The 62950-nt window shown below is 54.0% G+C and overlaps 2 protein-coding genes and 1 long non-coding RNA gene across 5 annotated transcripts; 2 read left to right on the top strand and 1 right to left on the bottom strand.

Annotated features, from left to right (window-relative positions):
• Window positions 1–11777: 11777 nt before the first annotated feature.
• Window positions 11778–16074, top strand: PTGIR (prostaglandin I2 receptor). The gene is made up of 2 exons (XM_045845298.1): window positions 11778–12771; window positions 13767–16074. The coding sequence occupies exons 1-2, from the start codon at window positions 12031–12033 to the stop codon at window positions 14142–14144; spliced, it is 1119 nt and encodes a 372-aa protein (XP_045701254.1). The 5' UTR covers window positions 11778–12030; the 3' UTR covers window positions 14145–16074.
• Window positions 16075–22705: 6631 nt separating this feature from the next.
• CALM3 (calmodulin 3) lies at window positions 22706–32002 on the bottom strand. Its single transcript, XM_045845315.1, has 6 exons — window positions 31832–32002; window positions 27498–27528; window positions 25101–25244; window positions 24893–24999; window positions 24492–24627; window positions 22706–24371 (listed from the first exon to the last, which is right to left on the bottom strand). The coding sequence occupies exons 1-6, from the start codon at window positions 31832–31834 to the stop codon at window positions 24343–24345; spliced, it is 450 nt and encodes a 149-aa protein (XP_045701271.1). The 5' UTR covers window positions 31835–32002; the 3' UTR covers window positions 22706–24342.
• Window positions 32003–32383: 381 nt separating this feature from the next.
• Window positions 32384–42831, top strand: LOC123823024. 3 transcript variants are annotated; one of them, XR_006786464.1, is made up of 5 exons: window positions 32647–32744; window positions 32970–33001; window positions 34222–34305; window positions 35162–35281; window positions 42410–42831. It is a non-coding gene; the product is annotated as an uncharacterized LOC123823024 (long non-coding RNA). The 3 variants fall into 3 exon arrangements; XR_006786463.1 differs by lacking the exons at window positions 32647–32744; window positions 32970–33001 and adding an exon at window positions 32384–32483; XR_006786462.1 differs by having other exon boundaries at window positions 32646–33001.
• Window positions 42832–62950: the final 20119 nt, after the last annotated feature.

Below are 62950 nucleotides of genomic sequence, written 5' to 3'. Positions count from 1 at the left end.
TGCAACAGCAAGCTATGATACTGAAAAAATGAAAAAAATAAAAACAACAAATGCCTCTCTAAGACCAGCAACACTAGGCAGCCAGGAGATTAGTTTAGATGAATCAGTACCGAAGATCCCCTCTCTCTGTTTTATGTTGGGTACTGCTGCTTCATGTACGTGCTTTACTTCATGCGCTGTGAGCTGTGAACTATCAGTCAGGTTGAAACAGCAGAGGCCTTTACAATCTTCATGTCCATGGTTATGCCTGGAAAGAAGGCGGTCTATAGCTGCACGATTCTCCAGTACTGCTTCTCTGACTTGTCCTAGTTCTTGACTGATGGCACTGATGGCTTGCGAGGTGGCATTCAAAGCTTTTGCCATGGCGCAGGCTGGTCGGCTTATTTCTCCATTCAGATAGGTTACCATGGCTGTCATTACAAATATAGTCAAAGACACATATTCAGCAGGGCTAAAAGGCATAAGTCACAGTTACAATCAGGTGCAAGGGAAAGGTCCCGTCGAGCCCGGGTCCGGTGGGGCTTCTGAGGCATAAACACCATCAGTCTTCCCAGAGAGCATGGCCCCCAGAGCTGTTAGCTGGAACACAGGAGTAAGCAGTCCTTCCACATGTTAGAAACCATCCAGCAGGCAATTTAACGTGAGCAAAAGCGTAAAATACATTAGTGGTGGTGGTGCAATTCATCTTCACACTCGCTGAGAGCACAGAACAGTTTTTAGTACATTGACGAAAGTGCACTCTTGTTAGCTGGGCTACATTAGCGACCTACAAGGAAAACATCTCCCTGTTCTTTAGCGTTACCACTGGTCCCCAGTTATAAATATCAGAGTAGGTAATTTTCTTTTTTTTTTTTAAGATTTTATTTATTTATTTTTAGAGAGGGAAGGGAGGGAGAAAGAGAGAGAGAGAGAGAGAGAGAGAGAGAGAAACATCAATGTGCGGTTGCTGGGGGTCATGGCCTGCAACCCAGGCATGTGCCCTGACTGGGAATCGAACCTGCGGCACTTTGGTTCGCAGCCCGAGCTCAATCCACTGAGCTACGCCAGCCAGGCCGGTCATTTTCTTATTGATACGCTCAAACACAGTATAATTTCAAAGGCTTTCCAGGGGAGTACAGACACCCACCAGACATGCAGTGGAAGCTTGTTCAATATAACTTCCTCCTGCAGGACAAAAGAAATGTTTAGAACATTTTTTGCTAAGTACACCCAAATATTTTCATCTTGTTTGAAAGGGTAAGTTGTCCATAACATGGAGTCAGACAAAAAGGAATGGAAAGAATGTAAGTCATTGTTTTTGAAAGATGACTTTCAGGTCTTCTTGCGGGTCAGGAGTCTGTCGTTCCTCTGGTGCTTTCTTGTTTTATTTTTTTCCATTATATTATCTTTATTGAGATGTGATTCACACACCATACAATTCACTATTTAAAGTGTATGATTCCGTGGCTTTTAGTATATTAGAGTGGCGTAACCATCACAATTTCACATTTTCATCACCCCCAAAAGGAGCCCTATATCCATTTCCTTCCCTTGCTACCCCTGCCCCATCCTAAGCAAACATTAGTCTGCATTTTTTCTGTATAGATTTCACTACTCTGGACATTTTATGTAAATGGAATCATGTAAAAATAGTCTTTTGTGACCTTTGCCTAGAATAATGTTTTTAAAATTCATTTATGTGGTAGCGTATGTCAATGTCAGCATCCTTGGTTAATATTCCATTGCATGGATATGCCACCTTTTATTTATCCATTCTTCAGTTGATAAACATGTATTGTTTGTTTTATTTTTATTTATTTATTTATTTATTTAAAAGATTTATTTATTTATTTTTAGAGAGGAAAGGGAGGGAGAAAGAGAGAGAAACACCAATGTGCGGTTGCTGGGGGTCATGGCCTGCAACCCAGGCATGTACCCTGACTGGGAATTGAACCTGCGACACTTTGGTTCGCAGCCCGAGCTCAATCCACTGAGCTACGCCAGCCAGGGCTTGTTTGTTTTATTTTTTAAAAATATTTTTATTGATTGATTTTAGAGAGAGAGGAAGGGAGGGAGAGAAACATTGATTTATTGTTCCACTTACTTATGCATTTATTGGTTGGTTTTTAAAAAAGATTTTATTTAGTCATTTTTAGAGAGAAAGGAAGGAAGGGAAAAGGAGAGGAAGAGAAACATCAATGTGTGGTTGCCCCTCGTGTGCCCCCTACTGGGGACCCGGCCCACAACCCAGGCATGTGCCCTGACTGGGAACCGAACCAGTGACCCTTTGGTTCACAGGCCAGCAGGCAATCGACTGAGCTACACTCACCAGGGCTAATGCTTTCTTTACTCGGGCATGATGAATCCAAGGTTTTATTCCTGCCAATTTCACCACCACCCTGTGGGGTCGGGGTGGTGAGGAGTACGTCCGAAGGTCCAATCCACTTCTCTCCTAGTTGGCTTCCTGGAGGTGTCATCTCCCAGCCCTTGAGCAGCACCTTGTCTTCGAAGGCCTCTGGCAAACCTGGCAAATACAAGCAAGGCCATTAATTACAGCTAAGCTCTGACTTAACTATTGTACGTATTTCTTTACCTTTATTTCTTGACCTGTGTATATATCTCCCACCCCAATCGTAGCCTGAAATGGTCGCCTGTGCACAGTTTTATCGGAACTCACCTGAATCCCACTTCGAGGAGCCACCCTCATCCTGAGCAGGGCAATAGACAAAGCTTGATCCCGATGGAGATGAGTTTTTTGACACTGCTTGGCTATATTTTTCTTCAAGGTGTGATTCACCTTCTCTCCTTCCCAGAAGCCTGAGGTCTCCATGCTGTGTGGAGTCTCCACTTGATACCTAAAATTGACTAATCTTTTGTGTGATTTCGGAAACAAAAGTGGGTCCATTATCACTCTGCATGCTGCCAGGGAGGCCAAAGTGAGGGATTATTTCCTTTAGTAAAGCTTTCACTGCCTCCAGGGATTTCTCCATTCTAGTAGGATAAGCTTCTACCCACCCTGAAAAAGATGTCAACAAAAGCTAACAACTATTTCCACTCTCAGACCCTTGGCATCTGAGTAAAGTCTATTTGCCAGTTCTTTTTTTTTTTTTTTAAGATTTTATTTATTTATTTTTAGAGAGGGAAGGGAGGGAGAAAGAGAGAGAGAGAGAGAGATATCAATGTGCGGTTGCTGGGGGCCGTGGCCTGCAACCCAGACATGTACCCTGGCTGGGAATCGAACCTGGGACACTTTGGTTCCCAGCCCGCGCTCAATCCATTGAGCTACACCAGCCAGGGCTATTTGCCAGTTCTTAAGTGGACACTGTCCTTGGTATTGCTCTCTTTTTCTCCTTTGATGGAGATCTGTCTTGGGGTTGTTCTTCCGGCACACAACACATCTAGCGATTACTTTTCTTACGGCTCTAGAAATTCCAGGACCTGTGAGCCACAGTTTGACATATGTGGTTAATGAGTCTCTTCCATAGTGTGTGGCCTCACGCAAATGCTTCATGACGGGCTCTGCTAACTGTTCAGGAAAACAGTATAGTTCCTTACTTACTCTTTCTCCATCCACTATCAGCTCCTTCTTCATCAAAACCCCAGCTCTCAGCTTTCTCTAAGTCTGCAGTCAAATACTCAGGGTCAAACTGTGACAAGCCCAGAACAGGTACCGAGGGCATTATAAACATTCCTTTAGCAGCCGCTTTTGCTGCCCATTCAGCCAGATTGCTTCCTCCAGCCACATCAGTGTCCTCTTTCTGATGCCCTGGGCAGTGTGCAACTGCCACATGTAAAGGTACCTGAGCAGCCTTTAGTAATTTTAAAATTTCTGCTGCATGCTTAATCTCCTTTTTATTTGGAGGTTAACAGTTTTTTTCTTCCCAGATGAAACCATGTGCATGCAAAATCAGGAAAGCTCACCTTGAGTTGGTATACACATCCACTCTCTTTTCCTGCAACAATCCAGCGCCCTCATCAGGGCCATCAGTTCAGGTTTCTGAGCAGAGGTTCCTGAAGACAAGACCTTGGCCTCCACTACTCCTTCAAGAGTCACAACTGCATACCCAGCCTTTCTGCTTCCGTTGTCCATGTAACTGCTTTAATCTATATAGAGAGTCCAGTCTGCTTCTTCTAAACGATGGTCCTGTAAGTCAATTTTGCTAGAATACACTTCATTAGTTATCTCAGCACAGTCTTGTATTAGTGCAGCCGAGTCAGACTCTGGGAGAAGAGAGGCAGGATTTAACTTACTTATAGTTTTGCAGGAGCTGTTGGGATGGTAGAGAAGAACAGCTCGGTACCTTCCCCTTCTTCCAGCAGCGAGCCACACGTTTCCCTCTTGCTCCAGCAGGCTCAGCACTGGCTGGGGTGCTTCAGTGGTGATAGGCTGTTCCAAGGAAAACCTTCCAGCTGCCTGTAACAGCTCACAGGTGGCTCTCACAGCTCTCAAGCAGGCTGGCCACTCCTGGACAGTGTGATCTAGTTTCTTTGACAAGCATGTGACAGGCAGAAACTGTCACTAAGCATTTGGGTGAGGACACCTGGGGCAACGCCCTGCCTTTCATAAATGTATAACTGAGAGGCCGTCCGTGGGCTTGGGAGCCCCAAGGCCGGTGCAGAAGCCAGTGCGCCTTCAGGGACTCACAAGCCTGGTGCACCCCTTCGTCCACTCTAAAGGGATACACTCTGGTCCTTTCAGAGTTTTTCTGGTTTAACCGATCTGATGTAGAAACGAAGGCTGTGCCCGCACTCCAGCAGGCTGGCCCTGTGGCCCTACTCCCACTGCAAGTTTTCCCAAAGGGTATTGCCTGGCCCCAGTGGGGGCTCATCCTCCACCAAATTTGATTCCCTGATGGGTTCCAGATGGTGAGGCCAGTTCAGGCTCACTTTTCCCAGTTTCCTCAGCTGAGTAAGGAGGAAGACCTCCCCTCCGCAGGGCTGGAGGGGCCGTGGGAACCTTGACCATGCTCGCGGCAGCCATAATACTCAGACCTCCCTGGGCCCGCTCTGCGGAGCTCCTGCTGTCTCTCACAGGCAAATGCCCTTTTCTCTGGACCATTAATCTACTTCCTTTTAATGCTGCATCCTGATTATGTAAACTCATGAAAGTTTCTGGATAAGGCATTATGTCCCACTTTCCCAATCTCTGACAAAACCACTCTAGTTATAGTATAATACAGTGATTTAAAGACCCATTCAGTGGCAATAGCTCTCCTGAGTCTAGATTATACAGTACATAAGCTGAACTACGTTACAATAAAAAACCACTTTCTTTTTAGTCGTAGGTTTATCAGCACAGGCCAACCTACCAGCCAAAACTTACCCCAAAGGGCTGTTTCCCAAACCTGAAGACAGCTTTTTACCAGACAGAGCCCTGTAAACCACACTGTACCTTACATCCCGACCATCTAAGTGTGACCCAGGATTTAAACCTGAACCGGAAAGTGCGATGATTCGATCAAATGTGAAAATGGCGGGAAGTGCTGAGTCGGAGGAGGAGAATCCCCGAGTGAAATCACTTGGCAGCTGCCGGAATCTTCAAATCCACGCCCCGGGGCCCCCCAGTTCAGGCAGCCAATGGGACCCCCTGCCACTACCCCGACTTACTGGAGAGTCCCAATACCTGTCCCTGAATGGAGTTGTCAGAATATGAAACCGGAAAAGCTGGCATTCATGTTGCGTGACACCACCAGACCCAATAAGCAGAGACCGGGACTGAATCTGTGTGAGCGCTTTATTCAGATCCGGCAATCTGAGAAGTTGATGGGTTTATACCCGAACGGATCGTCTTAAATTCCATTTTAAAGCGGCCCCTTTTATAAGGCAGACAAAGTGTAGGTAAGGGGTTTGGAATTCACGGAAAGTTAATTGGATTTAAAAAACTGCAGCATTCTCGCCCTGGGTCATCTCACCCTGGAGCACAGTGGCTCAGCTCCCATCCTGACAGCTCGCAATCCCTTCCAAGGCACAAAGTTGGAACTGCTTCTGGTCTCCTGGAGTCAGGACGGGTCACACCTTCAGTTCCTGGAACAATAGTTTTTTGTTTTTTTTTTTAAGATTCCATTTATTAATTTTTAGAGAGAGGGGAAGGGAGGGAGAAAAAGAGGGAGAGAAACATCAATGTGCGGTTGCCTCTCACATGGTTCCCAGTGGGGACCTGACCCGAAACCCAGGCATGTGTTCTGACTGGGGATTGAACCAGAGACCCTTTGGTTTGCAGGCCAATCCACTGAGCTACCCCAGCCAGGGCCCTAGAACAATAGCTTTTACATGCATTGATTACTAAGCTTATTAGCTATTACTTAAACTAAAATTCTCCAACTTTCAAGTCCCCCATCAATATGGCAACTGTGTCACTGGATTTCTGTGCCTTGAAGGGCTGAGTCAAGTTCAGACTGAGGTTCCTGTGAAATCCCAGCACAGCAGATTTGAAAGAGACTCTCTGATCAGTCACTATTCTCATTGTGTCCATGCAAATAATCAGGCCACGTGGAAACTGGACTTATCTTCAGTCTCTTTGATAAAATGTGGATGATTTTAGGGAGAGAAATTGTGTTTCAGTGGAAATCACAATGTCCAATTGTTGCTAATGAACTGACTGAGTCCTAGTTTTTCCTAAAAAATTTAAAAAGGTTTTATTTATTTATTTTTAGAGAGAAGGGAAGGGAGGGAGAAAGAGAGGGAGAGAAACATCAATGTGTGTTGCCTCTCACATGGTTCCCAATGGGGGCCTGGCCTGCAACCCAGGCATGTGCCCTGACTGGGAATCGAACCAGCAACCATTTGGTTCAAAGCCCATGCTCAATCCACTGAGCTACACCTGCTAGGGCAAATCCTAGTTTTTTGATGACCCACACCTGAACCCATAGGCAGGGACAATTCTACCTCCTAGCCTGCCTGAAGTAGTTACAGAAGAAGAGACCTTCGTCCCTGCTCCCCAAAATCAAAACTGAGCCAGATCATTAAAAATAAATCCATTGTAAAACCAGACAGGGGGTGGGGGGGTGGGGAGAATGAAAGGACAGAGCCAGCCTCGTTTGCTCACAGTGGCTGAGCACCACTGGCTGAGCAGGCCTGTGACCTTGTCAAATATGACTGTCATTTTACTTTTCTGAGCGTATGTCCCCAGGGACTGGAAATGACTGGAAAGCAAGAATAGAACGTGACTAACCACTCCCTACAGCCACCGGCAGAAGATAACATTGGAACAAACTGCACCCGCAACTGCCCAGGGGCCACACAACTGCACCCCCACCCTTTTTAAATCCAAATACAATCCAATAAAAGCTCAAAGCCCCCACCCCTCAGTGCTGGTGCATCTCTGCACGCCACACCCCTCTCCTTTCTTGAAGAGTGAATAAAAACTATACTCTCTGCACTGTCTTCTCTTTGTGAATTCTTTCACAGCCTGAGTAACTGGCCACTCTACCAGGGGAGATGGGACACAGAGAGCCACGGGTGCTCTGGGGGGCGGGGGTTAGTTGCCAGAGAATCCCAGAATTTCTCAGGTCTAGCATCCTTGCATCTTAGAACCGGAAATGCAGAGGAATCTAGAATCTCAGAGCTCTGGAGGGCTGGCATCTGGGGTCCTTCCATCTGGTGGGGTCAGGATTCTGGGGTCCTGACCCCTTGCCTGGCACTTCAGGAGTGTAAGGATTTCCTGAACCTGGGCTGTTGGGGTCTAACCTTCTCAGCCCTGGGATCTAGGAGCTTCCTCCTTTGAATTCATGGTCTTGGGGCAGGGGAGCTGAGGAGAAGCATGCAGGGCTGGCTGACGTGGGGTGGGAAAGTGGAGACAAGTCCACCTGGAGCAAGAAGGGACAGGAGGAGGGGAGGTGGGTGAGCCTGGGCCCAGATGCTGGTCAGGACTGAGGCTGGGAGGGAGCAGAAGCCAGAGATACGGGGCGGCTTCCCAGTGACCAGCCTCCCTGCTAACCCAGATAATCTCGTTAGGTGGGAAGGAGGCTTCAGCACCAGCTCTGGTCCCCGGCTGCTCTTTCCGGCCACCCCCAGCTGTGAGGTCAGCCCTGGGGTCAATGCCTGGCCAGGGGGCAGAGAGGTGAACACTTGGGGAAGTACTGGTTCTCAGAAGCACCCGCCCACTCGCTCCCAGGCCTGAGGGCTGTTGGCAGCTGCTCCCAGGCTGAGGAGCCTCCCATACCGCATGGTGCCACCCGCCTTTCGTGCTGTGCTCCGAGGCCACCGCTCCCTGGGAGTCCTGTTTCAGTGCCCCAGCCCACTCCATTCTCTGATAGCTCCCAAAAGGGCTCTGGGCATCGTCATTTTACAGACACGGCGAACAGGCACAGGGAGGTGACGTCACCTGGCCATTTGGGGCTTGAGGCTGGAGTGGGACCAACAGATGATCTCTGGAGGGGCTGGAGGAGTTGTGTGTGTGTGTGTGTGGGGGGGAGGTGCTGAAGAACAGAGTGAGGGTATCCCAGGTGAGGGGCACAGGCCAGGCAAAGAAGGGCAGGGCCACAGAGCAGAAGCTGCCGGAGTGGGGCCAAGAAGCAGAGAGACGCATTTGACGCATTTGACACGCAAGGACACATTTGGGGTGGAGAGGGGGTGGGGGCTGAGAAAAAACCCTCTGGCTGTAGGTGCGGGGACCTGCCACAGATGGACAGGTCAGGATGGACACATGGCAGCTTCTCGGCAGCTTCTCACTGAAGTGAGAAGGTACAGGTGGGCGGACAGAGCGTGAAAACCAGGGAGTCGGGAGAGGGTCGGGCGCAGGGGAAGCCGGGAGCAGCAACACGCCCAGATGCTGGCCAGGGCGGGCAGCCGGAGGCTCTGGCCAGCAGGCGTGGGAGAGGCCCCGTTGCGGCCCCATTTCCGGGCCTGCCTGGCGCTTGTCCCCCCAAAGAAACCCAGGCCGATGCGAGTCCCAGCTGGGCATGGAGTGACTCAGCTGAGGGCCTGCCAGCCCGGGCTCTGGCTCTAACCTTCCTCTCCCATCACTTGCCGCAGGCCATGGGGGAGCCCGCCCCCTCGGACGGCGCCCTCTGAGCCTCTCTGCACCCCCAGCCCCAGGCACACAGGGAGCAGGTGAGGGTTTGTGGAGTGAACCACTAGAGCAGCAGCTGTCGGAGGTGGGGAGGGTAAAGCCCGAGTCTCATCGCCACACCACACCTGACGGGGGCAGGCAGGCATTGGGTGAAGGCACTGAGGCTCGGCTAGGGGGAGGCGTTTTCCAGAGTGGCGCTGAGACTGGCCAGTGGCGGGCGTGAGTTTCCAAACCCACTCCTTTCCCCCGCACCACGCGGCTTGTACGAACACGTGCGCACCCCGCCACAGAGGAACACACGCGCCTCGAGGAAGACGCAGAAACACACGGAGACGCACAGAGAGGCCTTGCAGAAAATGATGCCCGCCCACACATGCCACTCACCTCCTGTACCCACAGGCCCTAGCATGCCCCTCTGGGCACCCATCTCCCTCCCCTCCCTGTCCTGTGTGCCCATTTCCAGCCATCCCTGCTGCCCTCCTCCTGCCCGCTGCCCCACTCCCTGGACCCCTCTGAGGGAGGCCCCTGCTCCTCGCAGTGGGTGGCGGGTGGGGAGAGCCGCTGACTCATCTACCCGGAGCAGTTCCTCCCCACAGTCCCCCACCCTCTGCTCTGGAAACCACCCCCCCAACCCCCAACTTGGCCAGCAGGGTGACCTCTTACCCCAAGGCACTTGGGTGAAAGAGCAACCCTTTGTGGGCCTGGCTGGGGCCACAGTAGGGTGGGAGGCCCTGGGGCCCCGGGAGCTGGGTCCGGCACTGGCACAGACCCCCTGGGGACCCTTAGTCTCCTCACTAGGGATGAGTTACACCACAGCCACCCCCACCTGCACCCCAGGCACAGGACTGATGCCAGGGTTGCCAGGGCTCTGGGGCCCCTGTTGGCGCAGATGGGGAAACTGAGGCCTGGAGGAGGGCAGAGGCTTGTCTCAGGTGCCACTGGGCAGGAGAGCAGAGGGGACTTCCCGAGTCCCTGGTGGGGACAGGAAGCCAGTGAGAGGAGGAGGCTCCAGGAACCAGAGCACCCCCACCCCGCCGCCCTGCAACTCCCCAGATGCAGAGACAGGATGCTAGCCTGCCAGGCGTCATCCTTCATTAATATGATACAACTTCCCTCGGTCCCTCTGGTCCATCTGGTGAGTGCAGGGCGTGCTCGGGGAGGGGCTGCATGGCTGAGAGGGCTGAGGCTGGCACCCACGGGCACCCCAAGAGTAGCGCTGTGTGGTCACCCTTGGGGGCCTTGGTGCGGCTGGAGTTGGGGCATCCATCCTGCTGGAAGCTGGGGCTGCCAGCTGGGCATGGAGATAGGGAGCTGGGTGAGGGAGTTGTGGTTATGGGGGCATGGGGGGCATGGGGACAGAGAGGGAAGTCCGCGGCCCTTGGAGTCGGGAGCCTGGATCCTTGGCTTGGACACGGCACGTCGCACAGGCTCTCTCTGCATTACAGAGGGCTCTGGGATGGGCCGCCGGCCAAGGTCCGCCACTGGGCCCGTGGAACTGCTGTGGCCCCACTGTACAGATGAGGCAACTGAGGCACACTGGCTTCCATCCTTGCCCAGGGCCATCAAAAAGCAAGGAGGCAGTTGAATTGGGACAGAAACTCAAGACATAAAGGCGAGAGAGCCTGAGTTTGCAGTGTCTACACTGAAACTGCCTTCCTGCAGGACAAGGGCTGTCTGAGAGGGTCTCCCAGGTCCCGTCTGGCCCTTGTGGATGGGGAGGCTGCATGGGCACCGTGGGCTCCATGGGAACAGGACCCGTGGCACCCACGGGTGCACCACGCTGGCCCGGGCTGGCGGCAGCTGGGGTGCGCCTGCGGAGGGGCGGGAGAAAGCAATGTGACCGTGATGTTGGAGCCCTGGACAGCTGTCTGAGGCTAAAATATTATTCCTGGAGGTCAAGGTTGCCAGAGCTTGGCCTGAGGCCTGGGAGAGCTGGAGTGAGAAGTGAGAGGGAAGGAGGCCCCTCTATTCCCAGGGCTCTGAGTTCGAGTGGAGCCTGGGGCCGGCCTCCGAGATGGCACTCTTCCCTCTGGCCCAGCCTCCTCGGGGCCCGGCCCTCTGGAAGGAGTGAGTCCTGTCCAGGGAACAGGAATCTCAGTGGTGCTTGGAAAACACTGCATCGGGGAGGAATTTCCTGGTCATTTCTCAATCCCCAGGCAATGTCCTAACCCCGGAGCCTGGAGCCCAGAATAGATCCCTGGGGCCACCCCCAGCCAGCCTGCAGACTGGTCAGCTGCGCTCCTCAGGGTCCGTCCGCTGCCCACTGGTGAGCTCCAAAGTCCTCGCGTGGTGACTCAGTGACCCCCACCCGGGCCACTGGGACACGCAGTGCAGGGAGGAGGGTGGACCTGTGTGCGGGGAGGTGGCAGGTGGCTCAGAGATGGGGACCATGAGAGAAGGGCGGAGGCAAGGCGGGAGACAGATGCGCTGGGCAGGGGGAGAGTGCCAGGGAAGGCGGGAGGTAGCCAAGGGGGCCTCTGGAGAAAGCAGGGGGAGGGAAGGCGGGGCAGAGAGAGGAAATGAAAAAGCTGGGGCGAGCAGGCGAGATGAGGAGGGAGGGAGGGGGGAGGGAAGCGGGAAGAAGCTGACACACAGAGAGACCTCAGACAGCGAGTCCAGACCCTGGAGAGGGCACAGGAGTGAGGGTGAGAGGTGGCCGGGGCGCAGTGAGGAGGGGCAGGAGGGGCAGCAGCGCATCAGACAGGCAGGGAAGGGCATAGAGAGCTCGGGGGCGGGGGTGGAGGGAGGAGGGCGAGGCAGAGGGGTTGGGCGAGGGAGGGGACAGACAGAGACAGTAGAGACAGAGGGAAGGAACTAGGGAAGAGGAGAGGAAAAGAGGAAACAGAGGAGGAAACAAGTAGGGGGAGAGAGAGAAGCGCAGAGAGAGGGCTGGACACACAGGGAGAACCGTGGGTTGGCTGGGAGACACCGGCTGCGGGGAGGACCATGGGGACCCGGCTGGTGGAGGATTCCTGAGTGGCTGCACCGGCTCCTTCTCGCCGCTCCTGCGCACCCTTGGGGCCCCTCCAGTCTAGACCGGGATGGCGGACTCCTGCAGGAACCTCACATACGTGCAGGACTCGGTGGGCCCCGCCACCAGCACGCTGATGTTCGTGGCTGGCGTGGTGGGCAACGGTCTGGCACTGGGCATCCTGGGGGCCCGGCGGCGGTCTCGCCCGTCCGCCTTCGCAGTGCTGGTCACCGGGCTGGGCGTCACCGACCTGCTGGGCACGTGCTTCCTGAGCCCTGTGGTGTTCGTGGCCTACGCCCGCAACAGCTCGCTGCTGGGCCTGGCCAGGGGCCACCCGGTGCTGTGTGATGCCTTCGCCTTTGCCATGACCTTTTTCGGCCTGGCCTCCACACTCATCCTCTTCGCCATGGCCGTGGAGCGCTGCCTGGCGCTCACCCACCCCTACCTCTACGCCCAGCTGGACGCGCCGCGCTGCGCCCGCCTGGCGCTGCCCGCCGTCTACGCCTTCTGCACCCTCTTCTGCTCCTTGCCCCTGCTGGGCCTGGGCCAGCACCAGCAGTACTGCCCGGGAAGCTGGTGCTTCATCCGCCTGCGCTCCGCCGAGCTGGGCGGCCGCGTCTTCTCCCTGGCCTACGCCAGCCTCGTAGCCATGCTAGTGGCTGCCATCGTCCTGTGCAACGGCTCGGTCACCCTCAGCCTCTGCCGCATGTACCGCCAGCAGAGGCACGGGGCGGGCGAGGACGAGGTGGACTACCTGATCCTGCTGGCCCTCATGACCGGCATCATGGCCGTGTGCTCCCTGCCTCTCACGGTGAGTGCCCCCTGCTGCCCGTGTGTGTGTGTGTGTGTGGAGGTAGGCCCAGTGCCCAGCTCTGTCCTCCCGTGTGTGTCTACTTCACACAGAGGGGAAACGGAGACTCAAAGAAGTCAGAGGCTTTGGCTACTGTCACACAACCCCTGGCTTGCTAGAGAGGCCGCTGCTCATTGGCTCTGCCCCCTTGGACTCCTCCCGACCCCTGGAATACACCCTCCCCTGTCCCCCCACAAGGTCACATGCGCTCCCAGTCCTCCCCTCCCCCTCAATCACGTTAGGATCCACCGTTCATCAGGCACTTGCTCTGTGGTTGACAAATCCTTTTTCAGATCCTCTTCAAAATGACCTACACACCCACTCTGCACTTACCAAGAAACAGGACAAAGTTCCTGTCTTGTCACCATGCTTTCCCAGGAAGGGCGATGTCTCTCAGCCCTGATGGTGCACAGCTGGGTCCGGACCTCAGGCTCCTGTGGTCCCAGACTATGAGCCCCCTGCCCCCAGACATCCAGGCTGCCCCCCAGACATCCAGGCTGCCCCCCAGCCCCGCCCTCTATTTTCCCGCGGACCCTCCTGGCCCCGCCCCTTTTCTCCAGGAGCCCGCTCTGCCTCTTCAGAACTGAAGCAGGGCAGACCCTGGTACTGTGGCACCCACTCACCCATCTGTACTCTGGGCCGAAGTTTCTCTTTCTGTAAAATCAAGGCTGGGAGCAATTTGAGAATCATCAAAACTTTGGAAGGGGGTCATGGATGACTTAGGGGCTGGAAGCTGTGGACAGACAGACAGACACAGCCCCAGATGCCCCCACATGGCCCCTCCCAGGCCTCTGTTCTCCGGATGCACTCTTTCTTCATTCTCATCTTATCTTGTTTCCTTCCCCTTCTGCCAGGCCTCCCCTCCCTACTCCTGCAGCCACCAAGTGGGTGAAGGGGAATGAGGGTAGGGTGGGTGGGGAGGTGGGCACTCCTTGACACCCTGCCCCTGCCCTCAGATCCGAGGCTTCACACAGGCCATCGCCCCGGACAGCAGCGAGATGGGGGACCTGCTCGCCTTCCGCTTCAACGCCTTCAACCCCATCCTGGACCCCTGGGTCTTCATCCTCTTCCGCAAGGCCGTCTTCCAGCGCCTCAAGCTCTGGCTCTGCTGCCTCTGCCCCCGGCCTGCCCACAGCCACTCACCAACACCCCTCGCCCAGCCTGCCTCAGGGAGGAAGGACCCAAGGGCCCCCGCCACCCTCGGGGGGAAGGAGGGGAGCTGGGTGCCTTTGTCAGCCTGGGGCAAGGCGCAAGGGGCACGCCCGCCTCCGGCACAGCCTTCTAGCGGCACCGTGGGAGCCCCATCCACAGTGGGGTCCACCGCAGCCTGCTGACAGCTAAAACTCTCCCACGACCTCCTGCCCTGTCTTCCGGGAGCAGGAGCCAGACAGTCAGGGACAAGGCTGATGGCGGCAGGTGGATGAGCAGCGTGAGGAAACTTGGAGCCCTGGCCTGCCGGAACCTTGACACCCTTCCTTCAGGGGGCGATCCGCTGCTATTTCTCCCCCCACCCCCCGCACCCCGGGTGGCCATGCCAGGCTCCGGGAGGAGAGGGAGGGAGAGAGGGAACGTTTGTGCTGGAGCACAAGAACAGTTCTCTCAAAATAACCGATGGCCTGGCTGGCCTGGCTGGGCCCTGGCTGGGCCCTGGCTCGTCCATCCATCTCACTGTCTAAATATTTGGGAGGTGGGAAAGCTCCCAGAGCTCCTGTGCACTCGGGTCTGGGAGGGCCAGTGCTCCTGCGCCGACCCCCACCCCTTCAGTGTGTCCCAACCCCCTGGGGGATGGGCCTGCTCTCTCCCTGGCCATTTCAAGAGCTGCCCCCTCTCTCTGCCCCATGGGAGCCAGGGACTCCCGGCATCCCCTTGCCTCTGAATCCCCTTCAACCCTGGGAGCTCTGGCCCCCCAGAAGAGGCCGGAGGAAGGGAAGCTGCCACACTGCACGCTGCTGGGTGTGCACCCAGGAAACGGGGTGTGGCTTGGTGGTTACAAGACTTGCACTGCGGGCATGGGTGTCAGGGGGTGAATCCCGGGGACGGCCCCAGAACCCAGGCCTAAGTCCTGTGCCCGTCCCCAAATAAATAGCCGCCTCCAGACACAGCCCGACCGCACCTGTCCTTGGATCCCCCACCAAGATTTTATTTATTCATTCATTCATTCATTCATTCAAGAAATAGTGGGCACTGACTCCGCTAGGTACTGGGGACACAGAACAGTTTCTGCCCCACCCTGGACTCCGCTGGGTGATTTTCAGCCTTACCCTCTCCCCCTTCTGGTTGCCAGCCCCTGCCTGCCCTCAGAGGCCCAGGTGGAGGGGGCTTGGGAGGGAGCCAGGCAGCTGGAAGGCGTGAAAGGAAATGTGCCCAAAGCCACGGGAGGGGTGATGGGAAAGCGCCTCCCGCAGCCAGGCCCCAGTTCCCCTTTCTCACTTGCTCCTGGATGAAACCAGTCCATCTGAACCTGGGGAAGGGCAGGGCAGGCAGGTGAGAGCCTTCCACGGCAGCTACCGGCAGCGAGTCCTCCTCCGTGTGAGGTATACCCTCTCACTGCAGCCCACTAGCGCTAGCGGAGCCTTTCCACAGAGGCCGGAATGGAGGCCCAGAGAGGTGACCAGCCCCGGGTCACACAGCCGGAGGGGGAGCTGATCTCCGGAGTCCAGCTCACCTGTCGGGCCCCTGACGTTGCCTCTGTTCCTCGGCTTCCTTTTGCTCAGAGGGGCAACCCTAACCGAGCGCTTCGCTTCCAGCGTTGCGCTGAGGATGATACAATTCCTCCTGAAAAGCAATGTGTCATAGGGCCCGGGCAGAGCCTAGGGGAAACCTTGCTGGTGTTGCCGCTGTGGTCGGCGCTGCTACCGTTGGCTCCGGCTGCCTGGGCTGACGCGGTGCGACAAGAACTCGGTGCTTTGCTCCACCGTCAGGGCTTTTTAGTCTCCATGTTTCCAGGCAGGCTGAAGGAGATCACGGGGTGTCTGGGAGAGTCACACGCAGATGGAGAGGACTGCGTACTGAGTTTGGGGTCTCCTTCTGGGGTGACGAGGCTGTTCTGGACGGTGACGGTTGCATAACGCTGTGAGTGACTGACTGTCTCTGAAGTGTGCACTTTAAGATGGTTAAAGTGATAGCTTCTATGTTATGGGTGTTTTACACAATAATGTAAAAAAAAAAAACCCAAAACATGTGATACTGCCCTGGCTGGTGTGGCTCAGTGGATTGAGCGCTGGCCTGTGAACCACAGGGCACATGCCTGGGTTGTGGGCCGGGTCCCTGGTTGGGGATGTGAGAAAGGCAACTGATTGATGTATCTCTTGCACACTGATGTTTCTCTCCCTCTCTTTCCCCCTCCCTTCCCCTCTCTCTAAAAGTAAATAAATAAGATCTTTAAAAAAATAGTAAAAAAACCCGTAATACTGAAAAAATGGAGAGCTTGTAGAAATAGCACACTGGTTGAACTTAACAATAAAGTTGACTTGGTACAAGAAACCTCCTGTGGGGTCCAGTCTTCATCACTAAGCCTGGCCCAGACTCAGTGCGAACCCACCCAGAGGGACCCCTGGAGGGAAGGGACCCTTGGAGGGAGGTGGAGGAGGAGAGGGGAGGAGGGGCTGCAGAGGGGGGGAGAAGAGACAGGGGCCTGCCTGCCCCCGGGGACACTTGCCTCGTGTCTGCGCTGCCCCTGAGGGCGGGCCTGCTCCAAGCACTCACTGAAGGCCAGCGCACTTGCACCCACCGCAGTCTGGCCTGAGGTGGGTGCTATTATCATGCCCGCTTTTCAGATGCGGCTTAAGGAGAGAAGGGGATGAATGTTGAAGCTGGTTTTCTGCCAGCTTTTACCCCCCAACCCCAGGCTCTATCCTAAGGACCCCCCACCACCTCTGGCCAAGATGTCCACGCTGGATGTCCACGCCGCCTTCCGGGTCCGGGGTTTCAAACAACTCCCACCCGCGGGCGCTCAGGCTTGGTTTGGGAACCCGTCTCCTGGTTGTGTCCTGACCCTGCTGCCCGTGTATCCTCTCCACTAGCTGCCAAGGTCCTGTCCTAGAAGGTTCTGAGCAGTCAGACCTTGCTTGCCAAGTTCAAGGGCTCCCACGGCCTGGAGGCCAAGGGCCAACTCCCACTCGCTCTGCTCCGCCGCATCAGACAACCCAGGTTTCCCCAATGAGCCCGTGACCTTTCGGGTCTCCACCTCTTCGCTTAGTGAGCTCATGCTTCCTGGAACAGTTTCCCTTCCCATCTGTCAAAGGCACCCTGGCCCTGCAAGGTCCTGCTCAAACCCCTCCTCCCTCGAGATGTCCTCACTCCTCCCTCTGGCACGCTCGCCGACACTGTTTGGGCTCCGAGGTGGCACCCACCACAGCCCACCTGGCCCAGACTCTCGCTGGCTCGCTCAGCAGGCTCTTATGGAGGCCTTGTCCCTGTGGTGCTGGGGACATGGCTGTGACAAAGATAGCCCTGCCCTGCCTTCCTGGGTCTCACAGTCAAGTGGGCACAACTGGGGGATGGGGGGAGATGCCTGGAGGGACATCAGGGAGGGCCTCTGGGAGGAGGGGGTGGCTGAGCCAGGACCTGAGGACTGGACGAAAGTGAGCCGAGAGGAGGGTTTCTGTAGTGGTCGCAGCTCCGACTCTGGCCTCCAGTGTGTCCCTTCTTTAGCCTCTTACTCACGAATTCGACACAGGTTCCCTCCAGCCTGCTCTGGGCCCAAGGCTGCCGTGCGCCCCTGGGAACAGAGCAGGGACTGGCACCGCCGTGGCCCTCCCTCGCTCATGATGCGCTGGGGGGACCGCTGAATAATCATAGAAATGTGTGTTACAAAAAGCAGCAAAAAGACAGAATTACAAGCTGTGACAGTTACAGAGAAAGCACAGTGCAAGGATCTGTGAGAACACACGTGAGGCACCAGCCCTGGTCTGGGCTGCGGGGTCAGGACGTGACACACTCAAAATGCATCTGTCTCCCCGAAGGACCCTTGGTTCATTTCGGTCTTCCTAGCTCTGGGCCTGACCCACACACGGGAGTTCACACACACACACACACACACACACACACACACCCACCCATCTGGCAGGTCACACTGGGGACAACTTCTGTAGTCACTGCGCCACCTGCTGGTCACACTGGAAATGGCACTTAGAAGTGGCCCTAGCCCCCCCGCTACAGATGGGACCACCACTCTCTGGGAAGTGAGGGAGACTTGGACTCTGCCCACTTGGGCACTGGTTGGGCACCTCCTGGTGTGCCCTATTTGGTCACCTTGTCAGGACAGGCTTTGGGCTGGTACCGCGGATCTGTGGACCTGAACTGGAGGTGATTCCCACCGCCCCTCTTTGCTTCGGGGTGGAGCTGGCTCTCCTCTGTGGCTGCCCCGTGTCCATTAGAAGCTCTGAGTGCCACCCCTCTGTGTCTTTGGTTTACAAAGAGAGCGGGGAGTCACACTCATTGAATAATGTAGCCTGGTCCTGGCTGGTGTGGCTCAGTGGATTGAGCACCAGCCCCCAAACCAAAGGGTCACTGGTTGGATTCCCAGTCAGGACACATGCCTGGGTTGCAGGCCAGGGCCCCAGTAGGGGGCGCTCAAGAGGTAACCACACATTGATGTTTCTCTCCTTCTCTTTCTCCCTCCCTTCCCCTCTCTATAAAAATAAATAAATAAAATCTTTTAAAAAAATACTGTAGCCTGTCTGGGAGTAAACGTCTTTCAAAACACAAGACCCAAGGGGAAAAAGAGAGGCAGCAGAAACGTGCGGGCCCTGGGACCCGAACCATCTGGTGTTTTGAGACCCAGCTCAGCCACTTCCAAGGAGTGACGCCAGGTGCTCCGCCTGCCTGGGCCTCTGTCCTGCTCCACCAGACCTCGGGATCTCAGGCCCCTTGCCCACCGTGCACAGGTGGGTCTCGTGAGGACTCAACCCGGCCGGCGTGAGAATAAACGAGATGCCTAAAAGGTGTTGGTGTAGCCCTCTGAGGTGGGCATTTTTTTGTGGTCCTTTTATGGATCCTTGTTACTCTTCCTTTGGCGCCCAAGACTGAGGCCCAGAGAGATGCAGTCCCAGCTCCAGGGCTGTCGGGCAGGGTGTGGCATGGCAGAGGCAGCCCCTGGGGCTGAGTGAGTGGTCGCGGTGGGCCTGGAGCCCACTTCTGTGAGTCACCAAAGCCTGTCTTCTCCTGAGTTCGAGGCCAGACCTCCACAGGTCTCCTGGCGGCTCGAGGGCGGCGCCTATCTCAGGTCCCGCCTCGGTGACCCCAGCCTTTCTCCTGGCTTTATCTCTAGTCTCCCCAGAGTCTTATTTATTTATTTATTTATTTATTTATTTATATCGTTTTTAAATATAGTTTATTGATTATGCTATTATAGTTGTCCCATTTTCCCTCTTTCACTCCCCTCCACCCTGCACACCCTCTTCCACCCACATTCCCCTTGTTTAGTTCATGTCCATGGGTCGTACATATAAGTTCTTTAATTTCTACATTTCCCATACTATTCTTGCCCTCCCTGTCTATTTTCTACCTACCATCTATGCTACTTATTCTCTGTACCTTTTCCCCCTCTCTCCCTCTCCCACTCCCCTGTTGCTAACCCTCCATGTGATCTCCATTTCTGTGGTTGTGTTCCTGTTCTAGTTGTTTGGTTTTGTTTTTGTTTTAGGTGTGGTTGTTAATAACTGTGAGTTTGCTGCCTTTTTACTGTTCATATTTTTAATCTTTTTCTTAGATAAGTACCTTTAATATAATAATAATATATATTTATATATTATAATATATAATGTATATGGTATATTGCACATTGCATGTTTATATAATAAATAATAAATAATAATGTGTAATATTATATATAAATATAATAATTTCATATAATAAGGGCTTGGTGATGATGAACTCCTTTAACTTGACCTTATCTGGGAAACATTTTATCTGCCCTTCCATTCTAAATGAAAGCTTTGCTGGATAGAGCAATCTGGGATGTAGGTCCTTGCCTTTCATGACTTGGAATCCTTCTTTCCAGCCCCTTCTTGCCTGTAAGGTCTCTTCTGAGAAATCAGGTGATAGCCTTATGGGAACTCCATTGTAGGTAACTATCTCCTTTTCTCTTGCTGCTTCTAGGATTCTCTCCTTATCTTTAATCTTGGGTAATGTAATTATGATGTGCCTTGGTGTGTTCCTCCTTGGGTCCAACTTCTTTGGGACTCTCTGAGCTTCCTGGACTTCCTGGAAGTCTATTTCCTTTGCCAGATTGGGGAAGTTCTCCTTTATTATTTGTTCAAATAACTTTTCCACTTGTTGCTCTCCCCCCCACATTCTGGTACTCCTGTAATTTGGATGTTGGAATGTTTAAAGATGTCCTGGAGGTTCCTAAGCCTCTCCTCATTTTTTTTGAATTCTTGTTTTTTCATTCTTTTCTGGTTGGAAGTTTCTTTCTTCCTTCTGGTCCACATTGTTGATTTGAGTCCTAGTTTCCTTTCCATCACTATTGGTTCCCTGTACATTTTCCTTTATTTCACTAAGCGTAGCCTTCATTTTTTCATCTAATTTGCAAACAAATTCAACCAATTCTGTGAGCATCCTGATCACCAGTGCTTTGAACTGTGCATCTGATAGGTTGGCTATCTCTTTGTCGCTTAGTTGTATTTTTCCAGAGCTTTGATCTGTTCTTTTGTTTGTCTTGCTCCGCCTGTTATATAGTGAGGGGTGGGGCCTTAGGTGTTCACCAGGGCAGGGCAACCCATGTCGCTGGGTTGTGACGCTGTATGCAGGGGCGGGGTCTGAGAGGGAACAATGGTGCTTGCTCTACTCTCTGTTGGATTTCAATCACTTCCCCTGCTTCCCACTAGCAAACTGGGCCGTTCTGGTGCTGATTCCTGGATGGGTGGGTTTGTGTATGTTTTGGGACCCTGTGGGTTTCTCCCAGCACCTCAACCCCCACAGGCGTTTTCAGTCAGTGGTTTGAGGCTTTATTTCCATGTGCAGCAGCCCTGGGTTGTGCAGTCTGTCTTACTCCCCAGTTGTTTCTCCCGGCTTAACTATTTTTGAATGTGGGACCACCTGGTCCGCAATCCGCCGCCTCGCTGGGTCTGCTAGCCATAGCCTTGCTGCAGGTCCTTTCTGCCTCGACTGCCTGTCTCTGCCCCTCCTACCGGTCTGGATGGATGTTTCCCTTTTAATCCTTGGTTGTTGGACTTCCATACAGTTCAATTTTTTATCAGTTCTGGTTATTTTTTGTTTTTAAGTTGTTGTCCTTCTTTTGGTTGTGCGAGGAGGCACAGTGTGTCTACCTACGCCTCCATCTTGGCCGGAAGTGTCATCTTTGTATTTAAATGACCCTTGACTCTAAAACTGGGAGGCTGAGCATGAACTCCTTGGGGTCAGATCTGGTTTGAATGCCAGCCCTGCCACTTTTGACTTCATAACCTTGGTAGAGACTCTTCCCTTCTCTAGAGCCATTTCCTAAGCTGCAGAGTGGGGACTGATGGTGCCCAGCCTCAGCAGTGGCTTGGAGGGTTCAGCGAGCCCGGTGATGCAGTCCTGAAGGGAGCCTGGGGGTCATGAAGCACGGCACGGAGATCGGAGATCAGAGATCACTGGCCGGGCGCTCGCCACGCCCAGGCCTGGTCCCGAGGTTCCTCATGCCTCGGCTCGACACCAGCAGGTAGGTGCTCTCATACCCCCATTTCTCTCGGTCCTCGCCAGAGGATATTTATTGATCATAGAGAGAGAAACATCGGTATGAGAAATATCCATTGGCGGCCTCCCATACGTGCCCTGACCAGATATCGAGCCCACAACCTTTCAGTGCATGGGATGACACTCCAGGCGAGCCACTGGCCAGGGTCTGACACCCCCCATTTTATAGCTGGGACACAGGGGTCTGGGGACGAGTCATCTGCCCGAAGCCAAGGAGGCAGCTAAGTGCTGGAGCCAGTGGTCAGCTCAGTCCCTGAGCTCTTATCCATTTATACTGTCCTACTGTACCAAGTGCCAGACCACAACGGATGGCAGCAAAGGGGGCAAATCTGGCTGAGTGGATTGAGCACCGGCCTGCAGACCAAAGGGCCACCAGTGTAATTCCCACTCAGAACACATGCCTGGGTTGCAGGCCAGGTCCCCAGCAGGGGGTACGTGAGAGGCAACTGATCAATGATGCGTGTCTCTTGCACATGCATGTTTCCCTCCCTGTCCTTCTCCCTCCTTACCCCTCTCTCTACAGATAAAATCTTTAAGCAATTTTTTTTTAAGAAAAGGGGGCAAAGAAACTGGGGCTCAGGTGACTGGCTCACAGCAGGAAGATGCAGCCCAGGCCAATCTTGGCCACAAAGGAGGCCCCTGACATTGGGCCTTGGCAGGCTTCTCTGCTCTTCCAGGGCCAGGCACAGATGTTTACTAGTGGTTCGACTCCCGCACCCAGCATGGGAAGTGGATGGTATCAGCAGCCTGGGGCAGGGCACACGTATTTTGGGGAAGCCCCCCTCCCCCCAAGGACTGTTACCTCCCTCCGCTGTAGCATGGCAGGCCTGCAGGCCTTTCTTCACACCCGTTACCTCAGGGAAGGAGCACTGTGTGGTCTGCGGGTGCGCTGGGCTTTCTGCTTCACTTCTCCCTCAGTCCTGGGCCCCAATACCGCCTCCTTCAGTGAATCCCCCCCCACCACAGGGTCTGACACCACCTTCTCTGTTGTCTGGCTGTTGGACTGATGCCCACTGTGCCCCGAGGGTGGGCTGGTCTCCGGCACACTTACTTGTGCATCCCCCTGCTGGCCCGTGGTGAGCACTCAAAGCTGACCGCCCCTCAAGGCTGCATGCTCCGGAAGGGATCTGAACTCCGGCCCACAGGGGCCCACTTGGCTGCAGTGACCAGGCTGCAGGGTCCCAGGCCCAGAAACCAGGACAAAGGCCAGAGCCAATCAGGTAGTCACTGTATTTTATTGGAAAACATTGATATATATTTTTCTTCACAGCTTGAACTGAACACAATATTGCCCGGTTTAAAAAAAAGAACCAAATAAAACCAAAACCAAAACACTCCGAAAATGACCACAGCTTCACGCCCACCTGCCCTTACCCTCGGCTCTTGGTTGGGTCTCCCACTGTGTCCAGTCCCTCCCCTCCCCTCCCCTGGAGGCGGGTGCCAGAGGTGGACGAGAAGAGATTCTCAAAGCTGGGCAGGTCCCAGGAAAAGCCACTTGATCGACCTGGGGGTGGGAGGGCAGATGAAATGAACAGAAAAAGGAAAAAGAAGAAAAAAACAAAACAAAACAAAACCCAGACGACCGAACTGCCCACATTGCCTTACTTGTCCCAGAGGCGAAAGTCAGAAGCGAGGTCACGGATCATGCTCTCCGCTGGGGGTGGGGGTGGGCAGGCAGGTGGGCGGGGGGGGGGGGGCGGTGCGGGGCAGAGGAGGGCACAGAGACAGCGCAGATGTGAGGGAGCCCGCAGGTCACCACGGAGAAGCGGGAGGGAACAGCTGACCAGGAGGCAGAGCTGCCCTCTGCCACCGGTCCTCCGGGCAGCCAGCCGCCAAGATTGTTTATTGCAGGTGTTTCTCTCGAGGGTGTGGTGGGGCGCACCTCCCCTCTCTCCACCTTTCAGCTAGCCCAGCATGGTTTGGACAAAAATTAGTTTTCAGGGGCATAAAGAAAAAAAAAAAACACAACAGGATAACCAGCACATTACAAAGCGACCGTCCCCACACTGGCCCCCCAAGGGAGGGCGATGTGGGGGGTGGGGTCAGGAGGGAGGAGTGGCAGAGACTTTAGCACCAAGTATTTACAGAACAGCTGGAGGGTGCTTTAGGGGCGAGGGCAGTACGGTCTGCAGAGTGGCCAGCTGGGTAGCCCCAGGCAGCCCGGCATCGGGAAGCCAATCGGAGGGTTTTGGGGAGCAGCCAGCGGGGTCTGGGTGCTGTCCACTCTGTCTGTCCCCGCCACAAATTGGCCCCTTAAGTGGGAAAAGAATGCCAGCTTCCAAGACTCCCTGGCCCCTCAACCCCCTCCAGGGCCACATCCGGACAACATCACAAGCCTCAGTCCTGGAACACCTCTCTCGGCCCCTCGCCCCAAAGGCTGCTGGGATTTGCACACGGAATCACGGGGCTGGTTGCATGCAACGACAAAGGTGTGCTCTTCTGCCCAGGCAAGGGCCGTATCTCCTCCCTAGCAGGTCCTGGACAGGGCTGGCAGCCACCCCCGCACCCAAAACAAGATGACACATGGAAGGGAGCAAACCGAAACAGAGGAGAGCCGCCTGGGCTGGAGGAGGAGGGCAGAGGCTCCCCCAGGGGGAAGCGGGCTCATCTTATAAACGCCTCAGGCCCCGGCAGAGGTCGGTGGAGGGGGAAGGGAGAGGAGGAGATGAGGGTGGGAAGAGGACTGGAGGGGGAGGAAGAGCAGTCATGCAGCTTGGGACAAATCTTTTGTGGCTTTATCAGATTCTCAGTCAACCGACTGGTGTTTGCTAGAACCGGAACGCAGGGGGTCGAAGAGAGCGCGCGCGAGGAGAGAGAGATCAGGAGAACGGGCATTGCCAGCTGCCCGGGTCTTCACTTCGCAGTCATCATCTGTACAAACTCTGGAAGGGAAGCGAGGAGGCAGAGGTCGGCCGGGGTGTGGCAGGGCCGGCCGAGAGTGGCCCTCCCCACACCGGGGCCCCAGGGCCCGGCCCCGCAGACCAAGGCTGGCACCAGCTCACCTTCATAGTTGACCTGGCCGTCCCCATCGATGTCGGCCTCTCGGATCATCTCATCCACCTCCTCGTCGGTCAGCTTCTCACCCAGGTTCGTCATGACGTGACGCAGCTCTGCCGCGCTGATGTAGCCGTTGCCGTCCTGGTGTGCGGGGACAGGCACAGGCTCTGAGCTCGAGGCCGTCCCCTGCTCCTCCCTGGGGGGCGGTGGGAGAGGGCAGCGGGGGCGGGACTGTCTGTCACCCTGACTGAGCAGAGGAAGGGGCTCCCTGGAGCTGCTGAGGGAGCTGGCAGTGGGGCCGGCGCGGGGCCCCAGGCCTCCCGCAGCTCGGACTCTGTGCGTCCTGGAGCCCCACCCGCTCTGTCCCTCAGCCGAGTCCCAGAGCCACTCTGGAAGGACTGCTTACCTTGTCAAAGACACGGAAGGCCTCTCGGATCTCCTCCTCACTGTCCGTATCCTTCATCTTTCTGGCCATCATGGTCAAGAACTCCGGGAAGTCAATGGTCCCGTTCCCTGGAAGGTGGGAAAGGAGTTGGGAACACCCCTGGTCCAGGCCCCGGGAGGTGACCCCGTGGCCCCGAGGAAGGCTCCCTGTGCCCAGGGGTGCAGCTCACCATCTGCATCCACTTCGTTGATCATGTCCTGCAGCTCTGCTTCGGTGGGGTTCTGTCCCAGGGATCTCATCACTGTCCCCAGCTCCTTGGTGGTGATAGTGCCATCTCCATCCTTGTCAAACAGGGAGAAGGCCTCCTTGAACTCTGGGGGAAGAAAGGGGATGAGTCAGAGGCCAGGACCACGGGGAAATTTTGGCTCTGGGATGCCGACTCCCGGACTGGAGGGAGGCCGGAGGCCAGGCTCCCCTTGAGACACTAGAACTAGACCTTGGGTCCGGGCCAAGCCTCTCGCTTCCGGGCTCGGGGCAGCCCCTTCCCTCCTTCAGCACGTCTGCCGGGCCAAGCACAGCGACCGGTGGGCGCACCTCGCTCGGGGGGGTTGGTGGGGCAGAGAGAACAAGCTAACACTGTCCTGTAGAAGCACTGTCAGATGCTTCTACATTTCTTCTTTGTCCCTGGACTTGGCCTCTCCCTCAAATGATGAAATGGACCAATGTCATGGAGTGAAGGAGAGCCAAGAGGAGTCTCTGTCTAAAGTATGCCAGCCAAGGTCAACTGGCTGGGAGGGGAGGGGAGGGAAGGGGAGGAGGGGCAGATGCAGACCGCCTTTGACTGGCACCGCATCCCTCCTCACCGGCATCGCCAGCCCCGTTCCCTGGGGCCGATGCTACCCGCTTCCAGAGGAGTGAGCGGCTGTGTGCAGTGTGGGGGTGGCCGGCAGCAGAGCTCGGCTGACGGACGGTGCGTGGGGTGGGTGGGGGGATGGCAGGAGAGGGGACGGCTGCCAAGCCAGGAGGATGAGGAGCTAGTGGCACTGAGTGGGAGGGCCACAGCTGGGGACGTGTCAGGCGCGGGAGAGGAGTACGTGGCGCCTGCCCTCCCACCGGGCTCGTTTTGGCATCTGGCGCTCTCTACCCCCAAACCATCAGGGAGCAGATGCCCAGTAGCCTATTCCCAGAGGGTGTGGGCTGGGGTGAGGTGGGGGGCAGCGTGCTAATGGGAAGAGGGTGGGGCGCGGGCTGTTTGTGTTACTTGAGGTCAGGGTGTCGGGCTACGGGTGGCAGGTGCAATGGGAGCCTGCACGCAGCCGAGAAGCTGTGCCCTGAGCCCTGGGCCCTGGGCAGACGGGCAGGGAGGGGGTCACGTGTGCACCCTGAACTCATGACTGCTAAGCAACAAGGCAGTTTTCCAGCTTGCCCCAGTGGGTCTCCATAGCCACCTGGGGTCAAAGTTGAGAAGCTGAAAGTGTGACTCTGTGTGCAGGGGGACGGGGGAAGGAGAACAGGCAAGCCCGCTCCCACCTCCACCCACTGGGCATCCAGTGCTTGTCACTCAGCCCGGCGAAGAGGAGGGCAGCGCTGCCGTGTGGGCAGCTGCTGGGGCCGAGGCCTTCGCTCTAAACCTCTGCTCCCGCCTACTCTGTGCTGGCCCAGTGCTGTGGAGAGAACAGGGGGTTGGTCTCTGTCTGCGGGCACCTTGGTCCGGGGAGCGGGGGACCCGGAACCCCACCCAGTCACCCAGCAGTCCCTAAGGTGTGCCGACCTTTCTAGACACATTACAAAAATGAGTCAGATGGGATCCAAGGGTTTCTTATGGTTTACTGGCAGGTGTGCAAGGGTTCCTTTGTTGATTCACATAGCCCACAAAAACTGACGGAGCACCTACTAGCCTGCTAGGTTCCGGGCACTGACAGCTCAGCAGGGACCAGCGAACACTGAGCCTCAGCCCCAGGCATGCACAGCCCGTGGCGGGAGGCAGAGTGGGCAGGGACGCCACAAAATAACATCAGATGGTGGGAACGGGTCCGGAGGCCACAGGCAGGACGACAGGGCAGAGTAGAGGCAGGTCTGTCTGGCAGGGAGAAAGGGACGGCCTCTCTAAGGTGACAAGTGGACCAAGACCGAGGAGAAGTCACTGCCTATGCAGAGACCCAGGAGACGTGTTTCTGGTGAGTGTTAGCGCGTGCGGAGGGAAGCGCTGGGTGCAGGGAAGTGCGGGGGTGGGAGGGACAGGCCAGCTGGTGGGCGGCTCCGGAGGTGGGGCAGGGAGGCAGGGCGCTCACCGCTGAGCCTGTTCACAGGCAGCAGCCAGCGGCACAGACTGCGGGGTTCACCCGGCAGCCACTGACTAAAAGGCCCCGGGGGACCAGTGGCTGGGAGAAGAACGCAGCCTTCGTTGCCGGGTGAGTGTGCCCTAGGACTGCAGGGTCTGATGTCACTGGGGCACTGGGGTGGTCTCCTACACCTGTCATCAACCTTCTGAGCACCAGGCGTAGCACTAGGTGGCGTAGGGAACACACGAGTTCATCTGTCACACGTCACTCCCCACTGGAGTGAGGGTCGGCTGGGGAGGCCTTCCTGAGGCGGGGTAGGGGGTGGGGTGGGTGGGCAGTCTCACCTGCGATCTGCTCCTCAGTCAGCTGGTCAGCCTGGAAAAGCAGGAAGGAGAAAGTCAGTCACCGGGCTGGTGGCCATCACGGCTGCCCCTTCCTTGCCGAGCCCAGCCCCCTTTGGCAAGGCCAGCTTCACGTGGTGTTCCATGTGTGTAGGCAAGGGAGGTGTGGGGCAGGGCAGGGCCAGTGCCCGAGTCTGGTGATTCAGGAAGCCCAGCACTCAGGTGGGCAGGACACCCCAGCTGGGCTGACCCAGGCCCCCCGGGCCCCAGTGTTTTGGGCTCTGAGCCGGAGGGCGGGAGGAGCGCCGCCCAGCCCCATACCAGCCGCACTGGCACAACCCAGGGCAGTGGCTCAGAGTCAGTGCCGCTGCAGGGAGCCCGGAGGCTGAGTGAAGGGAGCAGTTGCCCTCGAGGCCCAATCCAGCAGTGCTGGGAGGCTCCACACTGAAACGGGCCAGTCTTCGGGCAGGCCGGGCCGGCATCTGGGGCTCTCTGCTGGTTTCTGTGTCAGCTATTTGGAGGTGCTAAGTCCAAGTGCAGGGCACCCAACTGGCAAACATGCTCCTCACTGGTGGCTCTGAGTAGCTCTGAGTGCCCGAGGGAAGCCGGGTCAGGCCGGAGGCAGCTGCTCCCCTCCCCTGCACACAGGGATGGCGCAGGGCATCATTCTGTTTCCTTCGGACAGGAGGGGCAAATGTCGGGGAGGGGACTGCAGAGGGCAGCAGCAGTGGCGGTGGCAGAGGCTGCAGGACTAAAGTCAGCTTTCCCAGCAGCGCTGCAGTTTTTAACCCTTTCCAGCCCTGGCCGCTCTGGGAACTGGCCACCAGCTGGTGGCAGCCAGCCCTTGCTGCATGCAGGGTTTGGGGGTGGGGCAGAGAAGAGGCCAAGACTAGCTTTCCTTGTGCTGGTGTGCTGGGAGCCAGCCAGGTACAGGGATCCTCTCTGGGAGGGCTCGGTGGGGGGCTGATCCCCACACTCAGCTTTAGGCAGCAAGAAGAGACACTTTCCTTGGTTTCTGTGATTGCTGCCAAGAAGGCACCACCCTCCCCGGACCACTGTGGGTCCAGACTGGGTGCTCCCTCTCCTCGCTGACTTCCTTTTACAGTTAGGGGAGGGTGGCTCCAAGTCTATGGCAGGGTGCTAGCTTTCGGTCTGCGAGTACCCCCAAGTGGTGCAAACTACTGTGTCTGCACTATCCTGCAAAGAGCTTCCAGAGCTTCCATGGAAGCCAGCAACTACCCCGCAAACGCCCACCCCTTCCCAAATATGAAGAGATGGTCACATTAGAACTGATCTCAAATGTCCTTCCTTTTGACATCGGAGGGAAGAGGAACTTGAAGCTAAGCCCCAAACAGGCAGAATGGGAAGGGGAATCAAAGGGATGGTGACAGAGGAGAGATGGCTAAGGGAGGGGGGCGCAGAAAGAAAGGCACCCCATATGCACGTTCTAGAAAAGTCCAAAGTCCAAAGGGAAGGTTCAGAGGCCAAACAGAGATACGCCTTCACTGCCTTAAAAAGGACTTGGGGCTTCTGGGCTCCCAGCTGCCCACCTGGCAGCCCCAGGCCCACAGGCCTCTTGTTCTACCCTCTTCCTCCAGCTCCCGTGGGCAAAGCAGCCTGGGCCGATCCCCGAGATCCTGCCACCCGAGGAAGTGGCCCAGGGAAAGTGAGAAGAGAGGATAGGCTCTGGTTACCAAGGCCGGGCAATGCCAGGGGAGGGGGAAGAGGAAGATTGGAGAGGAGAGCAGCAGCCTGGGGAGGAGGGCCGCCACCTGCTTCCCATCTTCTCTCCTGGCCTAGATGGGAAAGCCAGCCCTACCAGGGACCTTCCCACCCCCACTGCACTGCTCTGCAGGACGCCCAATTCTCCCCCACCTCTGGGACGTATTGGCAGGGGCTGGGGCTGGGGCAGTGTCTGTGGCTGCCCACTGCCCCTGAGTAGGTGTGGCTGTGCCTGGGGGCCGGCCAGGCAATCTCCCTCCAGGTCAAGAGACCCTTTCCCCCGCTGGGTGAAGGGAAGGTCTTAGCTCCAAGCTACGAATCTGAATGCATGGCTGCTGCCAGGCAGACTGATCACCTGAGAAGCCATCACTGCTGGGGGGACCCTTCTCAGGGCTCCCTCCCTTTCCAGAACTGAAGATTTTAAGCCTTTACCAAAAACTGCCTCCCAAATAACCCGACTGGTGTCCTGATCCCTTTCCCTTCACCCTGGGCTCCAGCATGAGGCTGGACTAGAAACATGGCATGGGGTGGGGTCGGGCGTGGGAGGGAAAGAGGGTATCACTGCTCTGCTCTGCCCAGCCCCCAGTCCAGGCTGGAGCGCAGTGTCAGATGAGATGGGAAACCAGGGCCAGGGCCCCTCACCCGGCCAAGGAGGAGGCACAGCTCTCAGGCCAAAGTCCGTCCAAGGCCAGTTCACCGGGACGTGTCCCACCCACACCTTGCTAATCACAGATGGAAAGAGAAACTACTGGGGCCCAAGCCCGGGTGCTGTCTGGGAAGTAGGGGGGTCGCTGGCACCTGCCAGTGGTCCAGCGCCCCTCCAGCGCAGTTCTGCTGGGGGAAAGCAGGGCAGCAGCGAGAGGAGCCATCAAGTCTGTGTCAGCAAGAATAAGATCTGATACACAGCCACGGCAGCCTGTTCTGCCCAGCCTTGCCAGGGAGGAGGCTGTGCTCGGTTCCCAGGCTGAGCCTGGCGTGGGCTGGGGGTGTTATGGGTGGCAGGGAGTAGGAAAGAACCGGTCTGCTGGTTTCCCCTCAAAATCCAGCTGTGTGAATTAATGGGACTACTCAGTGGGGGCCCTGAGCGGAGCAAGTGGCCCTCAGGCCAATGAAGGGGTCTCTCTGGAGGTCCTCTCTGGTCAAGCTCCACAGCCCCCACCCTGAGGCTACAGGATCGGGCGTCTGATCGTCACTGACGCCACACTGTACTGCACTGTCATCTGGCACACTCGAGATGTGCGTTGAGGAGATGTGCGTGGAGCTGGAGATCAGAGAAAACAAGCACTCCAGTTTGGAAAAAGCCGTTCTCCTGGTCTGAAAGGGGCAGCGAAGGGGTGAGGCTGAAGGCTTAAAAAGCTGGCTCATTTGATGCATCCTAAACTTTGACCCCCCCACCCCCATTTCATGCGGCTTCAGTGCGCAATAGGGGCCTGAACAACTCCACCCACCTGCTCCCACTGCCCCAGGTGGGGGGGGGCCCTCTGCCCAACCTGTTCTTCCTGGGGAAGGGAGCCTCCCTGCAGCCTTGCAGCCCACTCCCCATCCAGACTGAATGGTCTTTGTCCCAGCTCTTCCCTGGAGAGCTCCAGGGAACTACCCACATCTACCTCCAAACCTAGACCCACTTTGGCTGCCATTCATTTTCTCCTCCCTGCCCCAAGCCTCCTACCACCTCACCCTCGGCCACCCCAGCCCATGTCCTCTTCCACCCCTCACCTTGGAAAGCCACCTTCTCTCGGACCCAAACCCAACACTCTTCCCGACTCCCCCAAACCCAACCCCCCTTCCTAGATCAACAGCCTCAACCCACTAATAACCTCGGAATCTTTCTGGCTGCCCTGAAATCGATCACGAGGCCCCTTGTTGCTCCACCACTGGGGCAAGCACTAGTCTTGCCATTATCTCCTTTAGCCACCTCCCTAACCTCAATGCTTTTCAGTCTCTGCAGACTTCAAGAGCATCTTTTAACCTTCGCTACCACCTACCCCAGGCCCTTCCTCCCCTGAGCTTTACCCTCCTCCTCCATCCTCTGCAATGCTGGTCTTCCGAGACCTCCCCCTTCTACTCTGCAGAAGTCACCCCCATCACCATCTAGGCCCAGCTACCCACTGTGCCTTCTGGGGGCGCTCCCCAGGAGTCCAGCCTGCCCCTGATGCCTCTTCCCTGCATCCACTCAGGACCCAAAGCGTTCATCGGGGCCCAAATAACCCCCACCCCTGCCAGTGTTTCTTATCTCGCCCTGCTGGGGTCCAAACACCCCATCTCAAAGACCAAACGCCCTAGCCTGGGTTCAAAACACCTCTTAGAAAGGGTCCAAAAGCCCCCTCTGAGGGTCCATATGTTCCATCCTAGGTCCAAATGCTCCCGTAGAGGCTCCGATGCCCATTTTGGGGTCTAAACAACTCATTTGGTGCTTAAAGTAGCTTTTGGAAGTCCCCAACCCCCCTTTTGAGACCCAAACGTCCCCCTCTGGATTCAGATGCCTCCGACTGGGAGGCAGCGAGGAGTCCAGAGACGTCCCCCGGGGCCCGGACTCCCCCTCTTTTGGGTCCACTGGTTCTTTTAGGGCTCCTGCCGCGCTGTGTTCGTCTCCGCGGCCCTACAGCCTCACTCACCATGGCGAAGCCGGGGTGTCCGGAGCGCGGGGATCAAGGTTCCTCCGGCGGCGGCAGCAGCTGCAGCAGCTCGAACTCCGCCGCGCGTCCGCGCCTCCACACTCTGCCCGCAGCGCGCGCCGCCGCCACCGCCGCCCGCCCCAACGGTCCTACAACGGACGTCGCGCGCGCCCCGCCTCGCTAGGCCCCGCCCCTCCCCGCCCCGCCCCACCCCACCCGTCCCACGTGCCGCCGCACTGCGACTCCCGAGGATCCCTCCGCGCCCCAACAGCGCGGCCGGGCCGGCGAATCTCCCGCTCCCACCCGGTACTGAGCTGGGGTTTGCCGCCAGCCGCGCGCGTGCGCGCGAACCAGCGGCCGGACTACTTTCCATTGCCGCGCGCCACGCCCCCTGTGTCCACACCACTTTCCTCCCCGGCGGAGGGACACGCTCGGCCGTGCGTGAGGCGTCCCTGGTGTGAGCCGCGTCTCTATTGGGCCCGGGCCATAGCGGAAATAAGAGCGCAGCGCCGATTGGTTCGGCTTTCCCTGCAATGCGTCAAACTGGGAAGAGCCACTGCGTGGTAGCAGGGAGGGGAGCCTGAAATGTGTGGTTGCGTGGAGCGGTGAGGCAGAAAGAAGTTAAGATGGAAACACTGTGGCTGGTAGGAAAGTAAGTAGTACATCGTCTTCGTGGCCAGAGAGTGGTAAGGAACCGGCAGAAGGTGCAGAAGGACTTTTTTTGATCTCCCCTCTAAGGCATGGAAGATGGAGCAATCCAAAATGCTGTGGTCTGGAAGCCCCGCCCCCAGCTGGGTTTTAGGAGGTGGCGGGGTCTTCAAGGTTTTGTCCCTCGTCTCTAAGTTCCACCGTCGCCCCAACTCCCAATCCCAACTCCCAGGCAAGTGTCTGCGCCCTGAGATGCACTCCACAGGTGTGCATCCCCACTTCGCTTCTGGTCGGCTCAGGGATCTATGAAATTGGGGCTGTCCCAGATCAGCTTTTGGGAACGGGGAATTAATTCAGCCATTCATTCAATGAGCATGAATTGGGCACTTGCTGTATGCAGGAGCTTGTGCTTAGTTGGGTTGTGGAGACCATACTTTCCAACCATCTCCTGTCATCTAGACCACCTGACTTGTGCGTTTCTTGTTCCAAGGTTCCGGCAATAACAGGAAAAATAATGACAAGGTTAGTGGAACTCAGAAAGTACCCTTCCCCCCTTTGTTTGGAATACGAGCTGCCATTCACTTGTGTCGCTCCTCTCCTCTCCTTGATTGGCCGAAGGATGGCAGTGAGTCCAGCTGGGCCAATCATTACATCCCACCACAGAATGTAGGCTGAGCCAATGAGAGTCTTTCCCTCGGATTTTGGATATGGATTTTGGGGGCAAGAAGCCTTTTCCTTTTGGGTGGCGGGGCAGTAAAGGAATAGGTCCAGACCTCTCTGGCCATTTTCCTGGCCCCAGAGGAGAGAATAAAACTGACTCGGGGTGAAACAAACAAACAAAAAAGATGCAGTGAGAAAGTCCTACTGGGAATTCACTTCCCTGGCTCCTGTACTCTGCAGGACAGCTGCACCCCATTAGGCCGGAATTTTGATTACGTGAGCCATTAGAATTTCTCTCGTATTCCCAAGCTGGTTTGAGTTGAATTTCTGTCACTTGCAACAGAAGAATTCCTGATGGATGTGAGCCGGGCTGAACTTTGTCATCAGCGCTGGCCCTGGAACAGAGAAGGCTAAGGACCCAGCCAACCTTTGCTGAACAAATAGGCAAAGGCATGCTCCTGCTCTCTCTTCCTTTTCTTCTTTTCATTCTCAATTTTGCCAGGCAGATCTTCTGAATCCTCAGTGCTATGAAATAACCTATACGTCGTGTTGGTCATATACTACTGCTAATGCCTCCGAGCACTGACTCTGTTCCAATCACTGTGTGCATTCGCTTATTTATTTATTTATTTTTTAAGATTTTTTTTTCTTTCTTGATTTATTTTTTAGAGAGGGAAGGTAGGGCGGGAGAGAGAGAGAGAAACATCAATGTGTGGTTGCTGGGGGCCGTGGCCTGCAACCCAGGCATGTGCCCTGACTGGGAATCGAACCTGCAATGCTTTGGTTTGCAGCCCGTGCTCAATCCACTGAGCTACGCCAGCCAGGGTGCATTAGCTCATTTAATCCTCACAAGCTCCCAGTGGGGTTGTGACTTTCATTTGCTGCCCGATGAAACTGTTTCATTGCCGCTAAAATTAGGTAAGACCAGACAGGTAGGGAGGTGTGACCCAGGACAGAAAAGTGAAGAAGATGGGTCACACAGGAGGAGGTAGAACCAGGATTTGAGCCCAACCCAAGAAATTTGACAGGAAGCCCTACACTCTTATTAAATCCTCACCTGAAGATGTGTTTATTGATTTTAGAGAGAGAGAAACATCGGATGTTAGAGAACCATTGATGGGTTGCCCCTGTATGCTCCCCACCCGGGGATCAAACCTGCAACTTAGGTATGTGACCTGACCAGGGACTGAACTTGTAGCCTTTTGGTGTATGGGATGCCACTCCAACCAACTGAGCCACACCAGCCAGGGCTGAAGTCCTGTATTTCTAATCACTAAATCTGATGACTCTAGTCTCAAAGAACCTTCTTTCCAAGTTTGGGAAATTATCTTAGTGACCGGACAGGGGACTCCCCGGACTTTCAGGCCTCGGGTTGTTGTATGCTGCAGCCAGATAAAAGTCTCGGCAGTGGCTTCAAATCTTCTGACTTTCAGGAATGATCAGTAAACTAATGTTCAACCCCATTATAATCATGGAAGTTCAAATTAAAGTGACAACGACATACTGTTTCGTAGCTATCAGCTGGGCAAACACCACTGCCAACAATATTATCTGCTGCTGGACACCAAACCTGATGACCCTGTTATTTCTCTAACTTCACCTCCCCTCGCTCTCCCCTCGCTCTCTCTGTTCCAGCCACAGTGCCTCTGCTGTTCCCTGAGCACTTGTGTCTGGCTCCTGCCTCAGGGCCTTGGTCCTATTTCCTCTTCTTCAAATGCTCTCTCCCTGCTCAGCTGCAAGCCTTTGTTCCAATGACGTCTTCTTTTGAGTTACTGGTGTGTCTTTTACTATTCCGTTCTTCCTCTGTAGTAAGAAACAACTTTGTATCTGGAGCAGTTTTAGATGACAGAAAAGTGGCAGACAGAACCGAGTTTCCACATACCCCCGACTTAGTTTCCTCTATTATCAAATGTGTACATTAATGTGGTACATTTGTTACAACTAATGAACCAATAGTGATACATTCTAAGTAACTGACACCCATTTTTTTAGTTTTCGTCTAACCTCCTGTTTATGTTTCAGGGTCACACCCAGGGCATCGCATTCCATTTCGTTATCATGTCACCTCAGTCTCCTGTGGACTACGACGATGTCTCAGACTTCGTTTTGATGACCGTGGCAGTTTTGAGGAGTCCGGGGCAGGTGATTTGCACCATGTTTCCCATGGGGTTTGTCTGATGTTTTTCTCACGATTAGACTGGGATTATGGTTTTCGGGGCAGGACAGAGGTAAAGTGTTGTTCTCATGATATGAAGGGTACATACCATCCACGTGACTTATTGCCATTGCTGTTCGCCTTGACTCTCGTATTTATCAGGTTTCCTCAGCGTATAGTTACTCTTCCACCTCCCTTCCCACGCTGTACTCTGGTAGGAAGTCCCTCCTCACAGTCCATACTCACGAAGAGGAGAGCTTTGCTTCCTCTCCTTGAGAGGGTGATATCTACCTCAATTATCTGGAAATCTTCTGCACAGGGAATCTGTCTATTCTTCCCCATTTGTTTATTTATTCAATCATTTTATTTTATTTTAAATTTTTTATTTATTTTTAGACAGGGGAAGGGAAGGAGAAAGTGAGGGAGAGAAACATTAGTGTGTGGTTGCCTCTCATGTGCCCCCTACTAGGGACCTGGCCCACAACCCAGGTATGTGCCCTGACTGGGAATCGAACAAGCAACGCTTTGGTTCACAGGCCCATGCTCAATCCACTGAGCTACACCAGCCAGGGTTATTTTATTTTATTTTTTAAAATCTTCACCTGAGGATGTGTTATTTGGTTTAGAGAGAGAAGAAGGAAGAGAGAGAGAGAGAGAGAGAGAGAGAGAGAAACATTAATGTGACAGAGAGACTTTGATTAGTTGCCTCCCGTATGCGCTCCAGCGGGGGATCAAACCCACAACCTAGGTTTGTGCCCTGATCGGGGATCGAACCTGTAACTTCTGGTATATGGGATGATGCTCCAATGAACTGAGCCACTGCCAGGGCTCAATCACCTTATATTTTATCAGTGTGGACTTGTGGATATTGTGTGCTATGGGTTATAATCCAATGTACATTGTTTATTTTGTTGCTCAGATTGTTCCAGCTTTGACCGTCGGGTGCTCTTTCAGCCGGCTCTTGGGTCGTTGGACAGACCCTCATCGTGTGTGCATTTGTGTGTGTGAGTCATGTTTTAGTGCTTCCTGATTTCTCCAGCATGTCTTGAGAGCTCGTTTGGAGGTTCTAGCAGGGGAGCACAGCTACTCGTGTGCCCTTGACTGAAGACCGGTCCTCTCCTCTAGTTGGAAAGGTCGTCCTCTTCGACCGAGCGTGCAGCTTCCAGAGGGACGCACTTGGGTCGGTGAGGTTGGACAGGGACACCCGCTTAGCCAGCCAGATCAGCTGTATCAACCCTGGTGATGGTGGGGTGACAGATGTCGCAGCCAGATCGCCCTCACATCCATTTTTCCAGCACATCTTGTGTATTTCCAGACACACTGCATGCATTTTCTGTTCCATTCCCAAAATCGGTCACTTCTCCAAGGAGCCCTGGCTCCAGTTATTGGGGAATGTTGTTAGAAACTAATCTGGGCTCTGAGTGTGCTTGTTGCTATGGGTACTCGTTTTTTTACCTCTGCTTTCCTTTGTAGTTTAGTGGTTGTTCCATGCCCCAGCGATCCCACTTCTGTGAATTTATCTAAAGGAACCCAAAACACTAATTCAAAAGAATATAATCACCACTATGTTCGTTTGCAATAAATCATTGTTATTTACAATAGTCAAGATTTGGAAGCAGCCCAAGTGCCCAGCAGTAGACGAGTGGATAAAAAAGCTGTGATACATTTACACAATGGAATACTACTTGGCCATAAAAAGAAGAAAATCTTACCCTTTGTAACAGCATGGATGGACCTAGAGAGCATTATGCTAAGTGAAATAAGGCAGTCAGAGGAAGACAAGTACCATCCAGCGTCACTCATATGTGGAGTTTAATGAATAAACTAACAAAATAGGAACAGATTCATAGAAAGCAGGCTGACAGCTGTCAGGGGTTGGGGCTGGGGGGTGGAGGGATTGAAGGAAAAAGAAAAGAGAAAAACTCATGGACGTGAACAGCAGTGTGTGATGGCTGGGGGAGGGGGAGGGGAGGAGGTTAAGGGGAAAATGGTGATGGACGGAGACTTGACTTGGGTGGTGGGCACACAGTACTGTGGACAGATGATGTGCTATAGAATTGTGCACTGGGCCCTGGCTGTGTAGCTCAGTGGATTGAGCTCAGGCCTGCGAACCAAAGTGTCACCAGTTCAATTCCCCATCAGGGCACATGTCTGGGTTGCCGGCCAGGTCCCCAGGAGGGGGGTGTGAAAGGTAACCACACACTGATGTTTCATTCCTTTTCTTTCTCCTTCCCTTCCCCGCTCTCTAAAAATACATAAATAAAATCTTAAAAAAACAGGGGAAAAAGGAATATCACAGAAGTAATTCTGGGTCTTCTTATCAGAAGTCAGGTGGCACAGTTTTCCGCATTACTGGTGATGGTGAGGTTTCTTGCCATAAAGTTCTCTTTTTCATTTTTTAAAAAATTCTCACCTGAGGGCATGCTTATTGACTTCCTTTACTTACTTATTTATTTGGGACAGATCCTGCTCAGGTTGACCTGTAGAAATAGCACAGGAGGCCACCAGCCCACGCAGACAGCGGCCCAGAGTTCACACCAGTCCCTCCGTCCTCACATCAGCAGGCAGAGGCCTCTACTGTGGAGGCATCGTGGGCACCTGGGCGCCTTTGGGAGCCTCAGCCTGAGCCGCAGCTGCATCTGCAGCCTGGGGCTTGGTTTTGAGCCTTGGCCTTGGCCTTTAGCTGGCAGAGCCTGAGGTTCCTGGCGATGCAGGCACGAGAGCAGAACCCAAGCTTGGGGTGAGCGATGTAGGCAGATCGACTGAGCTTGTTCCTGCCACTCTTTGGGATCCTGGACTTGACCTCCTTTATGAGGCTGTGATAGCCCTGGCACGTGTGCTCATGGCCTTGGCATTGTCGAAGTGCAGCTTCTTCAGGCCTCTCTTGTGCTTCTTGGCGAAGCGTATGTTCCCCAGGAACTTGGGGTCCACCCCCTTAAGAGAGCCATATCTTTGTGATCGGGGTTTCTTGATACTGTTTCTGTGCCACTTTTCGGGGCTGGTTGTACGTGGTGTACTTCTTGGGTTTGGTCATATCCGCACCCAAGCCCACAGCTCTCGAAGCACCTGGGGCCGGAAGAGAAAGAGCTGCTTATTGATTTTAGAGAGACAGGGAGGGAGGCAGGGGTGGGGAGAGAGAGAAGGAGAGAAACATCAATCAGTTGCCTCCTATACACACCTCAACCTGGGATTGAACCCGCAACCTAGGTATGTGCCCTGACCGGAAATCAAACCCACAACCTTTTTAGTGCATGAGATCAGGTTCAACTAAATGAGCCACTGGGCCAGGGCCTCTTTTTTACTTATAATTAATAAGTAATGTGTGGAAAGACACTGCAACACCAGGTGAATATCAGTTCTCACCAAACCGTCCCCCACATGCATTAGGTGACTTCATTTTCTCGAAGATTACTACTCCAGAACCACCCAGCATACACGAAGGGGTCCTCCAAGGTTCGGACTCTTCAAAGGCGGGGCTGTCCTCAGTGCCTTTCTGTCTGTGTATAAATTGCAACCCACATTGTATCTTTTTCACCCCAGAAATGTACGACAGCCTGATCTCAATCCTGTCACTGGCCCTGTCCCAGCACAGAAATGGCAGGGATCACACTTAGCAAAGATGCTCCCAGGGGCCCCCCTTCAGGTCTGCAGCTACTGGACCACGGCTCAGGAGGCCATGTGTGCAGATTTCTGCTGCCTTCTTTTCCTTCCTGGGAAGGGTGACACAGACACCGGCTCTCTAGAGGGGATGGCTTTATCCTCAGTGAGCTCCTTGCCTGTGTCGCTCTGGGTTACACTGAGGTAGTTTTTTCCATGCACATGGTGACAGTGCCTGCTGGCAGACGGTACCTATGGGGACAGGGAAGGTGAGCCTGGATGATCCAGTTGTAGCGGCGTGAGTCCCTACAGGGGTGTGAAGAAGCTCCAGGGCCGCTGATAGAAATAGGTCCTAGCCACACCGGTACTGGTTCTTGCTCCGGATCCGGCTCTGGGACATTCACCTGGCACCTCAGGCCTTGCCAGACCCCCACTGGATATTCGTGATTTCCAGTTTACAGATGAGGAAACTGAGGTGGTGATGGACCAGGGATGTATGAAGTGTGGCCAGCTGGGATTGGGCACTTCCCTGCCTGGAATCTTGACTTTGCAGCTATTCATTCTGTCTGCAGAATTACTCAGAGTGCCTTAGCTGGGGGGCTCAGTTGGTTGGAGCATTATCCCATACACCAAAAGGTTGTGGGTTTGATTCCCTGTCAGGGCACATGCCTGGGTTGTGAGTTTGATCTCTATGGGGGTGCCTATGGGAGGCAGCCAATTGATGTTTCTCTCTTTTTCTCTCTTATTTTCTCTCTAAAAAACAACAAAAACATGTCTTTAGGTGAAGATTAAAAAATTTACCCATTGAGTTATTCGGAGGGCTTTGGTAAGTCCCTCAATAAAATGCAGGTCCAGCCCTGGCCAGGTAGCTCAGTTGGTTAGAGTGTCATCCCAGGTTTGATCCCCAGTCAGGGCACATACAAGAATCAACCAATGGATGCATAAGTAAGTGGAACAACAAATTGATGGGTTTTTTTTCTCTCTCCCTCTCAAAAAAAAAAAAAAAAGATAGTTAAGGGATCCTCAACTATTCTCCAAAAGAGATACTTTTTGCCCAGATAACACTTTTTGTATACAAAACAATTCTTAAATTCTTGATTTCTTAGAGCTCGAAGGCCAAGGCTATGCAGGGTCTTCAATCTCCCATTGTCCTCCAGTGAAAACCCTCCTCCCAGAGAGTGGGCAAAGAGAGACCAACCCAGAGGGCCATTCCGTTCAACCCCACACTGGCTGTGAGAGTGAAGTTCAGCCGGGGCCGGTGTAGCTCTGTTGCTTGGGTACCGCTCTGAGAAGCAAAAAGTCCGTGGTCTGATTCCCAGCCAGGGCACATGCTTGGGTTGCAGGCTGGGTCCCCAGTAGGGGGCGTGTGCGAGAGTTGCCAGCTGAGCTTAGGGAAGACTGCTCGCGGAGTGCCCAGTGTCTTGCAAGCAGATCTGGTTGCTATCCGCGGAGCACAGAACCATCGCTGCCTTCTCCATGTTGCAGATCTGTGAGCAAGAGAAATAATTGTTGTTTTAAGCTCCCAGACTGTGGGGGTAATTTGTTATGCCACAATAGATAACTGGAACAAAAAAGGAGCTGCTAATTAGGAAACAATGGGACTGTTACCTGGGCCCAGAAAGCGCTTTGTATGTGGAGTTGGGCCCACACTCACACCCAAATTCTGTCTTGTGTCCTGCATAGTGTGGAGGAGAAGAATAGAAGCTTTGGCGTCCGGCAGACGTGCGTTCATAACCCTGGTTCCAGTACTTGCCGATTGTGTGACCTCGGGCACTCTAATGGGCCTCTCTGAACCTCGGTCTCTTCCTCTGTGAAAGACGCACAATAATAATTTTTCTCCCTGAACTTGCCAGGGGGATTTGGTGAGATTATTCATCAAAAGTGCTTAGCTAAGACCATGGTACTAACAAGAGCCCAGGAACTACCAGCCCAGATTTACCAGCACTATTGTAAGCTGGAGGTTGAAAGCCTCTGGCTGACAAATCCCACAGGCACGGGACAGTCTCTCCTGAGGATGGATCAGGAGCCTTCGGGTCCCACCACACTTCCATGTGGAAGTTCTCAGCCTCTCTCAGAGAGGCCTCGGTGTAAACAACTCATGGCTGCTGCAGCGTCTGGCTGTGTGGCCTTGGGAAAGAGACTTAACCTCTTTGTTTTTGGAGTCCTCATCTGCAGACAGTGCGAGAAGTCATAATTCCCTCCTTAAGGGGTTGCAGTGAGGATGGACAGGGTACAGGGCATAGCACCGGGTGTCTGGCACACAGTAGGTGCCCAAAGTGGGTGCTGAGAGAGTGGGTGTTCCCCTACCTTCTGCAGAGTCTATAAGGATCTCTGTCCTGGCTCCACCCTCCACCACAAGCCTGGCCAGTTGGGTGGTGGGGGTGAGCGTTCCTGAGAGGAGGGGAGTAGAGGGGAGGGGTCTCCCAGCGGCTACAGCCCTGTTGTTCTCTCATCCCCCACCAGCAGGCGCTCTGGTGTAATTAAGATTGCAGATCGCCGCCGTCGCGGTGACCACAGCTACCACTGTTGGCATGCGGGGCTGAGCGCTTTGGTTTCTTTAAGAGGACTTCCCATGTCTTTGTTAACATAAGAAATCTAGCAGAGTCACAGGCTTTTATTTTCACCTAATGTTTGTGGGAGAAAAGTGCCAACGATCATCTTCTGATTCTAAGGGAAGGATGGAAAACCTTCAAGCATTAATTCCTTTTAATGAGAGAGATGATGTTATCGCCATGGCAACAAATGATCAAGGAAGACAACCAATCAGAACTGCAGCCTCCTTCTGGGAGGTTATTTTTTCTCAAGCTGTGGCAACAATTTCTAGGGGACTCTCACAAGACTCTTTTGTTAAAATCCCCTTTCCAAGGACAGTCGTAAATGAACAGATCAGGCTGGTGATAGGATCTTAAGTCGCCCAGGAGAACAAAATGGGGCTCTTGAAAATGTCCTCAGTTTATGGTACGGGGTAGATTCTTTACACAGGCTTGATTATGCAATATAATATCTCTGTGTAACAGCACGAAAGGAAGATCTTTACCTCTTTTTTACACTAAAAATTATTTGTATTAAAAATGTTGATCACTTTTTAACACCCCCTTGGTTAATAGTTGGGGCCTGGCAGTTTAAAGCTGGCTCTGAATTTTCTGGGTTGGCATTCCGGGCAGGAAGGACGGTCGGAGGAGCTCGATCTTCACTGCGGAGCTCTGTACGTTATTTTTTTTTTAAGCAGCTCACAGGTGTCTGTGCAGTCCTTCCTCCAGGCCCTCACAGCTCTTGTGAGGAGCTGTGCTCACTGTGGCCACGGGCAGAAATGCCTGCCAGTGAGAGAGGCCGTGGAGCCAGCTTGGTATGAATCCCAAGCTGTGTGACGTTGGGCAGGTTACTTAACCTCTCTGTGCCTCAGTTTGTTCATGTGTAAAATGGGCATACAATAGTGCCGACTTAGACCAGGTTCACAGATTCTTTGCGGTGCTCTTATAAAATGATGGGCTCTAATATTCCCATCCTCTTGAATACAGGCCGGCCCCATGGGCTTGCTTCTCATGAGTGGAACGCAGTGGACATGATGCTGAGTGACTCTCGCTGTCTTAGAACTCCACCTTGGGACTCCGGAGCCACCACCCTGGAGTGACTTCATGGGGACAGAAGAGAGGCCAAGGAGCCTCTTGCACCAATATGTGAATTAAGAAAGCTTCAAGATAGCCCCTGACCGAGCCACCCCCTGACTGTGGCCTCATGAGAGACTCTGAGCAAGAATTACCTCCCTGAATTGCTCTTCAATTCCTGTTCACAGATCCTCTGATAAATACTCATTGTTTTTTTTGTAAGATATAAAAAAAACTTTAAAAATTATTTATTTAGTTATTTTAGACAGAACAGAAGGGAGGGAGAAAGAGAGGGAGAGAAACATCGTGTGGTTGTTTCTTGCTCACCCCCTACCAGGGACCTGTCCTGCAACCCAGGCATGTGCCCTTACTGGGAATCGAACCTACGACCTCTTGGTTTGCAGGCCGGCACTCATCCACTGAGCCACACCAGCCAGGGTTAGATGCTTATTATTTTCAACCACTAAGCCTTGGACTGATCTCTCATTACACAGCAAGATGTAACTTACTACCTCAGCGTCATGGCCCATAAGGTCATATGTATTAGCTGTGTAGGACACAGGAAATGGACTGAAATAATAGGAATCATTGTCATCGCTTTCTGCTTGTGTAAGTATTATAGGTTGAGTATTTGTGTCACTCTTCCTCTCCCACTGCCCCGCCCCTGCCAAATTCATATGTCGAACCCTGAGCTCCCACTGGGATGTTACTTGGAGGCGGGGTCTTTGGGAGGTGAGTAGGTTTAGCTGAAGTCGTCGTGAGGGTGGGACCTCCACGACGGGATTAGTGTCCTGATAAGAAGAAGAAGAGAAACCAGAGCTCAGCTCCTTGTGCACAGACTGGGGAGAGGCTGGCGCTCGGCCAGCTAGGCAGAGGCTCTCACCGAGAGCCAAATCTGCCAGCACCTTGTCCTTGAACCCCCCAGCCTCCAGAACTGTGAGAAATAAATGTCTGTTGTGTACGCTGCCCGGTCTATGGTGTTTTGTTATGGAAGCCAGTGCTGACTACTGAGTTCCCTTTGTCTGCCCATAGGCTCAGCAGCCCACTGACTAACTCACACCTCTCCTCCACCCCCACTGCCCCCACAGCGGGAACAAGGGCTTCTGTCCTGGGTCAGCCTGAATGCGCAAGGGCCGAAAAAGGGGCAGTTTTCCTAGAGTCCTTCTTTGGCTGGGGCGTTGTCACAGCAACCACCCTTCATCTTGCCCCCTCCCCAGCCGTGCCCTGCCAGGGACAGAGACTCACATGGAAGCTGAGCTCCGTAGAGCTGCGGCCTCCTGTGTCTCTGTCTTATTTCACTCAGCTCCATTTCCAAGCCTCATCCACCCTGTTGCGTGCATCAGAGCTTCATTCCTTTGTACGGTCGCATCACATTTCATTGTACGGGTACGGTTTGTTCATTTATCTATTGACAGATGTTTTTGGGTTATTTCTTTTGGGTTTGTTCTACCTTTGATATACATATTTTTGTTTGAACACTTTGTTCTTTTTTTCCTTAAGGTTTATTTTCTTTTTTTTTTATTAGAGAGAGGGGGGAGGGAGGGAGAGAAGCATGGATGTGAGAAACACTGATCCGTTGCCTCTCATACGCTCCCTGACGCCCTGACCGGGGACCGAACCTGCAACCCAGAAATGTGCCCTGACCAGGAATCAAACCGGTGACCTTTCGGTGGTGGGATGATGCTCCAACCAACTGAGCCACAGCAGCCAGGGCAAATGCCTTTGGAATTTTGTTTTAATTTAATTTTACATTTACTTACATACACTTATGGTAGGAGGTAAAATACATGGGTTCTTTCCCTAACTCCAGGGGTTTCTTGGCCATTTCTGCTTGAGGTGAGTTCATTAAAACCAGATTAGTGACAATATCGTCAGGGGTTAAATCAACGGTGTCAAACTCATTTTCACTGGGGATCACATCAGGCCTGAGGGTGCCTTCAAAGATGGAATGTAACTTTAGGACTTCATAAATGTGACTACTCCTTAACTAGGGGCAAGGAGCTTGGCACTGCCGCTGGATAGAAACAAGGTGGAGGGCCGGATTCAGCCCGCAGGCCTTGTGTTTGCCACCTGTGGGTTAAACCATAGAAGTTGAAGAATATATTCTATCTCCTGTCAAAAGCACTCAACAATTACCATGCCTCCCTGTAGCAAACATGTGAACCAGGCTTTGTGGCCACCTTGGCCTCAAGGTTAAAGATGAAGTCCTAGTGAGGATAAACATGAATGATTATGGTGAGCAATCTGTTGTCTAAGACACCAGCCGGGAAATACTGTTTTGTCACAAAAATGAAATCATTTGTATAGATCTGGCTTTCACTCATCCTGGGTGCCGGGTGCTGTTCTGGGACAGGCTTTCTCCAGCCAGCTCTGTGGACATTTGGGGCCTCTACTGGTTTCCTACGGCTGCCGTGGTAAGTGGCCACAGATTTACTGGCTTCAAATAACGCTGAATTATTCTCTCACAGTTCTGAAGGTCAGAAGTCCAAACTGGGTCTTATTGAGCTGAAATCAGGGTGTCGGCAGGGCTCTATTCCTTTTGGGGGGATCTGGGGGACAAGCTGTTGTCTGCTTCCTTTTTCAGTTCAAGAGGCCACACACTTTCCTTGGCTTGTGGCCCCTTCTTCCGTCTCCAAAGCCGGAACATCCAGCTAAGTCCTTCTCATGCTGCCGTCTCTCTGTTTCTCTCTTCCTACCCCCTCTCCCACTTCTGAGGACTCTTGGGCCCACCTGGATGATCCAAGATCATCTTCCTATATTAAGGTCAGTTGGTTTAGCCCTGGTTGGTGTAGCTCAGTGCATTGTTCATGGGTCTGCAAATCAAATGCCAGTCAGGGCACATGCCTGGGTTCCTGGCCAGGTCCTCAGTAGGTGGGTGCACTAGAGGCAACCACACATTGGTGTTTCTTTCCCTCTCTTTCTCCCTCCCTTCCCCTCTCTCTAAAAATAAATAAAAATCTTTTAAAAAGATCAGTTGGTTTGGCAGCCTTAACTTCATCAGCAACCTCAGTTCTTTGCCATGAAATCTCACATATTCACACGTTCTGGGGATTAGGACATGGCCATCTCTGGGGCCCATTTTTCTGTGTGCAGTGGGGTGGGATCATTCATGTGTGGGGGGAGGGGTTGCCCTGTGCACTGCAGGACACTCAGCATCACCCCAGCCTCCACTCATAAGACAACAATAACCCCACCCTGACCTCCGATGTGACACCGAAAAGTCTCATTGCCAAACGTCTCTTGTCGGGGGTGGGGGATACCAAGCGCCCCAGTTGAGAGCCGCCGCTCTCGGTTCTAGGACTTCAGAGGTGAGCGGGACAGAGGGATTCTCGCTCCTGTGGATTCTCCGTTTTTACAGCTGAACCAACCCTTTGCCACATCTCCCCTGGAAACTCTACACCCCAAAGCCCCCCATTCCAGCTTCCCATTTACGCCTTCGGAACCACAACCTAGGATTTCACAGCATTGCAAACAAGGCCCAGTGGGCCCCGGCGCCAGAGGTGAGCAGGAGACCCATGGGGCAGCCGTGAGCGGAGAGGTGACGCAGGGACCTTCCTTCCCTGGGAAGTGGGAATGCCACACTGCCTACGTGAGTGACAGGTGTCAGCTCCTGGCGTTTGCCCTCTGTGCTCGCTCCACCATCTCTCTGACTGCTCCTTCCCAGCCCCGCTTGGGGCCCCCCTGTTCACAGTCTGCACACGGCAGGTGGCTGCCCTGGGCCCTCCCCCCACCCCACCCCCCACCCCACCCCCCACCACGACACCTTCACCCTTTCGCCCTAATGTCCTTCATTCCACGAGTCTCCCTCTAATCGCTTCCCCTCCTGCTTGCACCTTTGTCCCCAACCCAGCTGGGTTTGTTTCCGGTTGTGCTGTGACAAATTGCCACAAGCTTAGTGGCTTAAAATAACATGTGTATGGTCTTCCAGGTCTGGGGCACAGGAGTCTGACCCGGGTCCCCTGGGGCTAAAGGAAGGTGTCGGCAGGGTGGAGCTCGCGCAGGAGGCTCTAGGCGAGACTGCGTGTCGGAACCTTCTCCGGCATCGCGAGGCCGCCTGACTGCCTCCCGGGCTGGAGGCTGTCTCTTCCCACCTGCACAGCCGGCCGCGTGGCCTCTCCAGGTCTCTCCCTCTGACCTCACTTCCGCTGTCGCTCCCGCGCGCGCTCTCTCTGATACCCTTCTTTTCCTTTCAGCGTTAGTTTCCTGGAGCTGTTCTAGCAAAGCTCCACAAACTGGGTGCCTTGAAATGACGGAAGTGTATTGCCTCACGGTTCTGCAGGCTAGAAGTCCAACACCGAGGTGCCGAAGGGGCCGCACTCCGTCTGAAACCTGCAAGGGAGGCTTGCCGGCCTCCTCCAGCTGCTGGCCGCGGCCGTGGCCGCGGCCCCAGCCGTCCCCACAGAGCAGCCTGTCTGCCTCCGCCCTCGCAGGACACCCTTCCCTGGTGCCTTCTCATGAGGGCACCGGTTATCTCGGGTTAAGAACCCACCCTGCTCCACTAGACCCTCATTCTAGTTTAGCTAAGTACATTTGCAACAACCCTATGTTCAGACCAGGCCACATTCTGAGGTTCTGTGGGGCAAGATGGAACATAGCTTTTTGGGAAACACGGTTTTACCCGTAACACATATAAAGACCATTGTGTATGCAATGGGCCCGCTCAGGGAATCCAGAACACTCTCTCCAACTCAACAGGTGCCTGTTCCCCTTTGCCAGATAGCACGACACGCCCACAGGTCTCGGGGGTCAGGACGGGGGCACCACGGGGGGCCCATCACTCTGCCCACCACAACAGCCCCCTCTCTGAGCTCCTGGCTTGGGGAGACACAGGCCTCGGGGTGGCCCCTCCCTGGGTGTTCAAGGAGTTAATTTTAGTATAAGTATGCCTTCACTGTTGCATGACATACTTATGCTAAAAAAAGCATGTGCCGTTTTTCTGAAATTCCAATTTTTGCATTTAATTGGGTGTCTTGTGCTTTTTCTGGCCACCCAACTGTGGACTCAAAGCTATTCCAAGTGAAACTTCCACCTTGTCACGTACCCTGTGGTGTGCCATCCTCTCCCACCAGATGGAGCCGCGGCTCCTGTATTATCCCTTGAACTCGGCCCCTGAAAGGCACCCTCTAGGATGCCCTCCAGTGATCCCGCCTCCTGGTATTTACAGCCTTTTGGGACCCAGGCCCCTTTGCCTGTAGGTTGAACAGTGATTGGCTTACAAAATACAGTGAAAGGGCCCTGGCTGGTGTAGCTCAGAGGGTTGAGTGCCAGCTTGCAAACCAAAGGGTCACCGGTTCAATTCCCAGTCAGGGCACATGCCTGGGTTGTGGGCCAGGTCCCCAGTAAGGGGTCCATGAGAGGCAACTGCACATTGGTGTTTATTTCCCTCTCTTTCTGTCGACCTTCCACTCTCTCTAAAAACAAATACATAAAATCTTAAAAAAAAATCTGGGTCTATGTTACAAAGACTCTGGCTACTCACTCACTCACTGGCTCTGAGGGGCCGCTGCCATGTGTGAGCTGCCCAGTGGAGAGACCACCCTCCAGGACTGAGGCCACGCCCACGGCCAGTGAGCACCAGTGACCTGTCAACAGCAACCAGAGTGACTCTGGAAGAGGATTCATCCCCTTGAGATGACCACCACCCCAGCCAGCCCTCTAGTCGCAAGTTCTTTTTTAAAAAAGATTTTATTTATTTATTTTTAGAGAGAGGGGAAGGGGGAAGACATTGAGGGAGAGAAGCATCAATGTGGGACAGATCCGTCTCTCTTGCTTTTGCCCACGTCCAACCAGGGAGGGGACCGGCCAACATCCCAGACGCGTGCCCCGGCCGGGAACTGAAACTCAACCTTCGGTTCTGCAGGACGATGCCCGACCCACGGAGCCACGCCCGTCTGGGCCCGAGTGCTAGGCTCTTCAACTGACCTAGGCGTGCCTGTGAGAGTGTTTTGCAGATGGGAGTAACAGGCTCAATCAGCTGGCTCTAAGTGAAGGAGATTTTCCTGAGTAATCGGGGCAGACCTCACCCAGTCCCCTGAAGGGCCTTAAGAGAAGCGGAGCTGAGGTGTCCCTGATAAAGAAGAAATCCGGCCTTGCAGCTGCGCCCTCGGCTCCTGCCGAGAGTTTCCAGCCGGCCCCGTGGATCTGGGGCCTGCCCAGCCAGCTCCCAAAAGGCAGAGCCAACACTCTGCAATAAACAAGTAAATACACAGATGCACACACACATACATATGTGTTTGTGTGTGTACGTGTGTGTGTGTGTGTATCCTAAGGGCTCTGTTCCCTGTGGGGCCCTGGCTGAGATGTTTCTCTCACTTCTAGTTTCTGGTGTCCCCGATTGGGCCTGGCCTGTCACCTGCGGAACTAACGTGGCAGCAAGTTCAGCAGTCTCCTAGAACACCAGTGTTGTGATGACAACTTTTTTTTTTAATTTTATTTATTTTTAGAGAGAGAGGAAGGGAAGGGGAAAGGGAAGGAGAGAAACATCAATGTGTGGTTGCCCTTCAAGATCCCCCCCACTGGGGACCTGACCCAAAATCCAACATGTGCCCTGACTGGGAATTGAACTGGTGACCCTTTGGTTCGCAGGCTGGTATTCCATCCACTGAGCCACACCAACTTTCCACACAGTGCTTTGCAACAGCTTTTTTTCAGGCAAATGAGAAGCTGTCCACTTGTAGAACCAGAAGAGAGATTCTATTTGCCAATGAATTATTTTCCCAGGTGCCCTTGAGCGTCTGTGTCTTTGAAAAGCAGACCCTGGAACCAACGACTGTCATCACTCAGGCCTCCGTGTGTCTGTCCCACGAAGCTTCTGAACGCCCAGCACCAGCAGGCCCTGCTGTGCTGAGTCTGAGGGCACGGGGGTGACATGGCTGACCAGTCCTGGCCCTCACAGGTGTCACAGCCCAGTGTGGGGGCGGGAGACCAGTGAGCAAGTGGACTGGGTGTCCACTGCCACTCAGCAAACTACCCCAGAGCTCAGCGGCGCAGAACAGCTACCACTTGCTGTTCCCATGTCCAGGGGTGGGCAGTCTGAGAGTCCCCACAGGGCATCTGTGGCTCTGGGCCCCTCACAAGGCTGCCCTTGGGGGCTGGCTGAGGTGGTGGTCATCTCAAGGGGATGAATCCTCTTCCAGAGTCACTCTGGTTGCTGTTGACAGGTCACTGGTGCTCACTGGCCGTGGGCGTGGCCTCAGTCCTGGAGGGTGGTCTCTCCACTGGGCAGCTCACACATGGCAGCGGCCCCTCAGAGCCAGGGAGTGAGTGAGAGGGGCCAGGAGACAGGGCCAGAGACTATAAACTAACCCCAGGAGAGGCCCCGCCCCTTTCACCGTATCTTATTGTGAGAAGTAGCCATTAGGTCCCGACTTAGAGCGAATTTGGGTTCCTTCCCTCCGACTGCTGTCCTCAGATGTCCCTGAGGGGCTCTCAGGTGGGCCTTGGAGGGGTCATCACGGCCTCTTGTAAGGGTGTGGGAGGTGCACGGCCCCACCCTCCTCGCCCGTCTGTTTGCTCAACATCAGAAGGGCCTTCGGGCTCTGGCGCCCTGGGCTTTTAGTCCTTCCACTCTTTACTGCCCCCAGGGCTGCCAACTCAGCCTCAGATGCCACCTCCTCCTCTACCTTCTCACAGGAATGTGTTCTCTCTGCAGCCTCGCCCACGAAGGTCAGTTCCTTTTCATCTGATGACTCCTGCTCACCCCAGTGCCTCCACAGGGATGCCTACGTGTACCCCAGTGCTTGTCGCTGCACCCCCAAACCCGTGGATGAGTGCCGGGAAAATGGCAGAGCATGGGGCTGGTGCATGGGGGACACTCCCAGACCCCGGTGAGGAGGCCTCCAGAGCAGATCCTGCCCGGCAACGCTGGAAGAAATCTCTCATTTGGACTCCGATGGATTCCATCTCTTCCTTGAAACACTGTTGTCAGGTGACCCCTGTTTCCCAGGAACCCCCCAGCTTTCCCATGTGTTGTCCTCCACTCCATTCTGGTATCAGCCCTGACTCTCTTTGATTAACACCACTGTTAAGGACTTCTTGTTTATTCTCCTATTAAGTGTTACTAAAGCAGTAAGTACATGCTCATTGTAAACGTTTAAATAATGCAGAATTGGAAAGAAGTCTTCATCTCACTGAACCCTCAGTCTCTGCTCTTGTGGCCTCACCTGATTGGACGACGGCCCCCACCATGTGGAGCATCATCTGCTTTACTCCAAGGCAGCTGCCATCGTGTCACCACGACTACAGAATGCCTCCACAGCAACGTCCCCACCGGTGTGTGAGCACCCAGCTGGGCACCACACTTCAGCCAAGGCGGTGCATAAAGCTAGCTGTCACACCGATATTCGAAAGAAGGCGTTACTGGGGTGTCCCGCCTGCAGCCCTTAGGCCTCATGCACCCAGGACGGCTGTGAATGTGGCCCAACACGAACTCGTAAGTTTACTTAGAACATTGAGAGATTTTTGTGTGTGTGTGAATACATGTTGCAGTATATTTACTGTGTAGCCCAAGAAAACTCTTTTTCTTCCAGTGTGGCGCAGAGATGCCAGAAGGTTGGACCCCCCTGCTTACACAGTGGACCCCAATGATTGGTCAAGCAGAGGAACCATTCATGACCAGGCTGGGTTATGGCAGGAAATGCAGGCACGGCCACACCTCAGAAAACATCTGGTGTTGTAATTCCCCATGTGAGTAAAGAAGAAAAATGAGGTCGCCACTGCAAGTGACTTTAACACACACCCTCAGGTCCATGTATATGGCGGGGAATTTATACACCAGGGAAGTGGTGTCACCATCTCAAGGGGACACTGGCCTCTTGAAAGGGATGAGGGCGGTGGCTCCCCCCCTTCACCCCGCCGCGGACTCAATATATCAAAGACCCAATGTAACAGGCGAAACAGTTGCCAAAATCTTTTTGCCTTTGGAGCCAGAAGGACTTTTTAATTGGCATCTCAAAGCCTTAATTTGTAAGGCTCAGTGGTGGTGAGCTGGCTTCACCACCTGAGTTCCAGATTTCTTTCTAATGAATGACCCCCCTAATTCCCCCCCCCCCCCCGCCCATGGAAGGCGCCATTGGATGTGGCGGAGTGCGAGAAGCTGCAGCCGTCTGAGGGTTGCTGTGAAGGACACTGGGTTTCCGAGTCTGTTCTGAGGAACCCTGGGCATCCTCAAGACTTCCTGCTGGTCTGTGGCATCACAACAGTTTCCCGGTGATCCTTCGGGCCTTTCTCTGTCACTTATGCAGCAGACCGATGCAGGGGCACGTATGAGAACCTGACGACCTTCTGGTAACCCAGACATTTTGCAAAAATATAAAACAGTGCCACTCTCTCACAGTTTCCCCCCCTCCCCGAGATGATACAATTATGTATTCCTCCAGGTCTATTATTCTGCTAACATAAAATGGATTTACCGTTGTCACTTAGGAGAATGAATCACCATATGTTTCTTTTTTTTTAATTAAAAAAATTTTTATTTTTATTTTAATCATTGTTCAAGTACAGTTTTCTGCCTTTTACTCCTATTCCAGCCCACCCACCCATCTGTCCCCACCTCCCTCCCATTACCCCCACCCCCAGTTTTTGTCCATGTGTCCTTATTCCTCCGTTTTAATTTCTATTATGGTAAGTATGTGATGAATAAATATATAAATAAAATATTTGTATAAATGCAAATATACACAAACAACATGTGAATATAAGGCACATAAACAAAGGTTTTGAGGGGGCTTAATAATTTTTTGAGTAAAAAAGCGTTCTGAATAGGTGTGCTTCCCACTCTCCATTGGGCTTGGGCCTACAGTAAACTTAAGAGAGATTTCCTCTCCAGAGCCTTAACTGATTACACCTTTAAACACCTTGTTTGCAGATCAGAGCACATTCTGCAGCTCCAGGTGGACATGAAATTGTCGACGGAAGTCATTGTTTCATACAGACAGGAGCCGCCCTGTTACACAAACCTCCTGGTCCCATCACAATTACTTCGATCTGTGATTCTAAATATGCATGACTCATTGTGGTTACAGGGTGTGTTTGAACATACCTATGTAGGTAGGTCCTCAATAAAGGGATGCTGCTCTGTCAGGCAGGAGCTCAGAGACATCCAGCCCTGCACCAGCCCTGCTCACCATGGCCAGAGTCCTGCTCCTTCTTGGTAGGTGGTCCTGGCTCCAACCTTCCCCACCCCGGGCCCAGCCCCAGCCCCTACCACTACGCCCTAAACCTAAACCCGTCTCCACCTCCCATCCCACTCCACTGCCCCCCGACCCAGCTCATCCTTGACCCCAACCCCATCCCCAACCCAAACCTAACCCCACTGCCAGCCCAGCTGCGTCCCCACCCCCACCCCCATCATAGCATCTTGTCTCTTGTTCCTTCTCCACCCCAAGCCTACCCCCATCACTAACCCTATTCTCAGACCCTACTCTGTCCTTAACTTGCCCTTCCTTCGTCTCCTCCTCACCCCAGTCTCCTCCTTCAGGTCCTCACTTTTTCTCTCCTCTAGTTGGCTCCTGCCTCCTGTTTGCCCGATTCTCTGAGCGAATTCGTGCCTGCGCCCAGAGCCAGAAGGAGCCAGGTGAGGTACCGGTGGTTGTCCGGGGGCGATGGAGGGCGGATGGCAAAGGGCTGAGTGGAGATCTGGGGGCTATGGGAGTTGAGCGAGGGATTTTCTTTTATTTTTTATTAAAAATTTTTACTTATTTATTTTTAGAAAGAGGGAGAGAGAGAGAGAGGAAGAGAAACATTGATGTGAGACAGAAACATCCATCAGCTGCCTTTCATACATACCCTGTAACCTAACTGTGTGCCCTGACCAGGAATCGAACCAAGGGCCTTTCACTTTGCGGGACAACACCCAACTGAGCGAGCCCCACTGGTCAGGGCAAGTGAGGGATTTTCATACCCCATTAAAACTGAACTCCATCAGGGTAGGGATTTTGCTCTTTCTCATGATTTTTCTGTTTTCTAGGCAATTGATAAATGTTTGTTGGGTTTTTTATCCTCACCCAAGGACTTGCTTATTGATTTCAGAGAGTGGGGTAGGGAGGGAGAGAGGAAGTGAAAAATCAATGAAAGAGAGAAACATGGATCGATTGCCTCTTGTCTATGCCCCGACTGGGGACTGAACCCATAACCAAGGCACGTGTCCGGGAATCAAACCTGAGACCTTTCAGTTTACAGAACAACACCCCAACCAATGGAGCCACCGAGAACGGCTCGGAGAAGCAGACGGGTTTTCAGGAGACCCACGATAACGAGGAGCAAGGAGTGGAATTTGAGGGCTGCCAGGACCTTCCCTGGAGCCCCAGTTAATCCTCCAGGCTACCTTCCATGGAGTTGGAACTCCATGACCATGTCTGAACTAGCTCTGCATGGAGCCCTTCCAGAATGCAATCCAACCTAGATTTGGCCCCATTTTTGACTGCATTAAAGTAATTTTCTCACTTTATTTGCATAGGAAAGAAAGTAATATCCTCCAGAGACTGTACAATTTTTCATACACAATGTCTGGCATTCAATGACCAAGCATGCTACCAGCAAGGTCAAATGACTGAAAATCAAGAGTAAAAAAGAGGTAGTAGGAAGAGACCATGGGTAATCCTGATACTGGAGTTAGCAGACATGGATCTCCAGTCACTACAATGAATTATGTTCAAGACAAAAGAGGAAACGTGATGAAGTTAGAGGGAGGGGTGGGTGATTTCAGCAAAGAGCGGGCAATTGTAGAATGGAAATGAAGAATAGAAATAGAACAACGGAACAATAGAAATGAATATCATAACTGAAATGAAGAATTCTGTATAGACATGCTTAACAACAGATTAGACACAGTGGACGATAGGATCAGTGAACTGGAATTCAGGCCACTAGAAAATATCCAGACTCCAGCATGGTGTAAATAAAGACTGGAAAAATACAAAAAAAAAGTTTAAGACAGTGAGAACACCGAACAAAATGTTGTGACTTAACTAAGGTAACCTTTTTGCCTTCTCGCTCGTCTGGGGTGGGGAGACTCCTCACGAGGTCGTTTAGAGAACTGGCTTTGATGTGTTAACAAATGGCCTCGGTCTCTGGTGTGCTCCTGCTGCAGTAGCTGTTTCTCAGCCAGGAGAAGGTAAGAAGGAAGAAATCAAGGGCCAGCATCTTCATTTAAAAGAAGTTGTACACATCACTGGAGTTGATGAGGGCCTGACTCAGGCACAGAGCCATGCCTAGCAGCTCCAGAAGGGAGCTGGCACTTGCTGGTGACTGGGCTACTGTGAGTATCTTATTACTAAGGTAGGGATGGGGGTGGATTTGAATGAATAAAAAGCCCTTTCTGCCCGTTTGAACTGCTATGCAGAAGCTCGACATACAGGGCTTGGAGCCCCAGGAACAGGTGTGGATTTGAGCCAGGGAAGGAAGAACTCAGAGTTCTAGCAGAAAAGACTCATGATCACCCGGATCGGCAGCTCACCCCTTGGGTCTCCCATTTCCAGGTGTGGTGCTGATGGTCAGCTTCCACAGATGGCGTCCCTGTGGAGGGGTGGCCCTGGACTCGAGCAACCCTGAGGTCAGCTGCTGTGGGTCGGAGCAGGTGTTTCACAGACCCACCCAGCGGTGCTGCTCTGTGAAGAGAGGCTTCTTCGTCATTCACAAGGACCCGGAGAAGACTGAGGCTGAGGACTGCCAGAGCTACTACACTGCATAAGTCTCCAGGTACACCCCTCATCCTCTTAAAGGGCCCACAACATCTCCCTTCCAGGCCTGGCGCTTCCTGCCTGCGGGACTCTCATCACTGAGAGGATAAAGTGGTTTTAGGGCACCAGGCCTTGAAGGATCCCTTGACTGGGCACTGGGAGGTGTGGATTAGGACCCCTGGTATCTGGAAATTTTTTTATTTCTGCTTCCAGGTAACCGGGAATAGCTTAAGACCCTCAGGAGTAGGACCACTGCTGACAGCCACCGAGAGCCCGTCTGCATCTCTCCCAGAGCGGCCTGGCTGGGGACTACATTTCCCAGCTTCCCTAGAAGTTGTCTGTGGACACACGACCACTTCTTCCTTCCCGGATGGCAGATTCCGTCAAACACCTTCGGGGCTTGCCGCCAACAGCTTCAACCTTTCTAATCAATTCTGATAAATGCTGCAGCTAAGTACTAGAGATTTATTATTTTTAAATTTCTCCACACAGCCCTGGCTGGTGTGTCTCAGTGGACTGAGCACCAACCTGTGAGCCAAAGGGTTGCCGGTTTGATTCTCAGTCAGGGCACATGCCTGGGTTTTGGGCCAGGTCCCCAGTAGGGGGCGCATGAGAGGCAACCACACATTGATGTTTCTCTCCTTCTCTTTCTCCCTCCCTTCCCCTCTTGCTAAAATTAAATATATAAAATCTTTAAAAATTTCTCAAGCAGACGGGCACTTTATTCCCATGTGTACAACCCAAGTTTTCTGTTGACTGCTCTAAGAATAGGAAGTACATGCATCCTATACTCTTGAAAAAGTCCTTCTTTGAATGATTCTCAAAAGAGTTCTGGATTTGCCAGCTCCCCTGGGGCATGGCATGCAAACATACACTGTTAATTCCTTCAGCCTTTTGACACAAAGGGGTCCATTTGAAGTGGGGCTCCTTTTTTTTTAATTAAAGATTTTATTTATTCATTTTTAGAGAGGGGGAAAGGAAGGAGAAAGAGAGAGAAACATCAATGAGTGGTTGCCTCTCATGCAACCACTACTGGGGACCTGGCCTGCAACCCAGGCATGTGCCCTGACTGGGAACTGAACCCATGACCCTTTGGTTCACAGTCCAGCACTCAATCCACTGAGCCAGGGATGGCGTGGAGTTTCTTACTCTCTGTCAAATGTTATAGTGGGGTGGAGGGTGCACACTCGCAGAGCTTCAGTTTCCACATTTACGAAACGGGCGTGCTGTGGATGTCTCCCTCACGGAGTTATTCTGAAGGTTGACTGACGTCACAGCAGCAGCTCACAGTCACTGTTCTTGGTGCTACTTGTTTCCGTTCTCTGTTGCTACATTAACACTAATGATCGCCCCCCAGCAAATGTTATTGTTTAAGCTATCACTATTATATGATTTCTCATGATTTGGGGGGCTGACTGGGCTAAGCAGGACTTTTTTCTGCTCAATGAGACATTGGCTGGAGGTGCCATCGTGTGGGGGCTGGAGTGGGCTGGAACACCCGACACACGGTGGCAGCCGAGGGTGACTGTCAGCTGGGACTTCAGCCGGGAGGGAGTGCTGGCTGAGGCACCTGCAGTCTCCTGGGCTCCCAGCGAGCAGCAGCGGGGCCTCTGAGAGGGTGTCCCAAGGGCAGGCGCTCCTGTTTCTGTTGGCAAGCAGCAGCCGGCAACCTTGATGCCACTTGCACTTCCTTCTAGTAAACGCCACCTCTAGATGGCGATCTGCACTCACCTTATTTAAACAATTTTTTTTAAAATCCTCACCTGAGAACATCATTTCATTGCTTTTTAGAGAGGAGGGGAGGGAGGAAGGGCAGAGAGAAACATCCTTGTGAGAGAGAAGCTTCGATTGGCTGTTTCCCATACGTGCCCAGACCGGGCACTGAACCTGCAGCCTAGGTATGTACCCTGATGGGGAATCGAACCCACAACCTTTCTGTTATGGGACGATACTCCAACCAACTGAGCCACCCAGGCCAGGGATAATCTTTCTTTTTAAAAAGATTTTTGAAATTTATTTTTAGAGAGAGGGGAAGAGAGGGAGAAAGAGAGGGAGAGAAACATCAACCTGTTACCTCTCTCATCCCCGACTGGGGACCTGGCCCACCAACCCCACCATAGGCCCTGACAAGGAATTGAACTGGTGATCTTTTGGTTTGCAGGGCAGTGCCCAACCTCCTGAGCCACACCAGTTAGGGAGATCTGCGCTTATCTTTAATTCATTTCCCTACTCTGGTAAATTTACACACTTTAACTTAACCCTCAAACAACAGCACGGTGTCGGCACTGTGGCCGAGACAGCAGCCCTGTAATAAATCTGGTAAGTCCAGTGACCAAAACAGCGTCACAGGGGATCTGACCAGAAATTCCTCACTGGGCAGTTCGTGGTGGGTAGTCACCCCCCAAGGTACATAACTTCCTTAGAGAAGGTTTACCTTGGTCTCAAGCAAGCCTTGTCCATCGTTCATGTGCATCTATGTGCACACATATTTGAAATGCCAGAGTAACCCTCTTTTTCAGACCCCTCAGAAATGCAACTACCCTCAGGGGAGCATGTAACCTCAACTATGCTGTAATCCAGTCCCCGCCTTGCTTTCTCCCACCTTCATGTAATCTTCCTTACCTTCCTTCCTTAATCCAAATGTACACAGGAAACTGCAAAGCTGTCATTCAGCATCATCGCCACATGATTTTACAGACGAGGTTCTGAGGTGCAGAACGGTCTGCAGACAGGGTAGCCCTGCTATTTTGTCATTGTCCAGCAGAGGGCGCGCCACACAGTCATCGTCCTAAGACACCTTTCCAGCCTTTGGGTCCAAACTTCCTCGTCACCAGGGCTTAGGTTTACCACGTGCCCAGGGCTGTGCTTAACGCTTGGCATGAATGACCACACCTGACCTTCACAAGAAGGCCCAGAGGTTGGTTTTTACAGATGAGGACGTCGAGGCTCAGGGACGTAAGGACCAAGGTTATACACGCAGCCAGCGGCGGCGTGGGACTCAGCTGAGGACAGTGCGATCCCAAACCTGGATGGGTGCACAGTCTAGTGAAGACAAGACCGCATAAGCCATGTGGGAGGAGGGTCTGCCTGTGCTGTGAGGCGGTGCTGTGTCCATTATGGCATCGTCCCATCCACTGCCCCTCTCAAGAGGATGCACATTTCTGATCGTTGCCATGAGGCTGGTGGCGCCCGGATCAAGGGAAGTACGCGTCCCCGTCCCAAACAGGAGGCTTGTGACTTGCCTTCGCCACGCTGTGTGAGGGGACACGCTCGACGTCCCGTGGGAGCAGAAGCTGCAACAGCTCTGCGAGGTTCAACCCGGGCCCTGTGGCCACCGGAAGAACAAACCCAAATTGGGGGGCGGGGCGGCGCCCCTTTAGCCTCTGGAATGAGGAAGACCCAACCCACCGCACTGATGTGCAATAAAACATGTGAGAACAAAACCTTGTTGCTGCGAACCGCCGCGATGTCGTGGGTGTTTGTCACAGCGACACCCGCAGTCCCGGCTCCCAAGGCAGGCGGCGGGCTGGGAAGCGAAGCTGCCCCGCCCCCCACCGTGTCTCCAAGTAACTTGTTAACCCAGTAACAAGTCAGTGAGGGATGCACTCAATTTTATAGCCCAGAGCGAATCCAGAGTGGTTTCTAGAGCAACCGCACTCTCTGCCGCTTTCACTGTGCGTGATGTGCTTTCTGGAAGGAATGGGAGGAGGCGAAGATGCGCCCAGAGGGCTGGGAGCTACTGAGCCTCACGCCTGAGCAAGGCTTTGGAAATGAGGAGATTCGGGTTCAAAGCCCGGCTCTGACAGGCACCCGCTGTGTGGTGCTGGGGGAGCCACTAAACTCTCTGCCTCACTGAACCCGGGGGTCGTGGTAGCTCCATTATAGGGGTGTAGCACAGAGTCCACGAATCGGGTGTGGGGAGCTCCCGCCCGACATGCTCCGTAGCATTTGCATCAGTTAGGAGCCGTTTCCCTGGTGACAGCCAGCGCTGACTTGCCAGCCACGTGACTGAGGCGCCTCAGAAAAGGATCCTCAGTTCTCAGTAGAGCCACCCCAGCCGACCTGGACACCTGAAGAGACGAGTGTCCCTGTTGGGCCCTGCCCCAATTACACTCGTGTGCAAAATGTTGATAAAGGTTGACTTTAGGCACTGGGTTTTGGGGCCACTTGTTATGTAGCAACAGATAACCAGAACGTGTGTGAAATGCTGTTTCCTGTCAACCCATGATGCTATCCCCCACTCCTTCTTCTTCCTGCCAGAGCCTGGGATTTGTTCAGGTGTCAGCCAGAGCTTCCTGAACCAGCCTCACACTGGGTAAGGGGGGGCTCTGATGGGGCACTGACCCAAGTGATATGAAAGAAGGCCTAATGGGGGCTCCTTGGGAAGAGCATTTCCACTCCTAAGGAGCAGAAGTTTCCTATTGTCTGCTTCACCTGCTTCTTTCTTCAAACATGGTGAGGGAACATGATGTCTGGAGATGCTGCAGCCATCTTGTGACTATGAGAGGCCACAAAACCAAGCCAGGATCGTGACACTGACCAAACTAAGGTGTGTCTCCCTGCGTCTCCCTTCTCCCCATTGGACACAGCCAGGAGCAAGACCCTGAAAGAGGGGGGTGGGGAGGAGATGAGGCTGCGCCCAGGGCCGGGGCTGAGGGATGGGAAGAAAGGGGGAAGAGAGCTTTAAACAGAATGGATAAATTTTTTATTTTTCTCACCGAATATGATTGGGCTGGGCCCTAGATGTCATGGAGGGTAGGGAAAAGAAGATTCTAGGTGGTTCTTGTAGGCACAGTGGCTGGAGTTAAACTAACGTGGTTCAGGGCTCCACACCCCCTGCACCCACTCACTTTCAGACCTCCGCATTAATTCAGGTGTTGGAGTGTCAGCGCACCTGCCCCGCGGATGGGGATGCTGTGTCCGATTGGCTCTCTCTGCTCAGGAAACTGTCGGGAAGGGGAATGGCCCCTTTTGCACATTCTGCTTCTTCTGGAGAAGACAGCTGGAAGTGGAATATTAAAAATACCTAAACCAGTGTGCTCAGGACCCAGCCATCAGAGAAATGCCAGCTGAAATCTGCACCAGAGTAGGGACCGGGGACCCAGGTGGACTATGGCTTTGACTCTGGGGCTTCATGGACTCCAAATCGCAAAAGCACCCTGCTCTGGGCCATCTGGGGCTGGGCTGGGGCCCAGTCACTGAAGCAGAAAGGACACTGGGTATCAGTCAGTGACAGCACAGCCCCAGGGTGTCCTGCCTGAACCTCAGCAGGGACAGGTGGGGCACCTGTGGCCCATGGCTGGCCCGCCCCTCCCCCACAGCCCACAGCACAGAGAGACCAGGCCAGACACAGAATTCACTTTACTGAGGGACCCCAGCGATGGTGCACAAGGAGACGGGCCTAAATGCTGCAGGGAGAAGGTAGTCACACGTGGGGGCCTCCCTGGTACGGACACCTCCCCTCAGGGAGCTGCTCAGCCCAGGCCCAGGCCCTGAAGCCGGTCAGACCGCAGGGAGACGGGGCTTCCTCCCCAGCCCCGCGCCCACCCTGACCTGACCCGAATAGCCCTGTCTCTGCCCCAGGGAGGCCCCTGCGGTCCAGCGGTGCCCCCCCTTCCAAGCAGCTCCCGAGTCTGCGTCTGCACCTGGGTGTCCGAGTGGGCCTGGGACAGTCTGGTGGTGCTGTGGGGACATGCCCAGCCCCCTCCCCCCCGCCCCCGTGCCTTCCTCAAGGCCTGCAGGGAGGACCCGCCCGATGTGACACGATGGGCTCGGCACCTCGTAGGGGTGGGAACTGGGACACGTACACAGCCCGGGACCAGAGGACTTGGAGGGGCGTCCAGCGATACGGAGGGGAAACACTGAGGTGGGCAGAGAGGGCCGAAGCTGAGGTCAGCACATGGACGTGACACTACATGGGAGCGTCAGCATTTGGGGCAGCAGGTGCTAACCCTAATCGCGCCAGGCTGGGTAGGTGGCGGGGGGAGGGGGCGCCTGGAAGGCTGACCGCAGCTCCCTCCCTCTTGGGGACATTTCCTCCGCTCTAAACACGGGATCCTAGTCAACTCCTACGCCGACAGGACCAGCGCGGTAGGGCGTTAAGTAGCGGTAGCTGATGTTAATCATCCTAATGAGCACAATTCATTTCTGTAAGTGGAGCAGCCGAGGCACCGCCTTGGGGATTTGCTGGGTCAGCGCGCCCTCTGGTGGGCACTGGGAGACACAGCTCGGGGAGCAAAGATGGAATGAGAGAATGATGGAATGAAAAGATGGAATGTAAAGAGCTTCCTCTCCTTCTCTTCCTCTCCCTCCCTCCCTTCTTTCCTTTCTTACTCCCACACACGCTCCCCAGGACTGCTCCCACACAGCTAGAGACCCAGCGGCGCCTGAGCCAGTCCAGCCCTACCCGCCCGTGGTTCGCAGCCCGAGGGTGGGGGCGGGTCAGAGGGGCCGGGAGAACGCTCCGGGGTTGAACCGTGGAGCCGGCCCCTGGAGGCTGGAAAGGTTCCCGCGAGCAGGGCGGGACCGCAGTAGGCGAGGCTTCTTAGGCTCCGGTGAGGAGTCCGCGCTTTCTCTCCAGGGCCCTGGGGAGTCACACAAAGTTTAGAATAGGGGACAGGCAAAGTGAAGTTTGTAAGGTCTGGCGGAGGATGAACGGCAAAGGCTGGAGGGGGCTGAACCCAGGTGGGAGGTTGGATGGGAGCGGGTAGTGGTGGGGCGGATCTGGGGGGAGCCGGGGGGCGGTCCCAGGGCCCCGCCGCGTTTCAGGCTGGACCGGGCAGTGCCCCTCCCGCCCTCGGAGGTCGTTCCCAGGCTGGTGGTGTGATAGGGGCAGGCGCACACCCACCGCCGGCCTGGCGCAGGCCTGCAGCCTGGGGTTCCCCGGCACAGCTCCCGTGGTCGGTGGCGCCCCTTCAACCCAGGGGGTCCGAGCTCCTGACACTCCGCAGCGCACTTACCTCCCACCATTCAATTATTACCCGCCGGAGGACCCTTCCCCCAAATAATGTTATTTTAATTGGGAGCCCCCGGGAATATTGCGTAATCTCTAATACACCGGTTCTCCAACTATTAGGTCTCAGGACCTCTTATTATTAAAAATGATCAAGAACCCCAAAGGGATTTTATTTATGTGGGTCCAATCTGACGGTATTTGCTGCACTAGGGATTTCAATGGAGAAATTAAAAGCATTTATTTATGAACTCTTTAAAAACAGCAATAACAAACATGCTACCTGTGCACACAAATAACATACTATTTCCATAGCTATACTTGTCAGAACCAAACGACTTGAGCAGAGTGGCCTTGTTTCATGTTTTTGTTTGTTTGTTTGTTTTGTTTTGTTTTGTTTTTTTTGCAAATCTCTTTCGTGTCTGACGCAACAGAAGGCGCCAGACCCCCGTACCTGCTTCTGCATCCAGGCAGCTGTGATCCGCTGCCCCTGCAGCCTCTGAAAAAATCTACTGAACACTCGTGAGAGAATGAGATGGAAACAGGCAAAGAATGTCTCAGCGTGACGAAAATGGGCTTGTCCTCCGGGAGACCCGCGTAAGGGCCCCTGAACTGCGGCCCTGAAGCTTCTGAAATGCCACAGGGACCTGCAACTTCCTGGATGCCTCCTCCTTCTTCTAGAAGTTTCTGAGTCCCCAGTTCTCTACTCAGCTTCTGGGACCACGTCTCCACCCACTCTGGCCCATATCTGCTCCACTAGGAGAGAAATGAGGGCGGGCTACCTGTGGGGGACAGAGCAGCCAAAAACAAGAGAGCAGATTGTTG

Source organism: Phyllostomus hastatus, unplaced genomic scaffold, assembly GCF_019186645.2.
Source record: "Phyllostomus hastatus isolate PE091 unplaced genomic scaffold, TTU_PhHast_1.1 phas_contig_468, whole genome shotgun sequence".
NCBI classification, from domain to species: domain Eukaryota; kingdom Metazoa; phylum Chordata; class Mammalia; order Chiroptera; family Phyllostomidae; genus Phyllostomus; species Phyllostomus hastatus.
Note: the sequence above shows the minus strand (reverse complement) of the source record. Positions and strands in the feature narration are given on the sequence as shown.

Coding starts and splice junctions, on each gene's coding strand:
- PTGIR (XM_045845298.1), top strand. CDS start 12,031: ATGGCGGACTCCTGCAGGAACCTCACATACGTGCAGGACTCGGTGGGC. Junction 12,772..13,766: donor TGTGCTCCCTGCCTCTCACG/GTGAGTGCCCCC, acceptor CCCTGCCCTCAG/ATCCGAGGCTTCACACAGGC.
- CALM3 (XM_045845315.1), bottom strand. Junction 24,628..24,892: donor CCTTCCGTGTCTTTGACAAG/GTAAGCAGTCCT, acceptor CCCGCACACCAG/GACGGCAACGGCTACATCAG. Junction 24,372..24,491: donor CGGCCAGGTCAACTATGAAG/GTGAGCTGGTGC, acceptor CTTCCCTTCCAG/AGTTTGTACAGATGATGACT.